Below are 72,089 nucleotides of genomic sequence, written 5' to 3'. Positions count from 1 at the left end.
GACATTTGTATTTGTTTTAATCTGCTTTGCAATGATAATGAATGTTCTGCTCCATGTTTATGAATAGTGTGATGCATGAAATTTTAACTAGCTTAAAGAAGGAACATACCTGCACTATGGCATGTGGAAGGCCTGCAGTCATCCTGGAGAGGGTATCTTTCACAGCCAGGGTCTTCTGCATCAGAACTTCAAGTGTGGGTAGTAAAGTCCCATAAGGGCATTCACCTTGTAAAATGTCTAGTGCTACAGTCAGAGGCTTCATGATGGTGCAGTACTCATGCAGGAACTGGTACTCTCTGTCTTTGAAGCAGTTAACCCCCAGCTTGGTGCACAGAGTATTCAGCTCACTCATGGGGATTTCTGCAATTCTATATACAGCCTCAAAAAAGGAATTCTTGTGGTACCAGGAGTTTTCTTTTGTTGACTTCCTCCACTGCTTCTGATGCAAGGGCAGATCTACTTGATTTGGTCCAAAGAGCAGTGCATTTTGCTATGCTGCTCCTATACACAGCCTTGCTCTCTGGATGGGAAGTTAAATATTTCTCCACATCACTTGTGGAAATGATGTTGATGGTGTGTGAAGCACACCTGTGGTGCGGGGGAAGAATCAGCTGACCATCATCACTTTCATTCTCAGCTGAGAGGATTTCTGACAGATCTAAAAATGTGACATCATCATCTGTGGGGATGGACGCTTCCTCCTCCATCTCATCATCGTACTCTGTGGCAGGCTGATAAACTTTAAATGCCTTCACGAAGTTGGATCCATTATCAGTCACTGTTTCAACTACTTTGTTGAGTAATCCATATGAAGAGTGAATGTTTTCGATTTCTGCACCAATAACATCATACGTGTGTCGACCGCGAATTCTCCTACATGCCAATGCAGCCTTGTTGCGCTCTAATGTGGATCTACTGATCCAGTGGACCGTTACTCCCATATAGCTTCTGTTGTTAGCAGTCCAGATATCCGCGGTAGTTGACACAAAGTCGACCTCGTTCAGCGCAGCCTTCAGCTTTCTCGCCATCTCTGCATACTCCTTCTCCAGGTAAGAAGCCCACCATCACCTCTGTCATCAAAAAGGCCCAGCAGAGGATGTACTTCCTGCGGCAGTTGAAGAAATTCAACTTGCCAGCAAGGACCATGGTGCAGTTCTATACTGCCATCATTGAGTCCATCCTCACCTCCTCCATCACTGTGTGGTACGCTGGAGCCACCACTAGGGACAAACAGAGACTACAGCGCCTTGTGCACTCTGCTGAGAAGGTGATTGGCTGTAACCTCCCATCTCTCCAGGACCTGTACACCTCCAGGACACTGGGGCGTGCAGGTCGGATCACAGCCGACCACTCTCACCCTGGGCACAGGCTTTTTGACCCTCTCCCCTCAGGCAGGAGGCTACGGTCCATACGGACCAGAACCTCCCGCCATAAGAACAGTTTCTTCCCCTCTGCTGTTGGACTCATGAACAATTACCCTAAGACTGTTACCACCACCCTCCACAAACGCTGATGACCCTATGTCTATGCACCTGTCTGACTGCACTGATGTACATATTAGTGGAATATAGTCTACATTTTTTTATCTTTTAATTAGTCTCTGCACTGTATATTTTGTAATTTTGTAATATTGTGCTATAGTTATAGCTCTAATATCTCTGTATATTTGCAATTTGTATACTTGTATATTGTCTTATAGTTTTTATACTTATTTGTTTTTTTTCTGTAAGCACGAAGTACCGCAGCAATTTCCTAATGCTGTGAACCTGTTCACCCATATGGCAATAAAACCTTCTGATTCTGATTCTGATTCTGAAGAAGAAAAAGCTGCTCTGTGAGGCAGCTCGGCACTGATGGTAGTAGGGATCTTGTTTATTATGGCACGAAACGAGGGCGAGTCAACTGTGTTTAAGGGTAGCATTTCTTCCACTACATACTGGCCGACCAATTTCTTCAGCTCTCCCCCACTTACTGGTTTTGGACCAAAGTCCAGCCTTTGTTGTTTGGCAGCTGGGGGGCCTCCTGTAGTCACAGCTGTCTGCATCGCACTAGCTGGTACTTGCTCCAGAAATTTGACTGTGCCGTGTTGTGACTCCAAGTGCTTCTTCAAATTAGACGTCGTGTTTTTAAAGCAGGATAGCAGTTTGACACCAGCACAGAGTGTACAACGAACCTTGATATTGTTGTCTTTGACTGACACAAACACAAAATAATGCCTGTATCTCCAACTAAAAAATGCGCATTTCTCTCCTTCCGCCATTGTTTAACTGTCGCATAAGCCAGACGTCACTCACCGAGACAAGAAGGAAAATGACAAAAAAAGGAACGCACAGTTACTTGAATAAGTAACTTTAATCTGATTACTGGACTGAAAATAGTAACGCGTTAGATTACTCGTTACCGGGAAAAAGTAGTCAGATTAGAGTAACGCGTTACCGCCATCACTGATAATGAATATTGAAAAAAACTGATGGATGCTTGAATGTGTGTCTTTGTGTGTGTAAGGAGGCCTCCACGTGTCTGTCTGTGTGACTGAGTACTGCCGTGTATTTGTATTGTCATGTTTGTTTCAGAGAGAAATAGGAAATAAGGACAAAATATTTTGAGGTGAATTTGTATGGTGTTATTTGTTGTTGTTTAAAAGGAACAGGACAATGTTCCAGTGGTCAATATTAGCTGTTTTGTAATCCATAGCTGTGTGTGTGTGTGTGTGTGTGTGTGTGTCACTATGTGTGGGGAAGAAAAAAGGAAAAGAGAATGGTGCCAAGGTTTTAGCATTGCTGTGTGTGTGTGTGCATTTTATCTCAAGGATGTGTGTGTGTGAATCTAAGTGCGAGCCAGAGAGACAGAAGTCGTGCGTGTGGATGAGAGTTATAGCTCTAAGTTTTTTCTCTTCTTTTTCTTTTCTTTAATTTGGACTGAGGTGGTTGAAGATAAGGGAATGCTGGGCAGAAATTCTCGGAAGGAAGGTTTCGCTTCCGATACATATGAGAGATAAGCCGACCACAGATGGATAAAAAGACAAAAAAAAAATTTTAAATCATAAAAAAAGGGAGTCAGGATTTTATTGCTTTAAAAATAAATAATGAAGAAACAAAGCCAGTATAATAGATGCCTTAAAATTTTCAGGTTGAAGTATTTTTTGCAAATTATTAGAGGTCATTTTTCCAGAAGATTGTTGTTAAATTTCAAGAAAAAGTCTGAGGAACTCAGTTTTAGTAAAACCTCAAAAGAAACGTTAGAAAAAAAACAGTGCATGTAAAAACTTTGTGAAACAGCCGAATCTGAGACCCAAAACAAAGAGCCAAACTTTGAGCTGCCGCTCTGCTACAGAGCAAAACAGAGAGAACTAAAAAACTTATTTGTTTGCCCATGTAGGATAAAATATAAGTTCCCGATTTACTCTTTTGTGCATTTACATTTATTTACTTGGTAGATTTGTTTAAAGCTAAGATTATAAGAGAAAAGCAGAGAACATTTGAATTTTGAATGTCTAAACAATTTGATATTAAATCCAGCATTAAAGGAAAAATCCCAGAAGCTAATAATATAAACATCAGTATGTCCTTTAGACAAATAAGCTAAATTAAGGTAAATTATTGAGACAAACAGAGTTAAGTCTCAAAGGAGGGAGACAGACCAGCAGAAAGTTCAAGATTTAACGAATGAAAATCTTTCAGTTTTATTCTAACAGGAGCCTGAACAACAACACCGGGGCTGCAGGAGACTGAACAGCTACCAATAAAGAAACTGGTGCAGATCGAGGTGTTCAAGCTCATCCTGAACAGACTGAAAGCTCTAAGAATCAAAAAAAGGCTCCTGGTGCTCAAGAAGGAGGCGGCCAACCATCACATGAACAGGTGACCTGAGAGTTCTTGACCAATGATCTTTGTGCACAAGTCTGAGCCCAGAAAGAGGGTCATCCATAGGAGGCCTTTTTTGATGTGGGGGTTGATAACAACAGGTGCGACCAGTCACAGGGTCTCAGTGAAGAACCAGAGCACATTAGAGGGTCAAAGGTCAAAGAACTCCCAGGCAGAAAGCAATTGATTTCAAGATTTTAATTACAGTTATGCTATATTCAGTAGTTTGACTCAACTACTATAGTAAGGTCACCCCTACAGGGGCCAGAATTTTGTGGTTTCAAGAGTATAATTTGTTTAATGCTTCCTCCAACACTAACTATTGTTCTCTTATAAATTCCCATGAGGCCTCAGGGGGACACGCCCTGATTTCAGTTTAGACCAAAGATGACAAACCTGCAGTGAGCTGCATGTAAGGTCAACAATGGTGCTGTGAGTATGACCTCTGACCCTAAAAGTATCTACATTTTGACTAAAGACTGTCCATAACATTTTTATTTTATTTTATTTTGTTTTCTGGTGAAAATCCCACTGCAGGGGTTTAGATTTAAAAGCATAGAATTACACAAAATGAAGAAAAAAAAATAATAGTTAAAGCCTTTATTTCACTGCTGAACTAGTAACAACTCCTGATGTTGTTTTAGGTCAAGGTTATGCATTTTTCCCCTTCATAATTTAGTAACTTGAGGTTTATGAAGCCATATTTTGTTTGCCATAATTATGCTTTTTTTTGGGGTACAGACCCTTACAGACTAAATATGATTTTGAGTCCAGTAGAATACTTTGAAATGATTTTGATTGTCGATCTCTCTAAGATATTTTATTTCCCCAGATTTTCACATGCAATGGAGTCAGAATTGAACAGTAATTTTATAGACAGAGTTTTCCAAGAGCTGTTTAAGATTAGAGAACTTTAAAATGATTATTTTTAGATATTTTGAGAATCATCCCATGTTTTGTTTTTGTTTTCTTGTGTTCTTTTTGTTCCACTCTTGCTTACATAGAAGGTGTGTCAAATTTTAATTTAAGGATATTCATTTGTATTTTGAATTTTCTGATGACTTTGAGACCAAAATGCAAAAGTTAACTTTACAATTGGATGAAAAATGAGAAGCTGACACTGAGCTTATAGAAAAAAACACATAAACACTTGCAATGAAGAAGCAGCTTACACACACTCTCACACACTCTCACACACTCTCACACAAACACACACACACTCACTCACTCACTCACTCACTCATAGACAGACCGAAGCACAAATTAGCTTTTTGCTTAATCTGACATTTAACTTTAGGTGCATTAAATCAGGTTCACTTTTGGTGGATTGAATCCACTTACTCAGTAAATTAGCAAATTAATGGTGTATGAAAATTTCAAGCTCATTTTTCTCAGGCTAATAAACAAAAGAAAAGATTTATAAATAAAAGCCATTGAATAAATACATCCTTAGAATATTTATGGGCATTTTGATGTCCTGTTTTAGTTTGTGCAAATTTAATTATTGACCCACAGACCTGCAGGTATTTTGTTTAATTGACAGGGAAAAAATTGGAACTTTCTTCACTGGACTTTTTCCACAGGTACCTGAGATCATACTGAGACATTATGAGCCTTTAACAGGAAACTAACCAGGATGACGGCCATAAGTGAAGAGCTGATGTCTACAGAGGTGCAGGAATGCATCTCAGGGACGAGTGCTGATTACTGTGGTTTGAACATCATGGCTTTGGTGAATATGAGCAGCTGTGCTGAAGGCTGAAAGAAGGCTGCATATATAACTATTACCTGTGCACTGATCAGTGATCATTTCTTTATGTTTGCAGTAAGATTTTCATCATGGAACTGGATTTGATCCTGAAGGGATGCAATCCACATTTTTAATGAATCATAGGAAAATTATTAGATAGTGACTGTTTCATGTTACTGTTTGTCATGTGGGCCAATTTATATGCAGAATTTACTTTGGACTGATTAAATTTAAAAGCTAATCCACTTCACTGAACAACATTGACACATGAAAGACTAATGCTTGTTTTCTTTTTGTTTTTCAGTTGTTAAGAAAGTATAGAAAGTAGGTACATCCATTATAAATATGACATTATTAAACCCTGTCTAATTGCTAACTTCACAATCACAATAGTATAAGATTAGTTTCACAAGAATCCTCTTCTGGCTCTTAATATCAACACAGTCCTGGCTGACCACCCGAGGTCAGGCTGGTGAAGTTGACCTTAGAAATGTCTGAGGTCAAAAGGGGGATTGTTGGAATATTATGCCATATATATCTTATGTACATTTACTTCCCTGAGAAATTTGTCTGGAAAATAACTTAACTGATTAAAATACAGAAGCTTATAATGTTCTGTGTCATGATGAACTTTGTGTTCGAACTGTATTCTGAACTACACTGATGAAGACTAAACAGTGATAGAAATGGAGACTTCGAGGTCACCCTGTTGTTGAAATTCTCTGTTTTCCACATTTCTTGTTTTGTACAATGATGTAACCAAGACTGATATGAGCTGACTATATGACAACTGTAAGTTGAATGAGAAAGTGCCAGTACTTCATGCCATCTCACACGAGTATGGTATGCAGTTCTGACCCGGATTAATCTGTAAACTGTTTGAAAATGGCTTTATTAAATTTACTAATTGGACTCCTTATTCCTGTTTGTTTTGTGTCCATTCCTGTTCGATGAAACGAACACGCAGAAAACATAAAGGTTTAAACAGCAACAGCACTCAGACACTCTTGGTATTATTTTAAATTCCTTCATTTACTAAAGCTGAACTTTGAAACTGCCTCTGTTTCCACTCTGAAACACTTCCTCCTTTTGTCTGTGTAGATTCTCAGTCATCCAGGTCAGAGTCTCTCTGGAGCTTAAAAAAGGCGACTGGACTTCTTTTTGTTTCTTGAAGACGTTTCACCTCTCATCCGAAAGGCTTCTTCAGTTCTCAACCAAATGGTGGAGAGACCCAGGTATTTAAACCCCTGTGGGCGTAGTCCCCTGGAGGTGGTTATGACCCTCTATTGATCATGTGCGTAAACACATGTGCCCAGGTGTGAAGGGGGCGTGGGTCATATTGGTGGTTTCAGTTGAAACCAATTTAGGACTCTGCTCCATTGTTTCCTGTGGCCTATTGAGGTCACTGGAACAAAGGTGTGAATGGGGGTTGAGACGTCTGGGAAGGGAGCTCAGGACAGCACTGTAAGCCGGGGAAAGTTGAAGAAGCCTTTCGGATGAGAGTGAAACGTCTTCAAGAAACAAAAAGAAGTCCAGTCGCCTTTTTCAAGCTCCAGAGACTTCCTCCTTTTCCAGACTCACTGTTGAAGTGTCTAAATCCAAATCAGCCTTAAAGGGCTCATCCCCCCAAACAGTGCAGTGTGGTAGCTTCTAATAAAGATCTGTTCTCCTGCAGCTGATCATCAGGAGGAGGAGAGTCTGACGGAGCAGCAGAGGAACATTTTCAGCCTCTACAGAGGAAACAATGAGTTCAACACAACAGGTGAGAAAAATCTCAGTGTTACACTATTATTGAAACTGTGTGACTTCATCAGCTGCTGCTGGTTTGTTTTATTATGGTCCCAGTTAGCACTGAAGTTACAACCACACCAAATAAAAAGGTCACATTTTAACAGGACACTGAAACAAAGACATTAATAATCAAGATTCAGATCAAACCCACAGTTTATCACACAATACATCATTTTCATTGAGCAGTATTTGATCTATAATGTCATTTTATCACTGTTATAATTACACATTTCATATTTTCACAGCACTTTCCCACTCTCTCCTCATTAGATCTCATTGTTTTCCAACCAGTTTGATTCCAGTTCTTACTGGTTTGGAAATGCTGTCCCAGTAGCTGTTGATGTTGCTGTTGTGGTGATCCCCAGAGTCTCTCATCCCGTGGTTCAACACACTCCAACTCCACTGTGTTGGACTGCAGCTGGTGGCAGTAGTCCTTGTTCTGCTCTGAAGATCTGCTTCAAGCTTTAGGGTCACTCTGAGCAGAAGCTGCAGAAGGTGGAGAGCTGCTTCATGTGCTGCTACACCAAACTCACAGAGGCTGCAGAGCAGAACAACAACTACATCACAAACTGCAGTTCAACACTGTGGAGTTTGTCTGTCAGTGTGATCAGAAACTCAGTGAGAGAGAGCTCATATTTGCTTTGTTATTTGTTAGAAAATATATGCATACAGTACTTGAAAAAGTGTGTGTTTGCTGTCCTTTTATGGCCTTCATGTGGCCTGCAGTAGTCCTGTGAGGAATCTTGGATTCATCTTTGACCAGGATGTGTCTGTTAGCTCACAGATAAAACAAGTTTCCAGGATGGCTTTCATCCATTTGCAGTGTTGTCCCATCCTTTGGCATTTTGACATGTTATGATTCTTTATAACCAGGATGTCCGATTAATGCTTTGAAATCATTTTACATAAATTTATGTTTCCTCTTCTTTTCCCTTGTACATGGCTGCATGTAATGTGCTGCTTTCACCAGTAGGTGGAGGTAATAGACATAGTAGATCTTTGGAGGCGACCAAAAACTAATATTAATTAGGGGTGTGACTAACGAGTATTTTGATAGTCGAATAGTCATCGACTATTGAAACGATTAGTCGACTAATCAGATTATGAATCACATAATTATGAAATGGCACTTATTTAGCTATCAGCTTTTTTTATTTAGCATAAGGTTATTTAAAATGTGGTAGTAACACATACTTCATTCAAAACCTTTAATCAGGTTTGCTGCTGATATAACTAACGGTCCATTTTCCCAACCATTAAAAATAAATGTATAAATAGTACTTTTTTGTTTCTGTAAAACAAAGTTTGCACAGTTTTACCAGTATCCCCCATCACTAAACGTGCGGCTGAATGTTATCCGATCTTTAAGTCTGACGTCGTTTCTGGGTCCAAATGATTCTAAATAAACAGCAATGGTATAACCCAGGGGTCGGCAACCTGTGGCTCATCCAGGCTTAATGTGCGGCTCTGTGCGGCTCGCAGAAGTAAATTCTAAGAATCCAGTTGAAGTGAATTTTTCTCAGTTCGGTTTTTGTGGTAGTTTTAAATTGGAACATTAGTGTGATCTTGAAATATTAAAATAAAATCATTTTTTAAAATTTATTTTAGTTTCTCAATATATGCGTCACTCGCGGTAACCTCTACCGGCTACCGGTAGTATTTGCAGCTTTTCCGTGTAAACCGGGTTCAAATGGCTCTTTCCAGATTACGGGTTGCCGACCCCTGGTATAACCAATGACTGGTCACTAATAAAGATGATTGTAACATACCTTATCAACTGCAGCTATTTCCGCTTCTCTTTCTCGTCGGTAAAATCACAGTGTGGTTTTTTTTTAAACAACCAGGGACACAGCATTGCGGCAACTTGATCACATGACAGTTTGGACCAGGAAAAGGACTTCTACGTCATCACTTAACAGTCGGATTGCACATGTGTGAAGCTCTCCAGAGACACACGGACAGGAAGATGTCTCACTACATTAAAAAAAAATCACCAGTAATAATAAATGACTATTGTCGACAATTAAATTCGTCGTCAACTATTTTTATTGTCGACTATTTCGACTAATCGTTGCAGCCCTAATATTAATGGAGTTTGAAGTTTGTTCCACGACTGCATTTCACTCACTGCCTCTGTTTGTATTTCTGTCACTGCAGGACCAACATGGAGCGAGAAGTCAGGAGGCTGACAAACCTCACAGAAGGAAGGGAGGAAAACAATACACCTGTGATCAGTGTGGGAAGGATTTTACCCAGAAGTGTAATCTACAAAGACACCAACTCATCCACACTGGAGAGAAGCCGTTCAGCTGTGACTATTGTGGAAAGTCTTTTAGCCTGGCTGGACACTTAAAAACACACCAACTCATCCACAGTGGAGAAAAGCCGTACACCTGTGATCAGTGTGGGAAGGATTTTACCTGGAAGTGTAATCTACAAAGACACCAACTCATCCACACTGGAGAGAAGCCGTTCAGCTGTGACTTGTGTGGAAAGTCTTTTAGCGTGGCTGGAAGCTTAAAAAAACACCAACTCATCCACAGTGGAGAAAAGCCGTACAGCTGTGATCAGTGTGGCAGAGCTTTTAATGACAGTAGCAGCTTAAAGAGTCATCAAGTCACCCACTCTGGCATTAAGGCATACAGCTGTGACTATTGTGGAAAAACTTTCAGTCAGCTAGGGAACAGAAACACACACCTACGCATTCACACTGGACATGATGCGTACTGCTGTGATCAGTGTGGAAAAAAGTTTGGAACAGAGTCACAGTTACAATCCCACATGTTTACCCACACTGAGGAGAGACCTCATAAATGTGACCTGTGTGATAAGACTTTTAAAGCTCCACAGCACCTGAAAGAACACCAACAGATCCACAGCAGAGAGAAACTCTACAAGTGCAGTTACTGTGAGGTATGTGTTTTTATTTTGATCTTGTAACTTTAGCCTGACTGTTGGGAACAACTGTTCAGTTATGATTTTTGCTTCTATGATCATAAGAAACTAAATTATTACTTTTTGTAGGGACAAACATTTATATCACTGTATTATTTATGATACACCAGTTTCCTGTTATATCATGGTATTATTATTTCTGCATATATGGGTCTTTATGTTGGTTTACAGTGGCTCCTTCAGTCAGCTGTATACAGAATAAAAATAATTTTGTCATAAAAAAAATTATAAAATCCAACCATAGAACAAATTATCAAAACGTTTCTGTTTAATTCTTTGCTTTGAAGCCCAAATTCTTCTGTCTGCAGGTAAAAACACCTGTAAGCTTTGTTAGCACAGAGTAAACAGAGCCAAACTACAAACAGTTTAAATATTTGTCACAGGGAGTCGGTCCTTAACAGGCTGCCTGCTCTGCTGTTTGCTTGTGATGCCACTTTTTGTCGTATATTTGGCTCGTTTACGTTAATGTTTCCACAGCAGAGCTGGAAGTGGGCCTTTAAAACCATTTACATTGTTTGTCTTTGACTCACCTGGTTTCCTGTTGCTGTGTGTGGGCGGAGCTTCCTGGGTGGTGTAACCTCTTCCTACCATATACAGGTCCATGTTACATTTGCCATTATGGCTGCTGGAGTTCTGGCTGCAAGTGTCCCTAAAGAACACAATAAGCTTAAATTCAAACTGATGACTCCTTCTAGAAGTGAGTCCTGTTACTTTGCAGCCATATTGAAACACACTGGAGCACTTACAGTTATTTTGAAGCATTATCTAAATGAACTTTCATTTCAAAGATCAACGGGACATAAAAACTTTATGCACAGAATATTCAGTCAGATCTGATAAAATCAGCTAAAAGTTTTCTGACTTTGTACACAGATAAGATTTTAACAGCTTCTCTCCTGGTAGTTATACTTCCACCATCTTTCTATCTAATATTTAGTCAGAGGTTTCAGTTCAGAGTTGTCTCTCTCTCATAATGTCTCTGCTCCTACCAGGACCTAACCTAGCAGTGACCGAGGATCCCACAGTCTGCCCTGCAGCAGTCCAACAGAGTTCATCACTGTAAACTGAACCACAACACAGCAAACTATCCAGTTTAGCTGCACTTACTGTCCACTATAAACTTTGAATAACATGGAATTATCATTTCATTTGCTTTCAGAAAACTTTCTAGAAGATGAAACATCATGTACAGATCCAATATCTGACTAAAACTCTAAAATGAATGATAACGTTACCTGTAAGCTTTAAATTAGTAGTTTATCAAAGGACACTTGCTGAGCAGTCTTTACCTTAGAAAGAATCTCATCTACATTACAACACTCAGCTTACTGGGATACAATAATACTACAATACTACCACCATAATACTACAATAATACTCATTTAATACTATAATAACCTTAGTGTCGTAGTGCTACAATAATAATGATAAACTACTAATACGAATGTTAGAATTGTGCACATATCTTTTTGACACTTATTTTACTCCATAAATCAGCACCTGAACTCTCACACTCACCCACTGTAACTGTGCAATATTATATTATTCATACTGACCAATATCTATCAGTGCTGTGTAATATCCAATATTCATTCACCAAGTGCGATACTCACCATCTTCATTATTTGTATATATTTTATTTTATTTTTCACAAAGTATATATTTTTATACATTCTCTTATTTTTTCTGTATTTTTAATGCATTTTATTTTCTGTAAATTTTTTTATACATTTCATTCACTGTATATTTTATACATACTGTTTTATTTTCTGTATATGTTTTAGATTATATTAGATTATTATGTTTTTATTTTAGAGAGTTTGGCTTTCTATTGCATGGCACTGAACAGGAGTGGCCCTCCAATCTCATTGTACATCCTCTGTAATGACGATAACGGCATTCTATATTCTTTATTATTATAGTGTGACATTATTATTGTAGCACTACGTTGGTAGCAGATTAGTAGGACAGTGATATTGCAGTATTATCGTGGTATTATTGCAGTGTCACAGTGGTAGTGCTTCAGTATGACATTAAAGTTATCATAGTATTAAATGAGTATTATTGTAGTATTATGGTGGTAGTATTTTAGTATGACATTAAAGTTATCATAGTATTAAATGAGTATTATTGTAGTATTCTGGTGGCAGTATTGTAATTCTTGTATCCAGTAAGCTGAGTGTTGTAATGTAAACAGTAAAATGTAATTGGACGTTGGCAGAGATGCTCTTTATTCCAGGCGACGTCCAGGATAAAAATGTTGAAGGATTCCCGGACTTACACTGTCTTTGTGTCTTTGTGTAGAAGCAGAGCCACACAGATGGATCCAGTTCTCAGCCCTGTCATCGCTGTGGTGGTGGGAAAGCGTTTCGCTGTGACCTTTGTGGGAAAACTTTCAATCAGCAAAGAAGCCTAAAAACACATCAGCGTAGACACACTGGACACAAACTGAAGTACTGCAAAGAATGTGGGAGGAGCTTCACCACAACAAGTGAATTAAAACTCCATGAACTCATCCACAGTGGGATTAAAAAGCACCTCTGTGACCAGTGTGGGTCATCCTTCATCACTGCAGGTCATCTTAAAGTGCATAAACGAGTCCACACAGGAGAGAAACCATACAAGTGCAGACACTGTGACAAAAGCTTCTCACAATCAGATACTCGTAACCATCATGAAAGTACACACACTGAACACACTGAAGGGAACTACAGCTGTGACCAGTGTGACAAGAGCTTCAGGAATCTGACTTCATACTCCCGACACAAACGATCCCACGCTGCAAAGAAACTGTTTCACTGTTACCAATGTGCAAAATCATTCACTTCATTATCTGCTCTGTGCAAACATCAGCGTGATCATGCAGGCCTGAAATCATTCCCATCATTGGATGAATCTGCAGACACACAAAGATCCTCTTCTGGTCAAACTTAAAAACCTTGAGATCCGGCTCCACAGAATTCTGATGGAATCTCCTGTAAAGATCTGATGAGGGAGCTGTGAAAGAAAATGTTACCATAGTTACATTTTTTCTAGAAATTAGTAGCTTGCAGTTATTTGTATTTAGTTTTAGTGTTTGTGTTATAAAGTTGCAGAAATGTGTGTTGTGTTCAGGTGAGATTGCAGCAGTATTATAAATTTGCCATCCAGTGGGCTGGATTGGACTAAGTGAATATTTTGGTGGGCCTCAGGCCTTATGTTTGACAACCCTGAATTTAACACATCTAAGACAAAAGATCCATAAGATTGAAATGATTGAGGAAATTTAAAAAAAAAAAAAAAAAAAAAAAAAAAAAAAATATATATATATATATATATATATATATATATATATATATATATATATATATATATATATATATAAAACAAATGAATCATTTGAGCCATGATGTCACTTCTGATCCAATTTTTTTTATAAAGCACATTTAAGCACATGTATAAAATCACAAAAATATCAAAGATAATATAAAAGCCTCAAATAGCTATAAAAGAAAAGGGGCAGTAATAGAGTATAGTATAGTATAAGCGCTTTGAGTGCTTTGACTGAGTAGAAAAGCGCTATATAAGAACGAGTCCATTTAGACGTGTTGCTGTTTCTCTTTAATCTTTTTTAATATAAGCTCAGGATTAAGCAGAGGTGGGAAGTAACGAAGTACAAATACTTCGTTACTGTACTTAAGTAGAGTTTTTAGGTATCTGTACTTTACTTGAGTATTTATTTTTCTGAGTACTTTTATTTTTACTCCCTACATTTTTACACAAGTATCGGTTCTTTGTACTTCTTACATTTTCAAAACAGACTCGTTACTTTTTAACACGTCAGGGAAAAGTTTGCGTTTTCGGTCAGTGCCCCTTCAAACATCAAACGATCTGAGCCTAAACGGAGGAATAATAACACATAAGAGACAATCGTACTGGCGTATCCTCCATCACCGGGGCTTATCTGATACAAAGGGATTAAAGACGCAAACCCATATAATTAATGTCTCATTTATAGCACTATAATCAGGGGTCACAGCGGGCCGGACCGAGTCCGTAAGTTATGCTCGCAGGACATAAACAGCTTAGCTAGCGCTACTGAAGAGGAGCGAGCATGAAGGGAGTAACGTGTGGCAGGTAAATGCAACGTTTTTAAATGCGCAACAAATATCAGCAAACACACAAAGTGTGTGCAGTTTGTCACACAGTGTGTCTGCTAGCTAAAAGCAGAGCTGCTGTATTTCAGGGAGAGCAAAGAGAGAGAAGTTCACTCAGAGATGGAGAAAGAGGACAGGAGAGGAAGAAGAGAGGTTAGAATTAAAGGTAAGGACTGGAAAATAAACTGAAGTATGCTGACTTTGTGTTATTCAAAGATTGTATGAAAATACTGCAGTTTAGTACGTAATAAACAGGTTATCTTGTTGTACTGTATTTACAGTAAAGCTCTGTGTTGGTGCACTTTGTGTTGATGGTCAGAGTTACAGGTTACATCAGTGCAGCAGAGATGAGTTTGAATCAAAGCTGCTGATGCTGAGATTCATTCACTGAATCCAACATTTCTACAGCCTGTATGCTGTCAGTGTAGGGGATGGAGATCAGCTCAGAGAGCTGTGAAATACTGGGTTACATCTTTGTGAGTTCACTTCATCCACACAGAGCAGTAAACCTCAGAGCAGCAGCAGCAGGTCAGCTGATCACAGCCTGCACACCAACATCATTTACTGGAGCTCACAATAGAAAGCTGTGATTCTTCTCCCCATGCAGAGCCACTACAGCTGATCTTAGGGTTCCTCCACCTTCTGAATCCCACTGTAACCCCTGAGTATCCTCATGTTTGTGTTTAGGTGGAGGCACAGTCACCCTCTACTATGGAGGACACAGAGAATAGAGCTGTGTTTAAATTCCCTTTCACAGTTTGTGATTCAAGCTGAGTACATTCATTAGAATTAAAATTTAGATGGAATAACGTTTGTGTTCTCATGTATTATTTTATATTATTACAATAATATATAATAAGGTTCAGTTAGCTTTACACGAAAATAGCAGGTAGAAACGTCCTCCAAAGAGCTACTTTTACTTTCTTTGAGTAAATTTCAGAGCCTGTACTTTTTTACTTTTACTTAAGTAAAGAAGTTGAACCAGTACTTCGACTTTTACCAAAGTATTTCTTAACACAAGTACTTGTACTTCTACTTAAGTACAGAATGTCAGTACTTTTGCCACCTCTGGGATTAAGTAATCTGTTTTTGGTTTATTAGTAGTAGTAATCATTATATTTCAGGAACAAAAGAGGTTTTGATATACCTGTATCTGTGTTTTTTTTCTATGAAGTATATGTGCATAACCCCTGTTTTAAACCATGTAGAGCTGTTCAGGAGCAGAACAGGGACAGAGAAGAGGGGGAGACATAAGTGTGCAGCTTCGGTGTACCACAAAATGCAGAAAGTTGCTGAGCAGACTCATACTGTGCTGATGGTATTGGTGGTATTTATTGTTTTTATTTTTCTCTTTTTTTAATCATTGTAATCATTCTTTGATCTATATGTAATAAGGGAAAAAAAGAACTTCTTTTAATGACATTTTTATATACATATATCCAATGTAATCCCTTTACATATGTGCTGACGCAAAGGAGGAAGACACCTCCCTATAGAAGGGGTAGAAGTGGGTGTGTGAGTGAGTTGGAGAGTGTTGGTTGAGACAGCCAGAGAGGAGTGTATTAGTTAGAACAGAATTTCCTTTGGAGTTTTTCTTTTCCTTTTTTGGAATATTAGTGATTGTCAAGTCTTCTTCATAGTAAGTGCATTTTCATTGTAAGCTTATCTTTCTCTATTAATAAATAAGAGAGGAATTAGCTCTCTAAAAGGCCTCCTTTGGTGTGTTGAGTTTTTCCCGTTGGTTTCTTGTGGTTCTGTGATACTTGAGAGCTTGAAAGGGGTAACTTCAGTTCCAGGTCTGGGAAGGAGAAGAGCTGCTCTCTCTGCTCCACTTTGGGAATGAAGGGGATAGAGGCTCTGCCCACAGCTTTAATATTCTATTTCAGTGAGCAGAGTCACAGTTTCTGGTGAGCAGGTCGCCGCACTTTGCTCGCTCGGGGGGGGCATCAGGGGACTTAATAGCCTGAGAACCCAATAGGGCGCAGGGTCTTGATCAGTGAGCAGGTTGGGGCGCCCTCTGATAGCATTTTGCTGAACCCTTCCATGTTTCAATCAGCTCCAAATTTAAGATAAAAAATTACCCTGCGCCCTACATAGAATGTGAGGCAGTTGTAGGAAGAAAGAACAACAGTCCCTAGCATATGCTTAGAAGGGTTGTAGCTTAAAGCTTTTGCTCAGAAGAATAAATCGTTGCTTTGGCCACTCAGTGGCCCGGGTATCCCACAACCCAACTTAGAAATAAAAATACTGAGATTTATGGAAAGGCTCTAAGGCTACGTTCACACTGCAGCCTGAAGTGACCCAATTCCGATTTTTCGGAAATCCGTATCGGATTTAGGACCACATATCCAAGTGGCCTGGGTCGCATTTGAAAAAATCCGATCTGTGTTGTTCAGACTGGCATGAAAAGATGGGATACAGGTCGCATGAGGGCCAAAAAATCTGAATTAGGTCACTTCAGGCTGCAGTGTGAACGTAGCCTTAGATAGTTCAGAAGAACTGACCACAAACACGTTACCAACCTTTCCTAGAGTCTAGTGGTAGAGGGTAGCTTCCACGTGAGAGTGATGAACACGGCAGCCTGACATGTCAAAAGAAATGTCAGGCTGCCGTGTTCATCACGTGTTCACCGCAGAAAGAGTGTTGTCTTTTGGGGGTTGAAGCTCGCAGCGAAGTTACTGGCCAGACTCACCGAGATAGTCGTAGCACCAGATAACAAGAGAAAAGTTGGGAAAAGGGAAACTAGGTGTGAATACGTGTGAGGCAATGATGGAGTCTCATTCAGTCTATGAGGGAGAGTTCAGGGCTGAGATCTTAGTGGGAGATTTACGCACTGTAGAATTGCCAGAGTCATGCTCCATCTTAGACCCCGCCAATCCCAGGCTGACTGCCGGTGATGAAGTGTCCAGAGCCTTGGTAGAGAGATACCCAGGAGAGGTACTCCAAAATCTAGTGTGGGACTTAAACCTGGGAGAAAGTGTAATCTCCCAAATAGGAGAATCAACTGTAGAAATAGTTCATTTAGCAGGCTGGCCCTTAAATCACCCAGAAAACAGAGCTTTGGTGAATAATCCCCAACAAATGTATCTTAAAGATTTGCATCTCAACGGTGTGGTGGCTGCAACCTCTCCCACTATTGTGACCCCTCTCTTTGGATGTGAAATACTTGGATTTGCTGAACGAGCTCGTATCAGAGCCCTCAGGAAGATTATAATAGAAGAGCCAAGCTTGGATTTCGTTGTGTGTACTTGATAATGCTACAGCTGATCGTGTTGTTGCTGAATTTAATCAAGGTCACCCCCCCCATTCAATGCTTTCACGTGAGGGGAGAAGAGTCTTGGGCTCCTCAGGTTTACAGGATCCCTTCAACTTGTGAACCTCTTCATGCTTTCCAGGAGGGAAATGCAAGTGCCTCCTCCAGCCCTTATGGACCACTAAGGGAAAGAGTAGCACAGATAGTGAATGCCTTAGAGGAAATCCACATGAGCCCAGAGCCCCAATACCTAGATAACCCAGACTTTTATCCTCCTGGTCAGTATTACAACCCAGAGGAGGAAAATTCAGAAGGTGATGAATCTCAAAACGAGCTCAGGAGCTTACATGCAGGCCAAGGAGTCCCTTATAGGGCCCCCAGGTTAACTTTGCTTTAGGAGCAAGTCAACAAGATCCAGAATCAGCAAATAGTGAAATAAGAAATAGGCCAGGAACACCCGGCCTGCGGAGCAATCCTCCAGAAGGGCCTCCTCCTGTCCCACCAAGGAGGGCAAGTCAAAGAAACAGTCAGAAAGAATGAATACGAATACGAATACGAATACGAATACGAATACCTTTATTAGTCCCACAATGAGGAAATTACAGTTAACAGAACACCCATCCAAGAAATACAACATAGACAAACACTAACAGGATGGATGGAAGCTGCAGGCCCAAAATGATAGGAGCTCTGTACACAGAGCACAAACAGGTGTCAGCCCAGAAAGAGATCAGCAAAACCTTTTTGAGCTACGAATAACAAAAAGGAAAATAAATAACCTCCCCCAAGACAGCACAATAATAATGTTCAACAACCATAAGAAAAATACTCAAAGGTCTCATGCCTTAAAATCTGATTATGAAACGGGAAGATTTGCAGACTGGAGAGCAACGTAAAATGTTAATGCAACAGAGGCCTCTTCTAAAAACAGAACAGATGGAATGATAGAGTGGGTTGCACAAAAAGCAACTACAGTTGAAGAAATGCATGCCACCCTAAATAGGGTAAGTCAGACAGATCATGGAGCTTTAATTATATTACCCTTTTTAAAGGAAAGAGAGAGAAAACTTATAAGAAATCTCTCTGCAATTTACAGGGTTCGTACGGGTGCTGGAAATCCTTGGAAATCCTTGAATTTTAATATTGTCCTTTCAAGGTCTGAAAAGTGCTTGAATTGTGGATATAGTGCTTGAAAGTGCTTGAAATTGTAACCGCTTTTTTTGTAAATAAAAATATAACTATCTGGTTGAACAGGTCGGTTATGAAACGGAGAAATAAAATGAGTCGTAAAGTCTAAAATGAAAATTTCTCCACGTGGGTCTGGCCTGCCCGTTTGCATGTGACAGTCAGTCTGTTTGTGACCACGCCCCTCCCCGAAGACAGAGTGGCCGTTTTAATGAGTGTTCGCTGGAACACTGCAAAGTCCAATTATGGATCAGACGAATATGGAATACTTTTAAGTCAAAAGTTACGCGCCAGGAAAAACAAACAAACAAATAATGTCATTCTGCGAGTGCAGGTGTTCATTCCTTGCCAGTAAATTCAACAGCGTAGAACTCAGCTGCGCGCATCCACGGAGGCGCTCTCGTTCACTTGTACACCATTGCGCTGTTGCGTGGTCTGCAGCGATATGGCCTCTGATCTGGTGGATCAATTCAAAGGCTTCATTGAATTCTCTAAAATAGGCCATCATCGATTCACAGAAAGACTCAATGATGATATTAGACAGGAATAAGCTGTGAGTGCGGCGCAGTGGGTGTGGAAAGCAGCCAAAACCGCCGGAGATAAATTCAACAAGGGAGGGGAAATATTGTTCCAAAAAGCTGAATCAAAAATGTAAGCCGTACGCAGTAAACCGCAGAAAACGATGATGGATTTTATTCAGAAGGAATGTACATTAATTCTGTGTTCCTGTCGTGTTGTCATCTATGCTTATATTTGTGCTCAATCTGGGGATTGGCGGCTGGCACTGTTGCCAAGTTCGCTAAAGGATGAATCGAGGTCCGGGGGTGGGGTTGGGTGTCCCCCTCGGTGCCGAAGAGAGGTCCGGGCGATGCCACAGCGTAGGAAGGGCCGCAGTATTGCTGTATGTACACAAAACACTTCAACAACGGAGTTTTCATGTTTAAGGTGTTGTGTCAAAAAGTGATTTCCAATTTTTTTTTTTTAATTGTATTATCTTTGCTTATATTGGTAAATAGACTGTGGTGCACAGGATTTATGAAGGGCTTATATATAAAATGAAGAAATGACTTGTTTTGCAAATATATTTATGACTGCATTATTGTATCAGCATTATAATCAATCCAGTCGTTTTTGGCTACCCTTTATAGAACTGTAATGTTATATTTGTTGCAATTTCTGCAGCCCTCTTGGCAGATCTCTCAGGAAAAAAGACATTTTTAATGTCAATGATAATTTTTACCTTCATTAATAAAGAATATATGAAAGGCACTTTGCCAAGAAGTGATTGCAGCTTCTACCTGTGACAGGAGTGTTGTTTCTCGCTCAGAATGGCGTAATATCATTCACGAGAGATGTGTTTGACACATTTCACAGATTTTAGGCCAAAAATTAATCTACAGCAATTTAAATACAACCAATATTTTTTTTTGGCACAACACGGCATATCTCTAAAACTCTTCAAAAGTCCCCGATGACACCGGGAAAAGTCATTAAATTTGATGCTAGTCACTTTTTGGACAAAAACAAGTCACTAGGGGGGTCTGAAAAGTCCAAGTGACAAAGTCACTAAGTTGGCAACACTATCCGCTGGTGTTGCCAAAACTTGCAGCTTCTACCATGTGACAGGAATGCTGCTTCATCAGACTGTTAAAGTGATGCCATCATGTCATTCAAACACAGGTCTCTTTAATGCATGTATTTATTTACAGCTTCACTCCAGCTCTCGCACAATGACCCTCATGATGTGTGCAGTGGGCAGCATTGGACAGTGAGGTCAGAGTTTTCTTTACATGATCTGTGGATGTTTGATGGAGACGCCACATTGTGTCTGTATGAAAACCAGTACATGCACATTTGATTAAACTTAAGTAAACTGAGCTGACAATTATGAAGCTGTTGATTACAAGGTGAGGAAAAATGGATAGTCACCTGAACATGAAGTTAACTTGGTCAGATGTTGTCATATTAAAGAAAACAATACATTTCTGGAATGAGCTAAATATAGGCCAAATAAAATAGTGTCCATTAGTGTTGTAGTACTCGAGATCGGTCTTGGTCTCGAGACCGCTTTTTGATGGTCTCGGTCTTGTCATGGACTCGACCGCATTTGGTCTCGGTCTTGTCATGGACTCGGACATCGCGGACTCGGGATTTTATTTCAAGACCAGTCAAGACCACAGCTGTGGAAATATCACTAAATTGCCAGAATACTGTCCAATTTATTTGTTAACATCTTTGCTTTTATTGGATGCAAAACGTACTGATTCAAATCCCACAAATATTGCGCTCCTCTGCCTCTCAAAGGTGCGCACCTCACAGACTCCGCCCCGGCTAGGTCGCTGCTATTATTGCTGCTTACGCCTGTATCATTTCACCGCAGTTTGCAATCTACCACAGAGCACGGACAGTTTCATTCACAGTGTGTACGTTTGATCTCACTATGGTCATGCGTGTGCTGCATAAATCGAAATAACAACCGGCATGAACACGAAGAGAAGTAAGAGGGAAAATGAAGATCAAAGGAAAATTTCAGGCTTCCGATTCAACAAAAAAATCCCAGCATGAAAGGTAAATACCAACCTTCATGTATTTTGATACACAAACTAAAAATTTAATGCAAGTTTTAGGGCTGCAACGATTCTTGGAATAACGCAATTCGATTATTAAAAATCCTCGACACAAATTTTTGCTTTGATGTTTGGTTTCAACTCTGCAGCTCAGGTGTCTCCGTGTCATTTGGAAAACAAAAAAAAAAAAAGACCCTTTAACACGAGTGGATGGCTGAGATGTTTTTTCACGCCCCCACTTCTCTGTGCTGTGAGTGCACATGTTTGAATGTGCGCGCGTGTTGTGCAGAGGATGTCAGCTGTTATTTTTTTCTTTACGTCAGCTGTAGCCACCAGAACAGATCTATAACCACAGTGTACTGGGGAAAGGGGGGCTGCCATTAGCACTAGCAATCGTTCGGTGCCCTCTCCACCACCATCAGTACAGAGGGGATCCGTCAAAATGTTTTTATCAACCACCTGATCAGCAACATGAAGAACAGAGAACTTTGTAGCTGCTCCATCCACCCTGTTTGTTTCACACAGAGAAACATCTGCAGTACGGAAGTTAAAATATGCTGATGAATTGTTAAAATGAAAAATTATTTCTTATCCAATTACTTGATTAATTGACGGAGTAATCAATTGAATACTTGATTACTAAAATAATTGATAGTTGCAGCCCTACTTGTATTCAGAAAGCCATAGTCAAACATTAGTTTTCAGCACCAGTAGAGCTATGAGAGGCCTTCAAGAATAAAATATTACAGTTCCCAGCAAGATGATGTCACTTCCTATTGTTGCATTAAAAACGTGATAGTTTATGCTCACAATATGGTGGCTGATATTCAAATGTAGGAAATGCTATTAGCAGCTGAGGAATCTGGATTATGTTTTTGTTGTGTATTTTTTTTTATGTGATTTCTGCAAACACAGTGGAAGGAAACGGCACTCTGGGACACATTAAATGCTTGATATATATATGTAACTTTTCTGGATTATATGTAAAAATGATCATTCTATCGATCTAATAAGGCCTGATTTAGAGTTCTGCATTGATCCTTTGTGTATAACTGAAAATCCTCTCTGAAGCAAACCTGACATGCACCTCGAGAAATGTAACTACACGTCCAAAAAAACTGATTACTGCTTTCTGGTTATGTCTTAGGCCCCATCACTCAATTAACAAGTGGGAGCGGCATTTAGTGGTTAGTATTAGCTTACTAATTAGCATTAGCATTAGCATTAGTGCTGTGGTGAGAAATATTTCTTGCTAGAACCCGGAAGTTACCATGGCCACCACCAATGGTAACAGCAGAGAAGTAAGTAAGTTGTTTCTCCGCCATTAGTACATTGAGCTAGTGGTGGGCAGATTGATCCTGATATCAATAATATGGATGCCAACGTTGGTATTGGTATTGATCAATATCAGTGTGATGAGATCGATACTTTGGCTTCAGTTTCTCTCCTGTATGCAGTGCTGAGGTTTCATCAAAGATGCGAGCTGACTGTCTAAGTGTCGCTCCTGTCACAGCACAGAGCACTTTGCTCCTCCCTTCCCCACAGTGTTTTGTTATACTGTCATGTGATGCATAACATATTTTATTTGGGAAAAACAAGGATTTTGCTATGAAACATTTAAATCAAATTTAAATTTAAATTTGTAGAAAATTAGTGAATGAAGGAACATTTTTTATTCTACCTGGAAAAAAGTTTGCATTTGTTCTTGAGTGATTTTGTACACTTAATTTATGAAAAAAAAATCCAGACATCAATTTATGGGGAAAATTGTTTTGTTCTATTGTTTCAGAACAATAACTTTTATTTTGATAAAGTATTTTCTACTTACATATAAACTTTGCCCAATTCTATCCTGGGTTTTAACTAATTAATGATCCAAAGGAAAAAAATCTCAAACCAGTTAAACTTCATGGAAATTCTTCATAATTATTAAAAAGTATTGGTATCAGTATCGGTGATAATGGCCCTGTATTTACTTGGCATAGGATCGATACCAAATTATGAAGTGTTGCACACAACTACATTGAGCAGCATACACCAGGAGTGATTGACAGTGCTAAGACCCTCCTCCTGGCTCTGATTGGTTGTTTTTGACTGGGAGCGGTTCAGGGAGGAGGTGGAGGAGCTCCATTTTTTTCGCAGATTATCGGTCTCATACTGTCTGACATGGTGACAGTTTTAACAAATATGTAAAAACCAGATTTTTTATAAAAGTTACAGCCTGCAGCTTTAATCTGTATAAGATTAAAGGCTTTAGTTCTTACTGTTGATGAGTGTTTGCCATTTTTTCAGTTTTACACATTTAGCTATGTGGTTTTGAAAAAGCACCCATTTTTACAAAGGTTGTTGGTTTAAAAACAACACAACTTTATGCATAGTTTATGAAAGGCAGAGAAAAGTTAAGACTATTGTGATGAACTATGAATAATTGTTTTACATTCTGTGATAAATGATGGAAGTCACCCAGGAGTATTAAATAAAGATGGTTATATTTATTTGAGCTGTGAGTGTTTAATATCAGGGTGATTTTATGGGAATGCGGATCTTTCAGATCAATTTGAGAAGTGATTTTGATCATGTTTCACATTTTATTGTGTCATGTAGTGTCAGGCACTGGTCTTGGTCTTGTCTCGGTCTCGCCCCCCCTCGGTCTTGGTCTTGACTGGTCTCGGACCCAAAAAGTCTTGGTCTTGTCTGGGTCTCGATACCCTCTGGTCTTGGTCTTGTCTCGGTCTCGGGTTAGGTGGTCTTGACTACAACACTAGTGTCCATAGAGGTGATCCAAATGCCATGACAAAGCCATGTTTCAATAATTGTTCTTTAACGACTGAGAGACCTGCTGACTTCTGTCAGTGCTCCTGCATCAGTGGAAGTGCACACAACAGCCTCCATATCTGCATGGACTACAGGACAGTTCATTTATGAAGAGAATTCAGGGCTGCAGCCACAGATCGCTTTAATTATTTGCTGGCTGCAGAAACTGTAACCACACGTTGCTGCCAGCAGAGCAGAAAGGTTCATCCTGTGGTCCGCTGCCTTCATTGTCTTCCTCCTGGAAATCAGTTTTTCTGTTCAGCATGTGATGCAACATCCACACCACAAATGTATCCCATGGCAGAGAGCCCATGATTGATGGGTTTTCCAGACTGTTCCACCTACATCGTTAATGGTGGGTGATGAAAGCGGACAAAACAAACTCAGTGAACACGTTTAAGGAATTTAGAGGATATGTTTATTGGTATGTTTGCTATACATGTCTAAATGTTGGCTGCTTAGGAAGTTTAATCAGGTCTAAGGTTGCTGATATTACTTTCCAAATTACCTTTACTGCAGCGTGCCTGCTTCCAGTCCCTCCACCACAACAATCTGCTCCTGTGGTCCAAACTGAGACGTTCCCGTGATCCCAGGAAAGCAGAACTGTCAACACTATGATTTCACCTCTTTCCACTTTTTTATGCCCTACTTCAAGGCTTTGTGATTTTGTCATGGTATGGGAGGTTGTGGGTTTCTTTTGGGGCTTTCTGCAGGTGGGCTCCTCCCAGCTAGGCGGAGTGGTGTTTTCATCCTCCGGCTGCACGCACCTGTCCTTGATTTGGGCCAGTATTTAAGGACTAGCGGAGCCGGTTACTCTCCGCCAGATCGTCTTGTACCTCAGTGGATACTTACCACCTCTGCTGGTGTACTGATGTTCTGTTTCTCGGTGGTCGTTGCAAGCTTTCTACAGTGGAGTCCAACCTGTTTTCATTCTAGTGGCTGCCACAAACTTAAACTCCACTTTCTTGGGACAAGATCTGCTTGCTGACCTTTTTGCCTGCTTGCCTGCCTGCCCTCCTTCGTTGGAGACCCTGGGGAATTCCTGTAGCACCTTCATCATCCCCTACCCTTTTTGTGAATCACCAAGTGGATTCCAAAGTAAGCGCCCTACCATTCAGCCTTAGTCACAATCTTGTAGAGAGCGCTCTTGTGAAAGATATTAACCCATCTCTATTTCTGTTCCCAGTGGCCCCGTGTTCAGGATTTCTCTTTTCACTCATTTCCCCTACCAGTGTTGTGAAATAAAGATTATTTTATTGCAGAGCTGTTTTCTCGAGGTTGTGCATTGTTGGGTTCTTTTAATAAGTTGGCTCACAAGCCGTGACAGATTTAAAGCATAGCATTGAATTATTTTGCTATTGTACTGTGTTTTGCAGAGTTTAGTCAAATCAAAATGATCTTTTGTTTCACAGGTCCAAACAACCTGCTCCTCCCTGTAGTTTGTTGCCCACTTTGTTCATGTAAATGGACCCCAGATATAGAAGAATTGATTGAATGCAGATACTGGCCAGCAACCACCAAGTCTTATGTTAGTCACTGATTTATGAAGAATTTAACTTTTTGTATACATAAAACTTTAGTCATGTTGTGTCATGTGTGCCAACTCTAATAGCTGAACCAAAATGGATGGACTTCTGTTACTAAGAACTATTCAGATTTAACAGATGAACCATCTCATTTTGATGGTTTATTCTCACACAAGATACCAAAGACTCTGCTTTGTAGACCAAACCAGAAGCCAGATGATAAGTGTATGTATGTATTGCACCCTTTCACTCATCATCAGGTTTCATTTGTCTCTGAGCCACATGTGACAGATTGTATCTATGTATGGAGAACAGGTCCTGATGGTCATTTACAGCAGGCAGAGAAACTTCACAGAAGTCCAGAGCCAAGGTTGATGAGGAGGGCCTTGAAATAATGGTGTGCAGACTCTTGCTGCAAGGCTGGAATCACTACAGTGGTGAAATACATGCATACCCAACGTTCCTGCAGAAAGAGCTGGCACAAGCTTCAAATATAACATGCTTTTGCATGGACACAGTGTGCAGGTAGTAAAAATCAATGCAAGATAATATCATTTTCCCCTGATGTTTCTGTCTGTATAATTGTATTTATGAGCCATGTTGGGAAACACCAGTATGAGTAAATAGTGCACGTCAGATATTACACGTATCAAAATGTTATATGGCTATGGATGTGGTTTACTACTGCACATCTGGATTAGGCAACAGTAGTGCTACATGTTTGTTTTTGTTACCAAGATTTTATTAGAAACTTCCTGCAGTCATTTTCACACATGCACTAAAACTGTGCGTCTACACATTCTTCTAGTCTGCTTCTTCAGATTAACCACACAGTATTCCCAGTACTTTGTACTACATTATCTGACACTATACTAAAGTGTTTGTGTCCACATTCCCATCAGAGGTGTTGGCCATATTTGGAGAAGGTTGCAGAAAAGTTGCTGAGCTCCAGCCAATTACAGCAATGAAGCCTCTGCTATCTGTGATGCATGCAGAGGCTCACACTGGCAAACGTGAGGTACAGTACACAAGTGAAATATCCTGGAAGAGGTATTTGGGGAGCACAGTGTCTTGTACTGGATACATTGATCTTATAATTTATGTCCTTTAAATGCTTTTGAATAACCTGTTTTTTTTAAAAAGAAAAACTGCATAATATGCAAAAACACATTATTTGAGTCAGGGTTATATCTAATAAAGATGTAATATAACATGGACATAGTGACTGAACAGTTTCAGGCTTTAGCCGTGATGACCTCCCATTAACAGTAGTAATGGTAATTAACAGTACCTGTGATTAATTTAGACTTGCTCAGGACACCACAGTCATGAGGATTCACAACATAAATATAATCCTGATGCTGAACAGGTGGGGGTGGGGGTGGGGGTGGCAGAAGCCAGGATGGTGCAGGAAGGTTAACGGGTCAGCAGCTTCCTGGCTACAAAGAACATGACCAATCAGAATGGTTTAAATGGTTTTAATAGGGTGAAACATTTATTTCAATTAGCATCTTTTTATTTATTGTTTATTTCCCAGGCAGAGCAGATATGATCACTCTGCCTGCCACAGCGTGGACCTACAGAAAAATGGAAACTCTCCATAAGAGATGTGCAAAAGTGAGAAGCTTACTTTATTTATTCCTGAGTTAATGTGGTCACCTCTCTGTATTTCTCTCTCCGTGGAAGATTTGAAAGGGTGTTTTTGTGCATTTTTATTTGATTTTGATTTTTTTCTCATGTACTAAACAGACCACAAAGAGAGCTGAAATGGAAGAAGACAGTCTTGAAAGTCCGAAACAAGAGCAAACATCTCTACGGAGCATACAGCGCTCTGGCTGTGACGTCCAGTAATGGGCAGCCAGTGGTTTGTAATATGGTTGCTGATGTATAAACCAGCATTTCTGTCCATAACAGCAGCTGCAGGGCTCACATACAACTTTGATTTTTCCCCCATTGTCAACTTTCTTACATTTGATTTTTGACCGTGCTCACAGTCACCGTGAAGAGCTCAGAGAGAAACTCACTGAGAAAACAGAAGCATGATCTCTACTGACAAGATGATATATGCTCCTGTCAATGCAAAACATTAATATTGTTATTTGTTATTGATCCTATAGATAGCAAACAGATACGGCTTTGGAAACGCAGAAGAACGCATGATCAGAAAAATATGAGATAAAGCAGTGCAACAATGCTGCTGCATTAAGAACAAGTCGACCTTGAATGAGCTCGTGGTCTTGCTGAGGAAGTGATTCTGCAACATTGAACATTACAAAATATTATAATGCACATGCAGTTTGACTTATGAATATTTGGATCAATCTTTCATGATATTTATAGATTTTTGTTTGCACATTGAATTATATGTTCTGGCTTTTCTGCAATAATTAAAAGTGGTAGAGTTTATTGATTATTATTATATTTTATGAGTTCCTCTTGTTAACTGTGATCAGTGCCAAAGTTATCTTGTGGTGGAACACCGCTCTAGCAGCTGTATGTTTTATTTTTATGTAATCATAACTCAAACAGCGTTAAGATTCCAGTTGAAGCAGCTCGTGTTTGAGCAGCTCCTGTTTGAGCAGCTCCCGTTTGAGCAGCTCCTGTTTGAGCAGCTCCCGTTTGAGCAGCTCCCGTTTGAGCAGCTCCTGTTTGAGCAGCTCCCGTTTGAGCAGCTCCTGTTTGAGCAGCTCCTGTTTGAGCAGCTCGTGTCTGTCAGGCGTCTGGAAGAAGAGAAGCTCATCATTGTGAAGGAGCTGACTCAGCATGAGACAGAGGCTGGATCCACTCTACAAGCTCCTTCAGCAAATACAAGCAGACTTCAACAACCATAGTATGTTTGATACGATATGTTATGATAAATAACAATAATGCCACTGATATTATTGTATAAACCATGTTTTATAAAAACATGTATTACAATTTAAAGATGATGTTTAGATATTTATTGACTGAAGGCTGCCTAATGTTGTGATCTTTGGCTCCACCCACAGACCTTACAGAAGGTTCCAGGGCGCGGCTCTGCTCTCTGTCACAAAGTTAATGTCAGTCTGCAGCACCTTTGCCCAGGTACATACTGACTCCTCAGTTTTCATGCTGGAAGAAGAAGGATGCTGAAGATGAAACTGATCAGGACAGCAGCAGAGACAGTCCTTCCTGTCTCAGGAAGAGATGTAGTCCCAGGTTTGGAAAGTTGCTTTTCATCCTAAGGCTCAGCTACAACACTCCTGACTCTTTTTCCTTTTTTAACATTTGATGATTGAGTGCAGGGTTGGACTGGCAATCGGGCGTACCGGGTATTTGCCTGGTGGGCCGACAGTCCTCAGGGGCCGATGCCGTTGGATTTTTTTTTCTTCCCTTTTTTTTTCCAAAGAGACCGGCCCACAATTTAGAGGGGCGGCCCATTGGCCCATCTTCAATATAGACAGTGGACAGAACCAATCAGGATATAGGATGAAAGCGGCCCCACCCTTTCTCTGCGTGGTGCAGAACACTGAAACTACTCCCGCTAGTAGTTTCAGTGTTGAGCGCGTGTGTTAAAGGAGAGGCAATATGGAGAAACCGAAGCGGCAGAAAGGAGGTTCAGAGAAGTTACGTGTGAAGAAATTGAAGAGTGTCACTGTAGATGCTACAAAATGTGTAAAGATCACAGACATGTTCACTGCTGTAGCCTCCACGTCCTCTGTAACAGTAATGATTAAGCAACAGCAGCTGTAGGCAGAGCCGGCCAGAGGAATAGGCGACATATGCGGCTGCATAGGGCCCCCTGACCACCAGGGGGCCCCCAAGCTCGCCCACATTTGTCATGAAACGTTTTGGTTTGTTTTAATTTTTTACAAATGCCAATTTCCTAAAAGAAAGAAGTGAGAAAATGCTGCAGCTAGAGTACTGACAGGGACTAGAAAGAGAGAGCAGAGTTCTCCCATATTGGCTTCTTTTCATTGGCTCATAGCACCGTATCACTCCAATAGAGCACTTCGCTCTCAGACTGCTGGCTTACTTGTGGTTCCTAGGATACTTAAGAGTAGAATGGGAGGCAGAGCCTTCAGCTTTCAGGCCCCTCTTCTGTGGAACCAGCTCCCAGCTTGGATTCAGGAGACAGACACCCTCTCTATTTTCAAGATTAGGATGAACGATGGGTTTTCTCTGTAATTATTGTGGGGTCTTTACCTTACACTATAAAGTGCCTTGAGATGTCTGTTTGTTGTGAGTTGGCACTGTATAAATAAAATGTAATTGAACTGAAAAATTGAATTGAAAACGCTGAAACTGTAATATATCCTTAATTAACCCTTTGACACCGAATGTGTCCACTGTGACACGACATACTTCAAAAGTGCCGCAGTTCGCGGACTTCCGGCAACAAATACCGTAATGCCCCTATATGGCTGTGATGCGCAATTTCTGGGCTTTCAGGAACCGTTTGCATTTTTTTGATAGGACAAACGGTTGCGGAGTTACGGTAATACACCAGCTGATCAACGGTCCTTTGATCAACCGACTCCGAGCTGATACGCCATGTCTCAATCAGCTGTTCGCCGCTATTGAGGGCAAGAAACGGGCACTTCAGCAGCGATCGCCCGGCGTTAAAGGGCTACAAAAAAAAAAGAAAAAAAATCAACTTCAACCCTCCAGCATTAATAACAAATAAGTTCAGGGGACAATGAAGTGATATGAAGGGGGCCCCAAATCAAATATTGCTTCGGTCCCCTTCAAGGCTTGGGCAGACTCTGCTGTAGGTGAAGACAGCAGCAGTGTGATGAGCAATGGCGATTGATTAATATCAATATTTATTTACATTTGCATACTTCCCCAAATCTGGCAACCACGGCACCTTAATCTGATAAAATAGCAAACGGTCAAGGCTGAGAAGTGTTGGTTGAGCAGCAAGTGTCCATTTTAGGCTGCATCACAGCATTTTAGATATTTAGGTTAAAGGTGTGCTGAAAGGCTGCACAGTAGTTTGAATTTGTAGCCTCTGTGCTGGTTAAACATGTTTTAAAAAGCCCTCAAGCAGGTGAAATAACAGATTTTAAAAAACTAAATGATACGTCAAAACTTTGCAATTTAAGCATTACTAAAGTAAGTTAAAAAAAGAAAAAGTATTATTAGCAAAAGGTGTGCCCACACTGAATAAGAGTCAAATGCTTCTAAGACATAGTTGCGGGCCGGTCTAAGCCAAAAATGCCAGGGCTGATTTTTTGTCCCAGTCCAGCCCTGCTCCCACCTGGTGTGCAAGCGGTATGTGCAGCAGCAATGTCAGTGGAATCTTCTAGTGAATTAGTTTTGTTTCATCCACTGACATTAAAAGTACCACACGCGGTCTCAGTTCTGTTATTACAAAGTAAGATGACTTTCCTTTCACCAGCAAGACATTTAAGTTGTATTGCTCTGCTATTATCTCAGCCACATATTACAATTGAGCGCTGTACCTCTTTGAACCCTGCTACTTTGCTCCCTACTCCAGAAGATGGAGAACCACATGATTGTAAAGCTATAACAGAGGAACATAGTAAACCAAGGGAGGATTTGTCAGATACGCCATTAACAGAAGGTGATGTGGTGTATGTAGATGGGTCGAGCAGGAAAAATGACAGAGGTATTACAGAAACGGGGTATGCAGTAGTAACTGACAAACAAATCATTAAGGCAGAACAACTACCATCTCATTTTTCTGCCCAAGCAGCAGAGCTTATAGCTCTCATAGAAGCCTGCTTACTTTATAAGGACAAGGCTGTGACAATTTATACAGACAGCCAATATGCATTTTCAACAGTACATCTTTTTGCAGCCCGGTGGGCAAGAAGGGGAATGCAGACGTCTACAGGTCAGCCAGTGAAACATGCTAAATTGCTAAAACAGTTACTTTTGGCCATTATGAAACCCAAAAATATAGCTATTTGTAAATGTGCAGTGTAATGGAAAATTTGTTTTTCAACTCAAATAACCTCTGTGTACTTCTTTGGAATGTAACTGTAATTTTCTAGCACAAAGACCAGTGTGTGAAGACGAGAAAACAACTTGACTGTAAGCTGCGTCCAAGGCCATGACGCACTCTTTTATCATGCAGGTGCTACATGGTAGTGGAAAACTGGAACTCCCCACAGATAACAGAAGAGGATGGTATTCAACACAATGACTATAAAGGAACTGTGTTTTCTTTTACTCTTTGGTCAATGCTGGTGCGAAGACTGCTCGTGCTGTATTGATCCCTTTGCAAAGGTTAAATTCTTTACTTTCAATAAATCATCATAAAATCAGTTTGGTTTCAGAGCTCAGCTTATTTTTTCCAACACATGCAGCCCACACTGCGGGCAAAGATCCTGTCACCTTAGGAAATGCCTTTGCAGATAAGATAGCTAAGGAAGCGGCACAGGGCCTCTATGGCCACAGCGACACATACTTCCATATGCAAGAGCCAATATGATAGGAGGTTTTACAGGACATGCAAACACAGGCCCCGAAAGCAGAAATAGAGCAGTGGCTTAGGGATGGGGCGACATTGAAGGATAACATTTATCATATTAATGATAAACCGGTACTCCCTAAAGCCCTTTTTAAAACTGCAGCATTATTGAGTCATGGGCCTTGCCATTTCTCAACAGGGAGGATGATGGAGATAATAAGTAAATACTTCTATGCAAACGGCTTTAATAACTATTAAAAAATTTTTGTAGAGCATGTTTAACTTGCTGTAAAAATAATCCACAAGGTAATCTGAGACCAAGAAGGGGTAGATTTCCAACACCTTGTTATCCTTTCCAAATCCTCCACATGGATTTCATAGAACTGAATCAATGTAGGACTTATAAGTACTGTTTAGTACTTGTAGACTCTTTTACAAAATGGGTTGAAATTATTCCATCTGCAAAGGCGGATGCACTGACAGTTGCAAAAGCCTTATGTAAGACCATAATTCCTAATTATGGAATTCCAGAGAAGCTTTGGAGTGATAATGGACCGCACTTTGTAAATGAGATAGTGTCTAAGGTGTCTCAGAATTTAGGCATTGAACTGAAGAACCATTGTGCAGACCACCCACAGAGTGCAGGGCTAGTGGAAAGAACAAATGGGACAATAAAAAACAGGTTGAAGAAAAGCATGGCAGAAACGGGGAGACCTTGGGTGGACTGTATAGACCTAGTGAAAATGTACATGCGCATAACACCAGGAATTAGGACTTACTCCATATGAAACATTATACGGCAGACCATTCAGGCTGCCTGTATATACAGAGGAAGAGAAGGCAGAAGAGAGCTGTGATTTGAGTGACTGGATGAGGAAATTTCTACAGAGCAAACAAGTAACTGATGCTAATAAACTGCCAGAAGCATCTTCTCTCTCTCCACAGGTGCCACTGATACAGCCAGGAGACTGGGAGCTGGTCAAGGTCATCAAACAGAAGTGCTGGTCGAACCCGAGGTGGGACGGCCCATACCAAGCTCTACTGACCACACCAACAGCAGTGAAAATCGCTGAAAGATCTACGTGGATTCATCTGAGTCACTGCAAGAAGGTGGAGCCAATTACTTCGGAGTAAAGGTGGAAGTCTGGTTACAAAGGGGGAAATTCCTTATAGTGGTTTTTTCGTCTCAACCCAGTGAAGAAAACAACTGATCCCTACTCCTTTAGAATGGCGCCCTTCTGCAGCTTCATAATTATTCTCAGCGTGAGCACACTGCTAGTTTTAGGAGGAACATCTTCATTAAATTACACCCAGTACCCACATGAATATGCAACCAGTGAATGGTGGCAGTTAATGAATGTCACAGCTCATGTTAATAATTGGAAAATTGTTATGTGTGTGCACATATGCCAGTGGCAGGACACAATACTGGACTGAGGCCTTACAATGTTAGCTGGGAGCACTCATGGTGCCTCTATGGGTTGGCTACACATCCAGGGAGAAGAGCTAAATGGAGTGAAGCAAATTTTACCACAATTCTTAATGTAAAGGGGATAAGTTCTCCCATTAATAGAAACTGTTCTATGTTAACAGATTTGCTCACTTGGCCCCAGTTAGCTAACCCCCTTCCTGAGGTGCTAATGTTGATTCATTTGCCAGAGAAAGCTTTTCCAGCATGTGTTATAGCAAATGGAACCACCAAGGTGGGTAGGTTACCAGCCACTCTCTGTAATGCTACTTATTCCTACTGTCCACCAACAGATGAGAGACAATGCCTGACCTGCCTCCAAAATATTGCTTGTCATAACAATCTAACTGTACAGAGGAAGGAATGTCAGTCTGACCTGGCCTACAGAATACAGATGGACACTGGGGAGCTGAGTCAGTGCTCACGAGTAGCACCAGGACCCAAGGGAACAAGAGTGTTAGCGGACTGGTATTTCATCTGTGGTCACAAAGCATACGTGTCCCTTCCCCCAGGTTGGGGAGGCCTGTGTAGTGTTGCATATGCGTCAGATCATGTCTTTTTCATGCAGTACCAGGCCAGTCATCCACATCACAGAACTAAGCGACAGGTTGGAGAGTGGCTCACGAGCCATTCAGAAGTCCCAGAGGAGCTCCGGATCTGGGGAGTCGGAGCAAAGATTGCCCAGTTTATCTTTCCAGGAATTGGACTGGGATTTGTCCGTGACCAAGTGGAAATAAATCACTATGCACTATTACATCTGGTAAATACAACCATAGCTCTATGACAAGGAACTTTAAAAGAGTTAAGTTCATTCAGAGCAATGGTGATGAAAAACAGGATAGTATTAGACCTTTTGACAGCTTCCCAGGGTGGAGTGTGTAAGATCATTGGTAAGACATGTTGTACTTACATCCCAGATGAAGATAATGCTGGTGGACCCATAAGGAAGGCACTCGACAGACTGACTGAATTACAGAAATATGTACAACAGCACACTCAGGAAAGCCAGAGTGATTGGTTTTCCTGGCTAAATGCAGGAACTTGGTGGCAGGTATTGTTGGAATGCCTGACTCCTGTTTTGTGTGTGTTGGTGTTGATTTGTGTGTTTACAATGTGCATTCTGCCCTGCATCAGATCCATGATAACAAAGGTTTTCACAGGTTATGTCGTGTCATATTTGCAGCTTCAGATGGTCGACCAAGACGCTGAAATGACTGCAGATATTTTATAAATATGTAAATATTTGGCAATGAATGAAACCCACACTGAAAATGTGCAAGTTATGATAAACAGGAGGGAAATGTTGGAATTATGGTATAAATTCCATTCTGTTTATTATGAATTATCATATCTTCTGTTTGTATGCTTTTATAAGTTGTTTTATGTACATATGATACTGTTGTTTTTATGTTTGAAATGGAAACACGTGGTGACATTTCTTACAAAGGAAGTTGTAGTTACCTGCAGGCTGTTTCAAGCCTACAGAACACACATAGGATACGTGTCTCATGTACGCCATGTTACATATGCACATTCCACGGTACACTTACTACCATATATGGTAAGGAAGAAGCCGAGAATGTTATTAATTATTAAACTGTTTCTTTAACATTTTTAAATATTTAATATTTGTAAGATTTACAACACAAACAATAAAACAGCAACAACATGAAGATAAAACAGATTCAGTACAAACTAACATGTAAGATAAGAACTGATTTTTAATCTGACTGCTAGAGAAAAGCTCATCACTAACACGAACTCTAACAGCTAAAACACTTTAAATCCAGGAAGAAGGTTTCCTCAAGCATTTCAATCTTATGGATCTTTTGTCTTAGATGTGTTAAATTCAGGGTTGTCAAACATAAGGCCTGAGGCCCAACAAAATATTCAATTAGTCCAATCCAGCCCACTGGATGGCAAACTTATAATACTGCTGCAATCTCACCTGAACACAACACACATTTCTGCAACTTTATAATACAAATACTAAAACTAAATACAAATAACTGCATGCTACTAATTGCTAGAAAAAATGTAACTATGGTAGCATTTTCTTTCACAGCTCCCTCATCAGATCTTTACAGGAGATTCCATCGGAATTCTGTGGAGCCGGATCTCAAGGTTTTTAAGTTTGACCAGAAGAGGATCTTTGTGTGTCTGCAGATTCATTGTGATCCAATGATGGGAATGATTTCAGGCCTGCATGATCACGCTGATGTTTGCACAGAGCAGATAATGAAGAGAATGTTTTTGCACATTGGTAACAGTGAAACAGTTTCTTTGCAGCGTGGGATCGTTTGTGTCGGGAGTATGAAGTCAGATTCCTGAAGCTCTTGTCACACTGGTCACAGCTGTAGTTCCCTTCAGTGTGTGTACTTTCATGAAGGTTACGAGTATCTGATCGTGAGAAGCTTTTGTCACAGTGTCTGCACTTGTATGGTTTCTCTCCTGTGTGGACTCGTTTATGCACTTTAAGCTCACCGGCAGTGATGAAGGATGACCCACACTGGTCACAGAGGTGCTTTTTAATCCCACTGTGGAAGAGTTCATGGAGTTTTAATTCACTTGTTGTGGGGAAGCTTCTCCCACATTCTTTGCAGTCCTTCAGTTTGTGTCCAGTGTGTCTACGCTGATGTGTTTTTAGGCTCTGTTGCTGACTGAAAGTTTTCCCACAAAGGTCACAGAGAAACACTTTCCCACCACCACAGCGATGACAGGGCTGAGAAATGGATCCATCTGTGTGGCTCTGCTTCTAAACAAAGACACAAAGACAGTGTAAGTCCAGGAATCCTTCAACATTTTTATCCTGGACGTCGCCTGGAATAAAGAGCATCTCTGCCAACGTCCAATTAAATTTTACTGTTTACATTACAACACTCAGCTTACTGGATACAAGAACTACAATACTACCACCATAATACTGCAATAATACTCATTTAATACTGTAATAACTTTAATGTCATACTAAAATACTACCACTGTAACACTGCAATAATACCACCATAATACTGTAATAATACTCATTTAATACTATGATAACTTTAATGTCATACTGAAGCACTACCACAGTGACACTGCAATAATACCACCGTAATACTGCAATATCACTGTCCTACTAAACTGCTACCAACATACTGCTACAATAATAATGTCTTACTATAAAAATACTAGTGAAATACAACAATTATAGTACTGTATTACCACAATTGTAAAGGTGCAATAACATCAGTGGAACACTATAATGCTTATATAGGACCAGACTACCACAGTAATACTACAATACTGCTAAAGAAATACTATATAGCACCATCATACTATACAGAGTACATTCATAGAGCACAACAAACTGTGGGACTCACTATAAGTGAGCAGTGAGTGATTTTGGTTTTCTGAAAGCAAATGAAATGATAATTCATGTTATTCAAAGTTTATAGTGGACAGTAAGTGCAGCTAAACTGGGTAGTTTGCAGTGTTGTGGTTCAGTTTACAGTGATGAACTCTGTTGGACTGCTGCAGGGCAGACTGTGGGATCCTTGGTCACTGCTAGGTTAGGTCCTGGTAGCAGCAGAGACATCATGAGAGAGAGACATGGAGCTCAACTCTGAGCTGAAACCTCTGACTAAATATTAGAGAGAAAGATGGAGGAAGTATAACTACCAGGAGAGAAGCTGTTAAAATCTGATTTGTGTACAAAGTCAACCATGAAAAATATAGAGTACTTTTTCTTCCCTGTAAAACAAAGTTGGCACATTAGCACCAGTAGCCAACATGACTGAACATGCCCACCAGTGATAAACGGACAAGAAAACGTCTCACTCTGTTTAAAAAAAAAAAAAAAAAAAAAAAAAAGTGAGTGGCTGTGAAACCTTGGATTGTCTAGCACGCCGTGTTCTTTCACCATTGGCTGCCATGAATAAACATGTCGCTGAATGCTATTGCACATGTGAAGCTCGCCAGAGATAGACGGTCAGGAAGATATCTCAAAAGAAAAATGAAACCAGTAATAAAAAATGACTACAATTAAATTCATCATTAACTATTTTTGTTGCAGCCCTATTTTATATACTTCTGACTGAAGAAGGAGCCACTGTAAACCAACATAAAGACCCATATATGCAGAAATAATAATACCACGATATACCGGAAAACTGGTGTACCATAAATAATACAGTGATATAAATGTTTGTCACTAAAAAAAAGTAACAATTTAGTTTCTTATGATCATAGAAGCAAAAATCATAACTGAACAGTTGTTCCCAACAGTCAGGCTAAAGTTACAAGATCAAAATAAAAACACATACCTCACAGTAACTGCACTTGTAGAGTCTCTCTCTGCTGTGGATCTGTTGGTGTTTTTTCAGGTGCTGTGGAGCTTTAAAAGTCTTATCACACAGATCACATTTATGAGGTCTCTCCTCAGTGTGGGTAAACATGTGTTGTTGTAATTGTTGGTCTGTTCCAAACTTTTTGCCACACTGATCACAGCTGTACACATCATGTCCAGTGTGAATGCGTAGGTGTGTATTTCTGCTCTCTATGCGGCTGAAACTTTTTCCACAATAGTCACAGCTGTATGCCTTAATTCCAGAGTGGGTAACTTGATGACGCTTTAAGCTATTACTGTCAGTGAAAGCTCTGCCACACTGATCACAGCTGTACGGTTTCTCTCCACTGTGGATGAGTTGGTGTTTTTTTAAGCTTCCAGCCCGGTTAAAAGACTTTCCACACAAGTCACAGCTGTACGGCTTCTCTCCACTGTGGATGAGTTGGTGTGTTTTTAAGTGTCCAGCCAGGCTAAAAGACTTTCCACACAAGTCACAGCTGAACGGCTTCTCTCCAGTGTGGATGAGTTGATGTCTTTTTAGATTACACCTCTGGGTAAAATCCTCCCCACACTGATCACAGCTATACGGCTTCTCTCCACTGTGGATGAGTTGGTGTGTTTTTAAGTGTCGAGCCAGGCTAAAAGACTTTCCACACAAGTCACAGCTGAACGGCTTCTCTCGAGTGTGGATGAGTTGATGTCTTTTAAGATTACCCTTCTGGGTAAAATCCTCCCCACACTGATCACAGGTGTACGGCTTTTCTCCAGTGTGGATGAGTTGATGTCTTTTAAGATTACCCTTCCAGGTAAAATCCTTCCCACACTGATCACAGGTGTATTGTTTTCCTCCCTTCCTTCTGTGAGGTTTGTCAGCCTCCTGACTTCTCGCTCCATGTTGGTCCTGCAGTGACAGAGATACAAACAGAGGCAGTGAGTGAAATGCAGTCGTGGAACAAACTTCAAACTCCATTAATATTAGAGTTTTTTTGGAGCCTCCAAAGATCTACTAGGTCTATTACCTCCACCTACTGGTGAAAGTAGCACATTACATGCAACCATGTACAAGGGAAAAGAAGAGGAAACATAAATTTATGTACAATGATTTCAAAGCATTAATTGGACATCCTGGTTATAAAGAATCATAACATGTCAAAATGCCAAAGGATGGGACAACACTGCAAATGGATGAAAGCCATCCTGGAAACTTGTTTTATCTGTGAGCTAACAGACACATCCTGGTCAAAGATGAATCCAAGATTCCTCACAGGACTACTGCAGGCCACATGAAGGCCATAAAAGGACAGCAAACACACACTTTTTCAAGTACTGTATGCATATATTTTCTAACAAATAACAAAGCAAATATGAGCTCTCTCTCACTGAGTTTCTGATCACACTGACAGACAAACTCCACAGTGTTGAGCTGCAGTTTGTGATGTAGTTGTTGTTCTGCTCTGCAGCCTCTGTGAGTTTGGTGTAGCAGCACATGAAGCAGCTCTCCACCTTCTGCAGCTTCTGCTCAGAGTGACCCTAAAGCTTGAAGCAGATCTTCAGAGCAGAACAAGGACTACTGCCACCAGCTGCAGTCCAACACAGTGGAGTTGGAGTGGGTTGAACCACGGGATGAGAGACTCTGGGGATCACCACAACAGCAACATCAACAGCTACTGGGACAGCATTTCCAAACCAGTAAGAACTGGAATCAAACTGGTTGGAAAACAATGAGATCTAATGAGGAGAGAGTGGAAAAGTGCTATGAAAATATGAAATGTGTAATTATAACAGTGATGAAAATGACATTATAGATCAAATACTGCTCAATGAAAATGATGTATTGTGTGATAAACTGTGGGTTTGATCTGAATCTTGATTATTAATGTCTGTGTTTCAGTGTCCTGTTAAAATGTGAGCACAGTGACGTAGTGGTTAGCACAGCTGCCTCACAGCAACAAGATCCTAGATTCAATTCTACCTTGGCCAAGGATTTTCTGTGTGGAGTTTGTGTTCTCCTTTTTATGTTTATGTGGGTTTTCTTCGCATACTCTGGTTTCCTCCCACAGTCCAAAGATATGCATTTACTGCCATTTCCACCAGTTAGGTTAAATGGTGATTATCCATAAATGTGAATACTTGTCTGACAGCTGTGATAGGCCCCAACCCCCCCAAGCTGAAGAGTACGGAACAGTGGATGCTAATTGGGACCATAATAAATTAATAAAACAAACCAGCAGCAGCTGATGAAGTCACACAGTTTCAATAATAGTGTAACACTGAGATTTTTCTCACCTGTTGTGTTGAACTCATTGTTTCCTCTGTAGAGGCTGAAAATGTTCCTCTGCTGCTCCGTCAGACTCTCCTCCTCCTGATGATCAGCTGCAGGAGAACAGATCTTTATTAGAAGCTACCACACTGCACTGTTTGGGGGGATGAGCCCTTTAAGGCTGGATTTTGATTTACACACTGTTGTGGGATACGGCCGGTTCTAGCCGGCTATGTTAGGGTGGGCATCTAGAAACAGTAGGTGGGAAACCTGTTTGAAACAAAGACAGAAGGTCTGAAGAGCCGACTAGTAACCCAGAGGTTTGTGGTTGGAGTCCCTGTTCATGTGCTGACATCTCTGATGCTACTTTCCCACCGCCGAGGAAACGGTTCGCATGCCAGTGCTCGTGATGTTCCCATGAACCGGCGAAACGCTTAAGAACGGGCCCGCGTTCCCACCGCGTTTCTGTGAACTGCTCCTTTATGTAGGAGTGTGGGCGGGTCCTCGTCTGGACACGAAGCCGAAGCGCACAAACGTGGGAGAACACGCTCCCCTTTCTGTGCTGCAAACACCTTTTAGGGTCCAAACCAAACTACTGCAGCATCTGTGTGCAGCACAGAGGGAAACACAGACAGAGATTAGAGCAAGACGACAAGTACGCACTTTGTGTCCTTTTATCTGTGATATGAACTGATACAAAGCAGCAAGTTCAGCCTTAGAGCCCAACCTAATTCACAGCCGTGAAAATCGCTTCCCTTTTCTCCTGTAATACACGTGTAATATGGTAGAAAACTTGATGTTGAGACGGCAGAGTCACGCCCTTCTGCCGCTTTCGTCACACATTCCTGGTTCGAGACCAGCTAGTTTGCGGGGCCGGAGTTGAACCCGTGTTTTGGCCGAGCACCGAGTGCTTCCACGGTGGAAAACCCGCCTAACGGTTCAAATAAAGGCACCGGCACCGGAACCCTGTTGGGAAAGAGGCCTTAGAGGAACAAAGTGAATTCAGACACACACACAGAGACACCCTCAGAACAAAAGCTGTCCAGCTTTGTGTGTCTGTCAAAATGTTTTGTACACATCCTCCTGGAATCAGTGTTGCTACAGCTGCAGTCAAAGCAAGATGGAAACCATCAAGAAGGAAAGTTCAGATCCACTCAGACTAAATGTCTTCAGTCAGTCTGTCAGTCTCCAGTTGCTGAGAAACTGCACTGCTGCACCTCCACTGCTGAGAAACTGCAGTTTGCTGCTCCATTTGAACCTCATGAAACTTTATGCACAAAGTGAAAAACAACAGAAAATCAGCATCATCGTTCCTGGAAGGAGAGCTGAGAGTGAGCTTTGGATTCTACTCTGCTGGGAACAAAGACAACTGGAGACACCACAGCCGAGTAGCTCCTCCTGTTCTGCTTCATTCTTTGCCACAACAATCTACACCGCACAATTCAGTTTGACTTGGTATTGTTCACTGTCGATTACATTTGAGTACCACCTCAGCAAAGCAGCCTGAAAGTCCTGTGATTCATTTGTGTGTGACACCAACACAAAGGTGACTTCATTTAGCTAGCTCTAGATTCTGTTGTCAGTCACCGAGCACAAAAAAGTCTGTGTTGGTTAGTGTGGAGCCAATTCCCTCGTTGCTCCCTTGGTTTTGATTCTTGTGAAAGAGTCGCTCTCATGACTCATCTAGTGACATCACTGCCTGGCATGCAGTCAACTGACATCACATCTTTAGATGAAGTAAACCAAGTGGAACCCTGGCTGAGTAGGTGCTGAAAAACTAACTGATACCAGGTACTACCTGTAGCTACTCTGGTCTGCTCAAAAGGACTTCACGCTTCGTACTGATGTCCACAGACATTTATTTCTTTTACAGATCATAAAAGATGCACGGATCATCAATGGAACACCTGGAACACCGTGAAAACTAAAATAAAGAACAAAATGGCTTCGTTCAAACTCTCGCATTCATATTAAACATAAATCACACATTTCAGTTGTAACAAATATTAACAGCATTGCAAATAATCATTACCATGTGTGCCTGTTGACCAGTAGTAGAATATCATTAGCAGATTTGAGTCTTTTATCGACGATTTCGTTTCTCTCTGACTTCTCTTGTGTCCGTTCTCTCCCGCTACTGACAACACACACTTCCGGGTCATGCATTTCCATGACTTAATACAAATATAGTTTTCTTTTAAGCACCGGTAATTCTACAAACAAACATTAACTGAAATGCCATGTAACTTATTGTTATAAAATAATTGTGCCATTATTAAACCAAAATTAGCAAATAAATCTCGTAGCATATTCCTACTTCCTGTCACTACGGCAACCCACACAGACCACCATAGCGTCAGCTACACTACCATCTGATGGAAAACCCTAAAAACTGAGCAGAGTAGGCACTAATGGAAAAGGGCCAATAGGTACACAAACTATACACATGCTTAACAATGGATACACACTGCTGTGTTAAATTTGTACTGTAGGTATATGGTAACTACAAACCGTACTGAAACTCTACACCATAACCTGACTTGTGCCTTTCTAGAAATGTAACTACAATTAGACTATAAATAAATATAAAACATATACTTCTACAACTTATTTTACTGTTACAATGTTTGTACTGAAACATTTAAAAGGATGCATCAAAAGGAACGATAAAGTGACTACAGGTGTGTTTCTGTGAACAAAGGTAAACTTAAAAAGAATTTTAAACAAACTTCATGACTTTTATCGCAGAGATTGTTCAGTTTCCGAGGTGCACCTAAAGGCACCATGAAGTCCCCACTTTCCTGCACACACTGAACCGTACATAACGATGTAGATGCGCACAGTATTTTGGAGCCAGGTGTAGCTGCAGTGGTGCAGAAAGAAGAAAACATGAGCCCAGTAAGTTATCCACCATTAACTCAGCTAACAAACCAGCTAACTCTATACGAGGGCAGCTAGCTGGAGAAAAAAACTTGATCACTACCAGCATGCATGATTATCTTGGCCCAGAAACTGAGGAGGTAATGGAAGCGAAGTTTCCACCTCTGCCCGTGACACCCTCCAAACCTCCACCAGAGAAACAAAGGAAAATGCATGACACTGAACCGATGATCCTCGCAGAGTTGGCATCGCTTACCTCACTTATAAACAGCAGGTCAGATGCGCTGGAAAAGATGGTCAGTACCAACTCTGTTGTAATTAATGAGGCTAAGGAGGCAATCAAGGACAATTCTAAACAGATAGAAGGTATTAAGGAGTCATTGGAGTTCATCTGCGCAGATTTAAAAGACATGAAAACCAAGGTGGAATGCTGTGAAAAGCATATTACCGACTGCCAGAAAGTCTGCAATGTGCATGAGAGTCGCATTACCCACCTGGAAGCCTACTCACGTCGCTGGAACCTTAGACTCTTCGGCCTGGAGGAAAAGGAAAATCAGGATGTGAGGAAGGATGTCATTAAAATCTGCCAGACCCTGCTTCCAGATATGAAGGAGCAACTTTCAAGCTCTATTGACGTCGTACATCGTCTTGGACCAAAGAAAGCTAACAACACCCGTTCCAGAGGTATCATCATTCGCTTTGCCCTTCGGTTTTACCGTGATGCTGTTTGGCGTTCTGCCAAGCAGTCTTCCTTCCTGTGAGACAACAAACTGAAATTTGCAGAAGATCTGTCTGCTGAGGATCGAGAAAGAAGGAGAAAGCTTTGGCCCACAGTGGAAAAAGCAAGAAAGGAAAACAAGAAGACCTTTTTTGTTGGGGGTCGTGCCTTTGTTGATGGAGCTGAAATTTTCCCTTAGTTGAAGGATAAAGCTGTGACTTTTTTTTTGCCAAATGGGGTACTACATCCAATAGTTCCTGTTCACACTTGAAGCCGATCCTGGCAAACTTTTTTCATGTTTATACATTATTACAGGCTGCATTTAGTGCTTATGTTTGATAATACTCCTATTAAGCACAAAAGGCTAGTCGCAGTGTTCACACTCAATGTGGTTTAAAACTGATAGTTACTCAGGTTTCTCCCTAAAGTTAATTACTTTTTTCTTGCCGGTTGGTTATGAGTCTCCACTTGTTTTGTTAGTGTAAGTAGATTTGAATATTTCTTATTTCCTGTTCTAACTCTTGTCTTCCTTATTTTCGTTTTATATTTTTAGGTCTTTATCTATTATTTCTTTAAATGCGAGAGGTCTTAGAAATCATTTAAAACGCAAAGCCATATTTCTTTACTGTAAACAACAAAACACAGACTTTTGCTTTCTTCAAGAAACCCATTCCACTTCTCAAGATACTAATTTCTGGAGGTCTCAGTGGGGATCGGATGTCTGGATGTCCCATGGGACTGAGCGCTCAGCTGGTGTGTGTATTCTCAAAAACCGTTTTAATGGTAATGTAATAATCTCAGAATGTGATAAAGAAGGCCACTATGCAATACTTGTGGTGGAAACAGCAAATCGTATGTTAATTTTGGTAAATATTTATGGTTTCAATAATTGCCAGGAGAACTCTGTTCTTATAGACAAAATTGAGGACCGCTTATTACAGTACTTACCTAAATATCCAAATTCTTATGTTATGATTGGAGGAGATTTTAATATGGTTCTGAGCAATCTTAATGATAGGTGGCCTCCAAGAAAAGACAACAGCTCTCATGATAATTATCTAATCCTTTTCATTGAAAGACATGGTTTAATTGACATCTGGAGGGAAACCCATCCATTTCAAAAAGAATATACTTGGTCCAATAAATCTTTTTCAAGCCAATCAAGGATTGATTATTGGCTCATTTCTAAAGAGTTATGTAATGTGGTCGCAAATATTCTCCCTTCACCTCTATCTGACCATAAAGCCATTCGTATCTGTATCCCTTTAACACATGGCTCTAATCATTTTAAGTCTTCTTACTGGAAGCTTAATAGCAGCATTCTTAAATACAAAGAGGTTTGCTTAAAATTAGAAGCCTTATTTCTTATTTCTGGAACAAAGCCTCAAAGGAAAATGCTTTCATTCTTAACTGGGAACTGTTAAAATATGATATTTCAAAATTTCTCAGGAAATACTCCAGTGATTTAGCCAAAAAGAGAACTTCAGAGGAGAACGAAGTAGTTCAAAAAATCACTTTTCTGTCTTCAAAAGCTGTTGATTCCCTGGATACCAATGAAAAAGCTGAACTTGATGAGTTGCAGCTTAGGCTAGATGAGATATATAAAAGGAAAGCTGAGGGAGCGTATGTTAGATCACGTAGGCAATGGCTTGAGGAAGGTGAGCAGAACTCTGCATATTTTTTCAGACTCGAGAGACAGCAGTCAAAAAATAACTCTATAAGACAGTTAAGAATTAATGGTTCAGTTGTAGAAGACCCGAAAGAAATAGCTAAATTCTGCACAGAATTTTATAGCAATCTATACGCATCCAGATCCTGTGAGCAGTCAATAACCAATTTCTTTGATTCTCTTTTTGGTAACAAAAAATTGGTAGAAGATGATGCTGAATTCTGTGACAGACCAATAACTTTAAATGAAGTCATCAAAGCTTTAGGTCAGTTAAAGTTAAACAAATCACCAGGCTCAGATGGGCTTACATCAGAATTCTATAGGAAATTCTCTGTTAGTTTAGCTCCATTCTTATTAGAAGTTTTCAGTGAGAGCATCCGTAAAGGCCTATTACCCCCTACATTGCGTCAAGGTGTAATTACTTTAGTCCCTAAACCACGGAAAGACCCCCTCCTCCTAGACAATTGGCACCCAATCTCTTTATTAAACAACGATTACAAAGTTTTAGCAATAATCTTAGCCAATAGAATTAAATTAGTTATAGATTCTGTCATTGATGAATGCCAGTCTGGTTTCATGAAAAACCGTCACATCTCTAATAATCTTAGACTAATTTTAGATATTCTGGATTATTCTGAACTTATACAGGACAATAGTTTAATTCTATTTTTGGACTTTCACAAAGCATTTGACACCATAGAACACGAATTCATGCTCATTACACTTAAAAGATTTGGTTTTGGTGAGTTTTTCGCCAGATGTGTACAGACTTTGTATGCAGAAGGTAATAGCAGCATTAAACTTCCTTATGGTACTTCTCCTAGGTTTAGCCTCCAAAGAGGGGTTCGACAGGGATGCCCATTATCTGTATATCTGTTTCTGTTAGCAGCTGAATTTCTAAATGTTCATGTCAGAAACAGTCCTATACAGGGGATCAGTATCGCAGGTCGAACTATTTTCATTAGCCAGCTGGCTGATGATACAGCTTTATTTTTAAAGGATGTGTCACAGGTGTCTCTGGCAATTAGTACAGTTGAAAGCTTCACTGAGGCCTCTGGCCTGTCCCTTAATATTAATAAGTGTGAACTGTTGTCAGTGAAAAACTGCTTACACTCCTCTATTTGTGGCATCCCTGTTAAAGATAATGTAACATACCTGGGTATCAGTATCACTAAGAATAGTAAAAACAGAAGTATTACCAATTTCCTTCCCATTCTTGAAAAGTCAAAAAAGATTTTTAATTGTTGGCTACAAAGGGACCTGTCCTTGAGAGGCAGAGTCCTGCTCACTAAAGCAGAAGGATTATCCCGGCTAGCCTATGCTGCCCAACCTCTTTATGTTGAGAAATCAGTTTGTAAATCTTCTGACAGAATACTTTCCAGCTTTTTATGGAAAAACAAAACGCATTATTTACGCAGATCTGTTGTCCTTAACAACGATAAGTATGGCGGCCTAAATGTTATTGATTTTGACTCCTTTAATAACACCTTTAAAATAAAATGGATCAAAAATTATCTTAAAAACCCAAACTCCATCTGGAAATTCATTTCACAACATGTCTTTTCACATTTAGGGGGCCTAGAGTTTGTTCTCGTCTGTAATTATAGTATTCCAAAAATACCCACTAAGCTATCCAGTTTTCACCAACAGGTACTTTTAGCCTGGTCCCTTATTTATAAACATAATTTTTCTCCACAGAGATGTTACATCTGGAACAACTCTAACATACTATACAAAAACAGGTCATTTTTTCAGAGGTGGTTTAATTATGGCATTATTCAAGTTAATCAGCTATTTAATAATAAAGGCCTTCTTTATCGCTATGAGGAATTTCTTACTCAGTATAAGATTCCTGTCACTCCAAGAGAATATAGTATTGTTTTTGATGCTATCCCATCTGGCTTGCTTATGTTGTTCAGGGATGTTGACTTTTCTTCCATCCAGCCTATGAGCCCTCTTGACCCTAAACAGACCGCTGTTGGTAAACTCTGTTTCTCAACTCAATTAAAAGCTGTTAATTCCAAAATCCGTTCTTTATTCCAAGAAAATCTGGTTTCATCCCCATCTTGTGTATCTTATTGGAACTCCTTTGTGCAGAATGTTAATTGGTAAAAAGTTTGGTCTCTCCCACACAAATTTTTTCTCACTAATAAAATCAAAGAAGTTTCTTTTAAATTAATTCATAAATTTTATCCAACTAAGCACTTTCTCCAGAAATACAAAGCTGATATTGATATTTCCTGCTCTTTTTGTAAGCTCTACCCAGAAACTTCTGTTCATCTGTTTTGGAACTGTACATGCTCGAAGAAGTTTTGGAAGTTTACAGTGAGCGCGGCCGCTGCTGCGTGTCTTTAGCTTTTTGTCTCCTGCTCTTTGTGTTTTGTCCTGTGTGTTGCTGCTGGGATCTCTATGCTCCTCTTTCCTCTCCCCTCACCGCCCAGCTGCTCTCTGAACATCATTTTAGGAGCTCACTTCCTCTCACGTGTTCATCCACAGCAGCTGAACAATATAGTTTATTGTGACCCTGATCCTGCAGCAGATCGCTCTCATTTATTTCAATAGAAATGAGGCTGCAGAGGTTTGGAGCAGGCAGAAAAACAGAGTTTGTGCTCCACCTTCTGCCAGCATGCTGAGCTAATGATTAGCTGCTGTTGGTCTCCAAACACTCTCTCACTCTCCTCTCAGCGTGTTCACAATAAAGTGAACAGACACCGAGGAGAGCAGCAGAAGAGCTCATTCAGGAGCTCAGCTCCAGATGAACTGAGCTCACATTAAAGTTAGCTCCTGCTTACCTTTAGATGAAGCTGCGGGACGAAGCTGCAACTCTTTCCAAACACACAAAAAGGTCAGCGAGCACAGATCCACGCGCTTCACGGCAGACTTGTCCCACTTCCGGTTAATCCCACTGAACAGGAAGTGGCTGCGATTGAGCCGGGAGCGCAGCAGGGGGCGCTCCAGAGTCGAGTCTGAGCTCCCAAAGAAATGAGTCCAAATCCGTCCTTCCTCCTTTTCCTCATCACTTTACCTTCATGTGGATGGAAAACGTCATGAGGTGAAGGAAAGGAGTGAAGGAGAGTGAAGGAAACTCCAAAGTCCTGCAGATGGACTCTTAGATGTTTGTCCAGCGTGTTGTTGCAGTGTTGTTTCATGCAGCTCATATCAAAGCAGAGCAGCAGCAGGAACATCTGCCTTCATCACTGAGGCCGTCATTGGAGAGAAGAAGGAGCAGGAAGCCCAGAAAGTCACATTCAGTGTTGGTCACATTGGGAGTCGCTGCTCATTCTGTGCGCTCATATTTCCTCTTCCCGTTGCAGAGATGATCCATGTAACTCCTCCTTTATGAAGACTCACTGGCCACTTTATTAGGTACGCCTGTTGTAACAGGAGGCTGGTGTTGCCCTCTTAAAAAGACAGGATTCCATCTTCAGTTCAGCAACTTTTTTTATTCCCGATTCTCTGAATGATTCCACAAAGCAGCACAAACATGAGCACAGATGCACGAGAGAAACTAACAAAAAAAAAAAACCATTCACCAGAGGTCGCGCTGCTCACAAACCTCGCGATAGTTGATGACATCACATCCTGAACTCTGACCCCATAGTAGCAACATTAATCACAGTAATATTTGGCATGACATCAAAATAAAATAGAAACATAAAACATTTACTTATTGTTTAAATCTGTTACTGCCAACCACATTATTGAAAATACAAATAAGATTAAAAGGAATATTTCAAGGTCGCAACACCCTCCCCCACTAAAAAAAATGTTGCCGAACATTTTCTTAATTTCTTAACAACTGAACATTTGATGAAAAGGTACATAAACAGGTAAGTATCATACACATCACATTTTTTCTCTTTTACAGGATGATGAGGCTGTACTATCTTAATAGTCCATTCTTCATTTTTTTTTCCTTTCTAATGGTCTCTCATGGCCACAATACAGGATCAAATGTCTACAGTCCGTAAGTACTGTAAGGTGCATAGTCCATAGAAGCATTGGTGGGCCCCCCAAATCTTCACAAATGGGACAAGGAAATTACCATTTACACCCAGAACTGTGTATTCACACATTTCATAGCCATGTGTTCTGCATGCCTAACAGTAAGCGTACACATTACTAATTCTCACTTTACAGTATGTACCACACTACTGTCTTAATTCCAACATGTTAGCTTAGTATCCCATTTTCTGTACTTTTTATTGAAATAAATGTTCAGAAAACCTGTTTTTATATTCTGTGATGCGTTTGAATTACCACATCTCCGTGAACTATAACTGTATAACAAATCAGAAATAAACTAACTTGTAGTTGTCTTGTATATGTGTGTGTGAACCTCTATTCAATGTAAAAAGGATACATGGATTATGGTCTGGTTAGCAGGCCATGGCTGGTTCTGGAGGACTCACTCATACTAACTGGGCAGGTTTCCAGCAGCTGAAAGGTCGGCTGCCCCAGCCGATCATAGGTGTAGACATGCCTCGGCTGTCGGACTCTTTTAGGCCTTTCTCTCCCTGTTTCAGCATCACTCTGTTCATCCTCAAGTTCCATAGATGGCACTTCATGTTGTTCCTCCTCATGTTCCTCTTCAGAGTGCTCCTCAGGTATGAACACCTCCTCAGGTTCACCTCTGGGCATTTCATTCTGGGGGCAAAACTCTTTTGCTTCTATATTGAGGGGTGGATTTGCCTGCCTCACTGTTGCCCACATGTGATTTTCCTCATCACTGGAACTGCTTGCATCAGTGGGGTAAGTGTGCTTGGCTTTATGCCGTCTCCTTGTTCTCTGCTTTGTTTTGTCTCCACTGCTTTTCTCTTTCAGGCTGGACTCCTCTTGCGCCTCAACCAGGTAAGGACACGGCAGGAGTAGGTTTCGGTGTAACACCCGTTGTCTCCCTGTTCCCTGCAATGGCTCAACTACATACACAGGGCTATCAGGTCCTTTCCTTCCCTTGACAACATAAATCAGGTCTTCCCAGTAGCTGCGTAGTTTTCCAGTGCCACCTCTAGGCGTCAGGTTTCTCACCAGGACATGGTCACCTGACCCCAGGGTAGAACTCCATGCGTTCTGATTGTAGGTTTTCTGTCCTTTTCGTGCATTTTTTTCATATTCTGCATCGCAATCACATAGGCCTCCTGCATGGCTTCTCTCCACTTCTCTGTATAGCCAGTCTGTGACTGGTTTCTTTCCCTTCCCTTCCTGGGGAACATCAGGTCCACTGGTAGCGTTGGTTCACGACCAAAGAGAAGAAAGAATGGGGAAAACCCTGTTGCTTCATGCACAGTTGAGTTATAAGCATGAACCACTTTGTTCAGGTGCTCCTTCCACCTTGCCTTCTGAGACTCCTCCAGTGTGCGCAGCATTCCTAGCAGCGTCCTATTGAAGCGCTCTGCAGGATTAGCCTGGGGGTGATATGGAGAAGTGCGGGAGTGGCGGATACCACAGTAGCTTTGGAGTTTGTGAAAGAGAGTGTTTTCAAACTCTTTTCCCTGGTCGTGGTGGATCTTGGATGGGAAACCAAAACGCATGATAAAGTCATCAAAAAGCTTTTTGGCTGCAGTCTTCCCAGACTTGTCTCTTGTTGCATATGTCTGTGCATATTTTGTACAATGATCAACAACAACCAGTATGTATTCCTCATCTCCCTTACACTTGTCCAGATGTAAGTAGTCAATGCAGATCATCTCAAACGGTGCGGAGGTCTCTATACTCTGTATAGCTGTTCTGGTTATTCTGTGAGGCTTCTTTCTCTTTATGCAGCAACACACATTTGTGACATAGTGCTCCATCTCCTGTCTCATCTTAGGCCAGAAGAAGCGTTCTCTTGCCAGTGCTACCATTTTATCTGCACCTAAGTGTCCCATCTCCTCATGCAGGAGTTTGTACACAACTGGCTTTAGACAATCAGGAACAACTAGCTGTTTTCGTGTCACCGTCTCCCTTCTGAGGATACCATCACCATCCATGTGTAGGCGGGGCCACTCTCTGAGAAGCTGTCTGACACCTTCATTCTCTGCCAGTTTGTCTTTATGTTTCATGTGGGCGTGTGTCCTTTTTAAGGCCACCGCTCTGTTTATGATGAGGTCTGTGTTTTGAGCTGTTCTCATGTCCTCTGCTGCAAGAGGCTGAAGTGGCTCAGTGATGCTGCACCCTTCTGACAGCACATCTTCGTTACAGGTAACAGCTGATATCAAATTCACCTCACCTATTTTGTCCAGGTGCGGAGCTTTCGTGATGCATTCAGCAGCTTCCTGTGGGCATTCCTCCGTACATTCTTGGATGAGCTCCTCGATGGGCTTTGGTCTGCGTGACAAGAAGTCTGCATCTCTATTTGCGGTTCCAGGCCTATATTTCAATGTGAACCTATAGTCTGCCAACTCTGCAACCCAGCGATGTCCTGCTGCATTGAGTTTTGCTGACTTGGTGACATAGGTCAGGGGGTTATTGTCACTGTAGACTGTAAAGTGAGGTGCGTGGAAGAGGTAGTCACGGAACCGTTCTGTGATAGCCCATTTCAGCGCGAGGAATTCCAGTTTACCAGAATGTAGCTTGTAATTGCTTTCTGCTGCTGTTAAGGTTCTTGATCCATATGCTATCACTCTGAGTACCCCCTCTTGCCGTTGGTACAAAACCGCACCTAAGCCATCTTCAGAAGCATCTACGTGAAGCACAAAGGGCTTCTCCAAATCTGGGTATGCCATAACAGGTGGGTTAGTCAGCTGATCCACAATTTGGTTCAGTATCTCTTTGTGGGAGGAGGTCCACTCAACTGGATGGGAAGGTGGTAACTGGGCTGATTTGCGGCTACACCCCTTTTTCTTTTGGTTTTGCTTCACCTCAGATTTTGGCTTGGCTAACAGTTCATAAAGGGGCTTGGCTGTCCTGGAGAAATCTGGGATGTAGGATCTATAATAGCTAAGGAAACCCATTAGTTTTCTCACCTCTCGCACAGTGGTTGGTGTCTCTTGCTTCAGTGCTTGAACTGCTTCTGTTTCCTTAGGATTCATCCTGTATCCCTCTGCAGAAATCACACGACCCACATAACAGACCTCACTTTTGAAAAAGTCACATTTTTTTGGTCTCAGCTTTATGCCACACTCTCGCTGCCTTCTGAGCACCTGTCTTACATTTTGGATGTGTTGATCGAAGTCAGGACTAAAGAACAATACATCATCCAAATACGGGACACACACTTCATCTCTGAGGTCTCCCAAGCATCCTTCCATGTAGCGTTGGAAACAGGCACGGGCATTCGTAAGCCCAAATGGGATCCTCACCCCCTCGTAGAGTCCCCATGGCGTTATGAATGCAGTGCAGGGTCTGCTTTTCTGACTCATGAAGCCCTGATGGTATGCTTTTCCCTGGTCCAGCACCGTGAACCAGGAGTTGCCTCCCAGGTTTTCCAGAATCTCTTGTATCCTCGGGATGGGATGACGGTCAGGCAGTGTTTTCCCATTCAGTAGCCTGTAGTCTATACACAGCCGCAGACTCCCATCCTTCTTCCTGACACATACCACAGGTGAAGAGTATGGAGAACAGGATTTCTGGATCCAGCCTCGGTGGAGTAGGTCCTGTATGTGCGCTTTAACTTCCTGATAGAGATGTCTGGGGATCGCATTATATGTTCTTTGGATGGGCACATTGTCTTTTAGCTGTATCTCCATCTCCAAATCTTTAATGCACCCTGTATACCAGTCATCCTTAGCAAAAACATCACACTCTTCCCTGAGCATCTGCTGTACCTGCTGTCGTTGGTCCTCAGATAGATGGCTCAGGTCCACAGGTGGGTCCCATGGCTCACCTCGTAGCTCTCCACTTGACTGCTGTATTGGTGGAGCAGCACAGCTGTGTGGTGTCTGTTCGTCAGCCAGTTTTGTCTGCAATGGGTAGATGGCATCCACACTGTACAACAGGCCAAGTATGGTGCGACTGTGTAGCACAATGTCATTATCAGTCAGATTCTCAACAGTCACTTCAATGTTTTCATGATCTCCTGGAGGGAGCTTAATCAGCTGTGCTCTAATGGCAAGACCAGATGGCCAGGGTGCTTCAAGGTTTGGCTCTAACACTACATGTGATGCACCCACCATACTCTTGTTTAGTCGGCCACACTACACCCCCATCACTTTGTTACGGGGGATGGTCACTGGTTGTCTGCCCACTCTGGCTACATGGGGCTGATTTTCAGGCTTTGGCTTTTTCAAAACAGATAAAACGGCCTTTGCAGTTCTGTGACCTACCTCCAGTGCTGAGCAAAGTCTCTTAACCATATGACCAGATCGCATACAGTCTTCATGTGTGTCATTGGTCAGGGCTAATTCCTCAATCACCTTAAAGCCGATTATCGGGCGTTCAATATCATGGCTTGCCACCAGGATGGGGACCAGGACAGGTTTGTCGCTCATTCCAGCTACAGCATCTTTAGCTAAAGTCACTTCAATCCCCATCCATCCCTGATATGGGATGTCAGTTCCATTTGCCGCTGAAAGTTCTAGCGATCCATCTTCAAGCAGCTCAGTCACTGGTCTGACTTCCACATCTGGCAGATGTTTTCTTTTCCAGCCCATTCCCACTACTGATACCTGTGAGCCCGTGTCCCACAGTATTGTAGTGTCCACTCCTCCTAGGGAGGCTCGAACTAGACACCTCCTCCCCACCAGTTTTGCAGTTTGCAATTGTTTACCAGTGAGGGGTGCTCCTAGACTGAGAAGATCTGCTTTCTCTGCGCTTTAAGTGGGACAGTGCAGGATTTCAATTTTGCTTGTGCTGGCTCTTACATTTTTCATTCGGCAACCTGCTGCCCAGTGCTCAGTACTGCCGCACTTGTAGCAATAAGCACACCTTCCATCAGGATTGGACTGTTGACATTTTTGACATTTTCGGCTGTTCCCAGTCTTGGGCTGGGTTCTGTATTTTCGGTTTGGCTCTCCATTCACTCTTTGTTGAGACTGCGGGCTCTGCTGAAGGGTTGCAATGTGTGTTGTGAGGTTCTGAATAGCTTCACATATGGCTCTGTTACCTTGATCAACTTTGCCCATGAGTGTATCACGTTTATTTGCCGCCCCACCTTTGTTCTTGTTGGGTTTAGACACATGTTCACCTTCAGCTCCTTCATTTTCCTCATTAATTGCTGCCACGCTGATCATTTTGGTTTTTTGTGTGGTTAATAGCTTGTTTCTCCTTTCCATTTCCAGACTGTATGCAACAGTCATTTTCTCCAGAAGAACTTCATCAGTCACTTTGGGGGTTTGCAAGTGTGGTTTCATGTCTGTTCGAATGGTGTCATCACGAAGACCAGTCATCACTGTTTGAAGGAACTGGTTTTGAATTAGTTCTGCACTGTACTTCAGACCAGACTTGACTCTTTCTGAGGCAAGGAGAGTTTGTTGTCTCATGTCCATGGCTCGCATCAGAAACTGTATGGGCGTCTCTTTAGGTTCCTGAACTGCACGTGTGAGGGAATGATACAGTTCAGTGGAATCTTTTTCAATGTAGTGGGTCCCCAGGATTTGTCTGAGGGCTTGCAGCGTCAGGTCTATCCTACTCACTAAATAACTTTTTAGTTTTGTTCCAGGAGCTATTCCTTGAATAACAGCTTCGACAACTTCTCCCTCATCATATCCTTTTTTTAGTGCCTTTTGAATCTGTCTTTCCAGTTATTTTTAACTCTCTTCTATACAGCGGGTGGACAAAAGAGACATTTTGGCTAGCTATAGCAGCTGTTGCATTCATGGTCACGTCACTCTCTCTTTGTCCCTCTGAATCACTGGGTGCAATTTCACTTTCGGCCGCAGGGTGGCGCTTCTGGACGACATTTTGAGGCAATTGTACTTCACTGTACTCACATTTCTCTTTTAATTCGTCGATTTGGTCATTGAGTTTCAGCAAAACAGACATTCCTTCATCTTCTCTTGAGGTAATATCTTCTCCCTCTATATACTGAAGAATACACCTTCTCAACTTGCGTGATACGTCGCTGTCACGTTCATCTACAGCAGTGCTTCTCAATTATTTTCTGTTACGCCCCCCCTAGCAAGAAGAAAACTATTCGCGCCCCCCACTCCCCACCGTGACTATCCATCTCTGCATAACATTTTATCCTTATTAACATTAAAGAAAAGAAAAAAAGAAAGACATATGGTCAAACTTACAAAGAATAACTTTATTAAATCGTGTTTTAAGTCTGCAACAGAAAAGATTTTAAGTGCATCATTGCCTGAAATTAAAAATAAATAAATCCTTGTTTAAACTGTAAACATGTTTGACCAACTAATTGCACCATTGCAAAATTAAATCAAATCAATAAATAATATTTAATAATTATAATAACTAATAAACTACAAAAACAAAAAAAATAACTAATTTATATTCAGTTCAGCAACATTAACTCAGGAGCACAATATATAAAACACTTGAACCTACAAAACAAAAATGAATTAAACAATTTGTGCTCATTTTTTCTTTCTTTTTTGATCAAAATGAGGAGGAAGTCAGGTTTAATGGCTACAATGAGCACGTTTTGCAGTGCACAGCTTTTTGAAGCGAGGTTCGAAGCATGATAGTGCAACTCTCAGCTCCTGCTCAATGTTTAGCTGGGACCTGTACTTGGTCTTCAGTGCAGCAACAGCAGAGAAGCCAATCTCACAAAGGTAAGATGTTGAAAAAGGAAGCAGAATGCTTATAGCTTTCTCCCCTAAGAGTGGATACTGCCTCTCTACACTCAGCCAGAATGCACTGAGTGTCTGTGATGTGAACCTCAGTCTCAATGTGGAGTCAGACGTCATGTCAATGAACTGCTCCTCTTCTGCAGAGCTGAAACCAGTTGGAGCTGGTGCACTGAAAGGGTCTCTCACCCAGTCATACTGGGAACTGTTTTCAGGGAAGTACTTTTTAAAGAATCCAATCAGTGAAGAAATATGCTGCTTAATGTGTGGAATCACTGAGATAGCATCATAGTCATTAGTGTCCACAAATTCATGCAGGTTCTCAAATGAATCGGTGTTTCCTTCATCAAGTTGCCTGCCCCACATTGCAAGCTTTCGGGTGAAAGAGCTAATCTTGTCTGTGACCTGAGGGAGGTGTTTATCTTTCCCTTGAAGCTGTAGATTCAGTTCATTTAGCTTTCCAAATATGTCACTCAGGTAGGCCAGTTTTCCCAGGAAGTTCTCATCACAAAATTTTTCTGCCACTTCATACTTGTGCTCCTGCTCAAAAAACACTCTTATTTGCTCTCTGAGCTCAAAAACTCGGGACAAGACTTTTCCTCGTGACAACCACCTTGCTTCACTGTGATAGAGCACAGCTTGATGTTCGGCTCCCATCTCCTCACAGATGGCAGAGAAGACTCTTGTTTTTAGTGGTCTAGTCTTTATAAAATTGACTACACCTATGATGTCAGTCATAACCTCACTTAATTCAGGGGAAAGTTGCCTGGATGCAAGTGCTTCTCTGTGTATAATACAGTGTGTCCACTCAGCATGAGGTGAGGCTGTCTTGATGAGTGCCCTAAGTTCTTTTCTCTTCCCTGCCATGGTTTGTGCACCATCACTGCAAACACCAATGCAGTTCTCCCACTTTAGCCCATTCTCAGTCAAAAAGGAGTCAAGAATTTTGAATAGCTCTTCAGCTGTGGCTCTGTCTCTGACATACTGTATTTACAAAAAAGTAGATCCTCACACAGGGAGTTTGACAAGTCAAAACGTACATAAGCAATAAACAGACAGTCTTTGTTGCTGTCAGTTGCTTCATCAAATTGTAAGGCAAAACGTTTGTCTTTGAGTTTATCTACCAGCTGTTCATGAAGATCGTTAGCAATGTCATCTATACGTCTGGCGACAGTGTCATTGGACAGAGGGATAGTTTTTAGTTTTGCTGCACTGGCGTCGTCCAGCATGACAGAGACCATGTCTAATGCTGCAGGCAGTATCAGCTCCTCTGCTATGGTGTGGGGCTTTTTGCACTGCGCAATTTGGTACGCCACCTTATATGATGCTAACAGCGCTCGATGGTTTACTGAAGTAGCCTTCACAAAGCGGGGTGACTGTTGGCAATATTCAGCACGTTTTCGCTGAAAAAACTCTAGCGGCTTACCGGCGTGATTGGAGTGTAACGTATTTAAGTGACGCGCTAATTTATTTGGCTTCATGCTGTCCGCTGCGAGCATTTTTAGACACAGCAAACACACCGGTCTTTCCTCTTCTCCAACTGTAGTGACAGTGAAGCCAAGCGCTAAATACGCTTCGTCGTATTTCCTCGTCTTAGCTTTCGGGTGACTTTCTTTTGTCTCATTATCTTTGTCTCTCTCCGCTTTTCTTTTCATCCCTGTTAAAAACTTTTTCATGTTGGGGGTTGTTATGTTGAATAACGGAGGCTATAGACAGAACGCAGTCGGAGCTTTCTGTTGACTCAACACTGCTAACCAAGGCAAACCTGTTGTAACAATGACAGCGCCACTGCCGCCTACTGTAGTGGATGCGCAATTACACTTTATACTAGTACGGCCCAAAAAAAAAAAAAAAAGCCTGTTCCCCAGGGTCACACGCGCCCCCCCAGGTATCGCACCGCGCCCCCCAAAGGGGGCGGGCCCCACTATTTGAGAACCACTGATCTACAGTAAGGCTGAGGGCTGTACACACATCCTTCAGGTCCCGTGCTTTCAGACTCAACAACTTTTCTTCTATCTCAGCCACCAGGCTTTCCCAGTCAGATGACATCTGTTGCACTTCGGGCATGATCAAAACGTTTTACCTTCTTCCTCGTGGCTCTTGGAGTCTGTAGCCTTGGTTAGCAGCTAGTGCTAGCTCGCACCAAGTCCGCATCTGTCGCTCTCTCTCGTCTTGCTTCGCGGTGAAGAAAACACTTCAAGTGGGCGGAAACACCAAGTTTATGTTGCCCTCTTAAAAAGACAGGATTCCATCTTCAGTTCAGCAACTTTTTTTATTCCCGATTCTCTGAATGATTCCACAAAGCAGCACAAACATGAGCACAGATGCATGAGAGAAACTAACAAAAAAAAAAAACATTCACCAGAGGTCGCGCTGCTCACCAACCCCGCGATAGTTGATGACATCACATCCTGAACTCTGACCCCATAGTAGCAACATTAATCACAGTAATATTTGCCATGACATCAAAATAAAATAGAAACATAAAACATTTACTTATTGTTTAAACCTGTTACTGCCAACTAAATTATTGAAAATACAAATAAGATTAAAAGGAATATTTCAAGGTCGCAACACTGGTGTGGGTGGAGAGACTAGCGAAGTTAGCTAGGGCTAGCACTAGCCATGCCCGGGTAACTCATAAACATAGCCAACAAGATTCCGAATACAGTGCCTTTATTTGGCAGAACTTAGGACCATCAAATGCCAGGTCTCCACGGCTTGGCATAGCCAGGTCATACATGACAATAGGCACAGAGAGCGTCCCGCGATCAGCTGGTCACAACGTAGAGCTCGTGCTCCAAGATGTCGACTTGGAAGGCTTTAGGCCAGATGCTGCAGAGCAAAACTCTCAGGATCCCAAATTGTGATGGACTTAGTTTAAGATTGGAGCTCAGAGCTGCAGATCTAACCTGCTCTGGAGCACGCTGAGTGACATGGAGAGTCACTGCCTGCTGATCAGGGTCAGTCCAGGATTTTGGCTTCAAACCTTTAGAAAAATAAACCTTCTCTTTCTAAAGTTTCTGTTACATATTTATCAGTAATATGTAATGAACTATGAGAGCTTGATTGGCTCAGCTCAGGCATCAAAGGAATAATTTATATTATAGGTTTTATTTGTCAGTTGCTAAATTAGGTGAAAACCTGTTTCCAACATTCAGGCACAAAGAGCACAAAGAGCGAGGACCAAAAGAAGTCCCAGCACCGCATATAAAACACCAGCACATGACCGTAAGGTAACGAACACACAATCCAGCTACACAAGCAGAAATGCGACATGAGGTCGGCCACATATGGAGCATCTAACCAAGCTAGCTCCAAAACAAAAGCTGTTGTTAATCTGCTGCACTGACGCTGAACTTTATTGTTTATTGAGTTTGGAGTTCATGTTTTTCTTTATGTTTCTCCCTGTTGATGTTCATGTGTGTCCTTAATATTACACACATTTAGCACGTAGTGCTGCTGTCTGTGAACAGCTGGTTGTTAAATATATTTCTTTAAACAGGATCTTTTTTGAGTTTTTTTTTTTTTTTTTTAGCCTGTCATGTCTGGCAGATCTTGCAAACAGAACTGTGATCTGAATGCATTGTTGTGCCAAACATATTTGCTATTTCAAGATGAGCTCTATAGGTTCTCTATAGGCTCCTCTTGTTATTGTGTGACCCTTTATTTTATTTGAATTATTTTTAACATGCTATTTAACAAATTGTGCCAGAAATGACAGGCTTAAAAAATAGAAAAGAGAAAAGAAAGAAAAGAGAAAGGAAAAGAGGGAAAAAGAGAAAAAAAAAAAAAAGGGGGAGAAAAATAGAAAAAACAAACAGGAAAGAGTGCAAGTAGGTAAACCAAATAGTTCGTCACTTGTTAAACATAAGATATTGACAATATTTGCAAAATTAAAGATTGTGTGGTGAAAACAAAATAAAAGAATAAGCATAGTTACACAAACCAACCATTTGTGTTATCATGTGGGTGTATGTATTTGTGTCATGAAATGTGCTTACCAATGAAGGCAGAAAGCCTCAGCCCCGCCCACCAGAGGCTAGAGGCAGGCAAAGAGAACCCCAGGTAGCCCAGGCCACCAGCAGCCCATCAAGACCTACGAAGACCCGCGGCAACTCATTCTAAAGACAACCGTACACCCCTCCCAGCAGACGGGGGAGGGAGGCCTCAGACGGAGTCCCCGCAGCCAAGGAGCAAGGACACCAGAGAACCTGAGGCAACGAGAAGCCAGCCCCCCCCCCAGTGGCCAGCCCCCCTGCACGGCCGGCAGCAGGGCCCCAGGGCCCCCGGCACCCGAGGGCTGCCCGAGCCCCCACAGAGCCCCCCCCTACGCCGAAGAAGCCAATGCAGCCCCGCGCCCCCAGGGAAGCAGGTCACCACCCACATCAGAACATCCAGCCCCACCCAGGAACCCGGAGGTACCCACACCCCAGGGGGGCAGGGGGGGAGAGGCAACCAGCAAGGAGCGGCCAGGAGGTAAGGCACAGGCCCAGACCCAGGTCCAGCCAAGCATACCAACACATGCACACCCGCAAGCACACCTGTGTACACATTTATGCACAAACATACTCACCCACACACATATAAACATAGATACACCATACGTACACATCCACTCGCCCACCCATGCTCACGAAGACTGTGACAAATACAAAGACACACATTCATCCATAGCTACCCACCCTCTGAGGATGGGGCGAGTGGAAACCACCCCAGGGCCAACAGTGACCCCAAGATGCCGCCGGCCCGGCCCCAAGGAACCACCCGACCCCCACCCCGGGCAAGGTGTAAGAAATCGGGGTGTGAGATGACCCACCCCCCCTCTCCCCGCCCAACTTATAAGTGTATGTGTTTATGTTGTGAATGAATGAGGTGTATAGGGGGCAGTTAAAATTGAGGGGGCAGTTGTGCCACAAGCACTAACTGTTGGATGTCAGTGCTCGCCCACACTGCCCCCCCAAAACCCTCCATGTCTAAAGTGCAAATAAAATTTGGGGACAGACAGTAAAGAGGATCTGAATCATCTCATCAACCTCTATGTAACATGCCTGCCCCAAAGGTCCTATGTATATCGTGTAGTATGTGTGTATGTGTTGTGAATTATAATGACTATAGTGCAATTAAAAAAAAGAGAGGCAAGTGGCTGCGTGGCTCTGCACGTAGCCTCTCCACCCTACGTGTGTGTGTGTGTGTGAGAAACTGTGTGTGGAGGGGGGGAGGGGGGGAGGGAGATATGACCAGGAAGGGGGGGAAGGAAAAAACCCCCAAAAAAAACCCCACCCAACCTGGAAGAGGAGAGCCAGCTGTCCACTGGCTCAATAGGCACCCCGACCTCCCACACCCCAACACAAGGCAGGGAGGGGTGAGCCCGGGGCCGTGGTGACAGCATCCCAGAGCACTGCAGCACCTGAGACTGGCGCCATCGCCCCCACCGCAGAGGGTAGCCCACTCAAACTAGACGTCCATTCACTCAACAATAGACACAAACAAGTGACAGGACATGCTGGCCTGAGTTAGAAATACAGTGCCCCGTCCCCACCAACCACTCCACCGCGGCCCCCACCCCCCACCCCACCCCCCCGCAGCGCAGGCACCCCAGGGCCCCAAAAGCGCAGACCGGACATCCCGACGTAGGTCAGGTCAACCCACCCCACCCGGTGGCGCGCCCGGGACAGCAGAGACCCCCCCCAGCGCCAGGGGGGACCCACCGGGAGCCAGCACAGCCCCGGGGCCCAGGCCCCAGGGCCCAGCCCCCAAGCCACACAGGGAAGACCAGCCAACCGACCGAGGGCCGGCACCACCACCCCAAGCACCCCAGCCCACACCCCAGGACCGTAAGGCAGCACCATCCAAGGCCCCACCACCATCAACTAGAACAGGTACACAGACATCACCAGAAGGTCACCCCAGGACTCCAGTCTCAGGAGGCCACCAGCTACACGGGCCCCCAGAGTCCTCACCCGACCACCCACTAAGCACATCAGGAGCAGAACCAACAGCCAACCACCCCCACTAAGTAATGGAGCTGATCAGTGGGAACCAAAGAGAGTCAAATTCCTCCAATTGGTCTTTAGATGAGGCAGACATTCTCTCTAAACTAACATGATCTACTAATAAATTTCTGTATTGAGTAATACATAGTTTATTTTTTGACTTCCAATTCATGAGGATAGTTTTCTTAGCGATGCACAAGGCGGTAAGAACTGTGTGTGATATATTTGACTCCATTACTAATTCACTGATGTCACCTAAGATGCATAGTCTGGGGGAAGTTGGCACACGACAGCTAAACCATGTGGATAGGTCTTCACATATCCTCTGCCAAAATCTCTGAACAGGTACACAGGACCACAGAGCGTGTAGATAATTCTCCTCTGAATTGCTTGTACAGTGGGTGCATATGTTTGAGTGTGTAAGGCCCATTTGGAACATCCTTTGTCCAGTATAGTGTGTTCTATGGAGAATTTTATATTGTAAAAGTTGTACTTGGGGTCTTTTAGTCATTTTGAAGATATTTAAACATATTTCTGTCCATAAATTTTGATCCAGGTTAACAGAAAGATCACGCTCCCATTTTGCAATTGGGAGGGAAAGTGAATCATCAGTTTTTAGTAATAATTTATATAATTTTGACAACAATTTTGGGGTACAGAGGTTAAGAAATTCTGTTACCCGTGTAGGCATTTCTAGATTCAACTGATTATGGTTAAATCTTCCCTGTAAGATGGACTTAAGTTGTTGATATTCCAGAAATCTACCGTTGCCAATTCTATATTTTGACATAAGTTCTTGAAATGTAATAATGTTTCCATCTTGGATAATATGTTCTAAATTATTTACACCCTTATCACGCCATAATGGAAAATTCAGCATTTTCTTTTTCTGACAAATATCTGGATTGTTCCAAATGGGTGTTAGTTTACAGGGGATAAGTGAAGATTTAGTTATTTTTAAAAATTCCCACCAAGCTGTCAGAGAGGTATTTATACTGAGGCTTTTATAGCAGTTATGATGTTTAATACTAGGGCTAATGAAAGGTAAATCCGAGATTTTGATTTTTCCACAAAACGCCTGTTCTAGATCCAGCCATGGGTTGTCTAATGAACTGGATTTGATCCACTTTGAAATATACTGCAATCTACTGCCTAAGAAATAGTAATAAAAGTTTGGTAATTCCAGACCTCCACTTTGTTTTGGCTTTTGTAAAGTTTTTAAGCTTATTCTTGATGGTTTGTTTTTCCATAAAAATTTTGAGATGTTTGAATCTAGTGACTTAAACCAAGGAAGAGTAGGTTTATTAGGGATCAATGAAAATAGATAATTAATTTTTGGTAAAACCATCATTTTAATGGCAGCAACTCTCCCCATGAGTGATATAGGTAAACTATTCCAACGTGTGAGATCATCCTCTATTGTTTTTAGTAAGGGGGTATGATTTAATTGTACCAAGTCTGAGAGCCTGGCGGAAAAATTTATGCCTAAATATCTAATATTTCCTGACTTTAGTGGGGCCCTAGAGGTTCTATGGAAATTACAATTTAGAGGCAAAATTGTTGATTTACTCCAATTGATAGAGTAATCAGATATAGATGAGAACTTATCTATTAGTGTGATAGTCTTCAAGAGAGAAGCTTGTGAATTCCCAAGGAAAAGTAATACATCATCAGCATAAAGGCTAATTTTATGGTTCATATTTTCAGTTTGAATCCCTTTAATATTTGCATTTTGACGGATTGCTGCCGCTAGTGGCTCAATGAAAATTACAAAAAGAGAGGGAGAGAGTGGGCAGCCCTGCCTAGTGCCCCTCTGCAGACTGAAGCTTTGGGAAATGAGATCATTTGTCCTAACACGTGCATTTGGGGAGCTGTGTAGTGTTCTGATCCAGTTTATAAAGGATGAACCGAATCCAAATTTTTGTAGAACTGCTAGTAGGAATTTCCAATTTACCCGATCAAATGCCTTTTCTGCATCTAAAGACACGACTGTCGTCTCTAATTTGTTAATAGAACAATAGTCTATTATATTTATCAGTCGACGTGTATTATTGGCTGAGTGCCGACCCTTGATAAAGCCTGTTTGATCTGGATGTACAATAAATGGAGTAATACTTTCTAATCTTTTGGCAAGCGCTTTGCAGATTATTTTAAGATCTACATTAATGAGAGAGATTGGGCGGTAGCTGGATGGGAGTGTGGGGTCTTTGCCTGGTTTAAGAAGCAGGCTAATGTTAGCAGAGTTTATATTTGGAGATAGTGTTTGATCATTCTGAATCTGAGTCACCATTCTGAAAAAAATGGGAGCTAGCTCTGACCAAAATTCTTTATAAAACTCGGCTGGAAAACCATCTGGGCCTGGGGCTTTATTATTTGGGAGATGCTGTAGGGCTTCACTAAGTTCAGATAATGAAAGAGGTAAATCCAGAGCTGCAGCTTGATCGTCATTTAGTTTTGGTAGATTTAAATTGTTAAGAAATTCTTCAATTTCAGTATTAGATGGGTTAATCTGTGGTGAATATAAAGCTTCATAAAAGTCTTTAAAAGAGTTATTTATTTGTTGTGGGTCATGAGTAATGTTACCAGTTGAATCTTTAATAGAATAAATAGCTGTTTTTTTCTTTATTTAGTTTTAATTGGTTGGCCAAGAATTTTCCAGATTTATTTCCATGCTCGAAGTTTTCTAAACGCAGCCTCTGAAACATAAATTGTGTCCTTTTATCAGTTATTTCATTTAATTCCAATTTCAGTTTCCTCAGGTTGTTAATTATATGTTCTTGTGGTGAAGCAGCATAGGCAGTTTCTAGAGATTTAATTTTCTGTTCTAATTCTAACACAAGTGTTTTTTCCTCATTTTTCTTATGCGAGCAGTAAGATATTATTTTGCCCCGCATTACTGCTTTTCCCGCTTCCCAAAGAACACATGGTGATATTCCTGGCAGATCATTATTTTCTAGATATATAGCCCATTCCTTTTTGAAATAATTAATGAAGTCTTGTTCTTTAAGTAATGATGTATTAAATCTCCAGTTCCTGATTGGTGGTGTAACTCTTTTCTGTGTCAGAGAGAGAGACACCGGTGCATGATCACTGATCATGATAGGGTGAATCTGAGTGTCTGTGGTGTCCATCATCATGGAGCTGCTAACTAAAAAGTAATCTAAGCGGGAGTGAGACTTGTGTACTGGTGAGAAAAAACTATAATCCCTCAGAGTGGGGTGATGTGAACGCCAAGCATCACAAAGACCAAAATCCTTCATGTACTGTTTAAGAATGTCTGCAGACGCCAGTTCCTCTGACTCACTGCTGTACTGAGCCTGTCAATATCTGCATTAAGTACCAGGTTGAAGTCTCCTCCTATTACAAGTGTAGTGTCAGAATGATTAGATAGTGAGGTGAAGAAAGTATGAAAGAAGGAGGGGTCATCAACATTTGGTCCATATATGCTAGCAATACATAAATCTATATTCTGAATAGATAAATTAAGTATTATAAATCTACCTTCAGGGTCTACTGTAGTGTTGCTAATGTTGAAGTTTATCTTCCTGTTAATCAGTATAGCTACACCTCTTTGTTTGGTGTTATAGCAGGCTGAGTAAGTGTGAGGGAACTGTGGAGAGGAGAGAGTGTGCACAGATGTTTTGGACACATGTGTCTCCTGTAGAAGAACAACATCTGCTTTTAAGTCTTTTAACTTATTAAAAATTTTCAGTCTTTTTTCCCTCGAACCAGCTCCGTGTACATTCCATGAGACAAATCTGAGTGTGCTCATGTTTGAATTAACTGATGGACTGTTGTGTGCTCACTAAAGATGTGTGTGTATATGCGCTGTATGTTGGTGTGTGTGTGTATGTGTGTGTATGCTCTGTATGTTGGCGTGTGTGCGCGCTTTATGTTGGTGTGTGCGTGTGTATGTGCGCTGTATGTTGGTGTGTGTGCGTCTACGCTGTATGTTAGTGTAGTAAATTGTAGCATTGCAAGTGACGTAAACATACTGCTGATTGCAGAGAAAAATAAAAAATAAAAAAGACGTGAAAAAAGTGACCTGAGTGACATAAGACTGAAATAAGAAGAGGGGAAAACAAAACAAACAAACCCTCACGGCACTATGCTGATTAATCGGCGTTAATGATACTATTTAGACAGTTGAATATATATTTCGAAAACTGCAGAGAAAGAAGAAAAAGTAGAAAAAAAAAAGAAAGAAATTAAGAAAACTCAGAAATGAGCGTTAATGTGGACACAGATCACCTGAACGATCAGTAGAGCCATGGCGTGGTGTTTTTGTCTCGGTAAAGCTGTCCGTTTACATACAGTTTGTCCACGGCGATGACAGCCCAGGAGCCTCCCTGCATGAACTTCTTCCGGATGGGGAACAGGACCTTGCGTCGCTCCAGGATCTCCTTCGGAAACTGATCGTTGACGCTGAAGTCCGTCCCTCTCAGCTCCCGGCCGCGGCTCTTCACCAGCTCTTTTTCTTTGAAGTGTTCAAATCTGGCCACGATCGGTCTGGGTCTGCGTGCTCCGGGTCGCTTTCCTCCCAGGCGATGGACTCTATGGAAGGCGATGGTCTTCACGGTGTCCTCCGGGAGCTTCAGGTGAGTTTGGATAAACTCCTTCACGGTAGCCTCCGGGTCCTCCTCTGCCTTCTCCGGGATACCTGAAAAGACAAGATTTTCTCTCATGCTGCGGGCATGAAGCTCGATAACAGATTCTTTGATTTTCTTATTTTCATCTAAGAGCCGGGTCATTTCCTCGGTGAGGGAATTCACCGACTCTCTGAGGACAGCGTTTTCAGCAGCCAGTGTTTCCACCTGATGCTGGCTGAACTCGACTGACTCCCGCAGGGCCTGAAACTCCTTGTGGAGGATTTCAACCAGGGCCAAGCGGGCGTCAAAGCTTGACAGCTTGTTGTTAATGGACTCCAGAATGCCCACAATATTGGTGGTGGGTGGCGATACCGCCTCTGGGGAATCTTCGGGGCGGCTTCTTTTCGTGGACGGAGTTCCCTTGCTGGTGGAGGGAGTCGGCGTCTTGTCAGTTTTCCCCATAACGACTCGCTCAAAACACCCGTCGATGTAGCGCAGCAGACTGTCCAGGTCCTCTTCACCGTCCTCCAGATTGCTGAAAAGAATTTAAGTTAGGCTAAAAAACTACCTATATTAGTTTTAAGCCTGTCTACTTATAAATTGGTGGAAAAAAAGCTAATCACTAATCACTCAAATGTTTGCAGAGAGAGTTACGCCGCCATTGACAATACTGCCGAGATTCACAAAGTCTCGCGTGACTACAGCATAGCGCCCCTAGTACCTCATCGCGCTCTTTTTTGAGTTTTTATTACACAAAAGTTACTCTTGTATCTTGAATCTTGCACCTGACAAAGTATGAAAAACTAAAACTAATACTGAAACTAACGAAACTAAACTAAAACTAAGCAATAAACCAAAAATAAAAACTAATAAAAACGAGTAAAACTGCTCTGAAACCTAATTAAAACTAACTGAATTAGAGAAAAAAAAGTAAAAACTAACTAGAACTAAACCATAATGTAAAACCCAAAACTATTATAACCCTGCTTCAACACATAGGCGACAATCATACTGGAGGATCCTCCATCATTTGTAGGCTTATCGCATACAAAGAGATTAAAGAGGCAAAACCATATAATTTATGTATCAATTATAGCGCTATAATCAGAGGTTACAGTGGGCCGAGTGCCGATATCATCAATACAGAAAGTCAAATGCCTCTGAAACCTCACAGGTTAAGAACAGTATTCCCTGTCTTATGTCCGGCCTAATAATCAGCTAAAAACATAGTATGCTGCTATCGCCATGGCAGCTGTAAACTCACACAAAGTTTGCTTCATGTCTTCAAATCTGCTCTCCAAATGGTAGATTCTATATTTGTCATTAGGATGGTCTTTTTCAGCAGGATGAATAAAGCATTGATCTTTGTTTGTATCGATCAAATAAACTCAAAGTTCAAAGGTCAGATCAGTAGTTTCTAATGCCTTACTGTAAGCATGGCAGAGCCCCACAGACGGGCAGAGGGAACTACCAACATGATCACTGCTATCTTCTTAAACACTAAGGATGGCTAGAAAGCCTTTAATCATTACAGATATGTAGGTGTGCAGCTATTGTCCCACCTTCCATCCAACACTCCTGGGTTTGATTTAATCCCAGGTCCTGATGGTTCATCCTCGCTTGGTTTTGGACAAATAAACTTCAACCATCTTTGTACTAAATGACAAGACTAAATGCTTTATTTTTCCTCCTGAAAGGATCCATATCAGCTTTCATCACCATAGCTTAGATCTTTTTACTGATGCCAAAAGAAAGCCTCTAAAGTCAGAACAGAAAGATCCACTGGGAACATCACAGCTTTAAAAGTGTTTTTATGCTCCACACTAAAACTGAGCCTCTTCTTCTTCTCAGCATTGTTGTGTTTACCTTCATAAGGAGCTGAGCAGGGAGAGGGGATCCATTGGAGCTGCTAGGCAGTAGAAACAAGAGGAATACCTCAGAGTAGGTCCATGGATTTGGTGAAGAAGAAGAATACGAGCCACAGGCTGATACAGATGTGATAGAGATACAGATCTGCTGCAGACAAGAAGGCGGAGCCAGCACTGAGCTCCGCCCCTGAGCTCCACAGAGGAAGTTGTTCTTCTTGGTGTGATTATTCTGCGTGATGTAGTCTCAGATTTCAGAGCCAGTTTTCCATTTTGAGCTCATTTCCAGCTTCAAGTCTTTTAACAACCTTGTGCAGTTTGCAGATCTTCTAAGTTCTCAGCTGGAAGACAAAAGCTGCAAATTCCCTTCAATGAGTCATTTTGAATTGATGTTCAAATGAAGATTCAAATGTTCCAGTGTGAAAACAATGTGTAACTGGAAGATCCTGTGAAGCACTGCTGAAAGACAAAGAGCCCAACACGTGGACATCCTCTGTTCTAACATCATTTCAGCTGTTGGGTTAAATCCTCTTGACTTTTGTGCCTTTCTGACTGTATAAAGGACACTTTGAGACAAAAACAGGAAAACAATCTGATGGTGCTGCAGACTAATCCACAGGATCTGATCTCCTTGATCCGTGGATCATTTTCCTATACTTGTCATATTCAAAGGTCAGACATCTTCAAGTGTGTGTGTGCCTCTGAAGCACAGCTGTGACTCTGTCACTTCTTTTCCTCTACTTAATGATGGAGAAGAAGTTTGATGAGACCAGTGCTGCATTTGAATGCTTTCTTTCTCATCAACAACATCCAGACTGAAAGCTTCAAAGAATGAACTCCAAAGTGTTCAAACAGGCTCCCACTGGCCATCACTGCCTCTGCCTGTAGCCGGGTCAGACCTGCAGCTGCAGGGTTTTGATGCTGATCTGAGAACAGTTCAATGATGCGGTCATCCCTCGTGGTGCTCGCAGCTTCCCTTTCATCAGCCCTAAAGGGAAATTAGCCGTGCGGCCGAGCCAGAACAAAAACATGTAGAAAACAGAGACGCAGACACTCAGAGGAAGACAGGAAATAACCTCTGACCCCCCTCCTCCTTTCAGGGCGGAGCCTGCTGGAGTGCGATGGCTGATCCCAGGTCTGAGGAAGTGTAAGTGTGTTTTTAATGTGATTGATGAAAACAAAGCAGCACACATTCAACCATCTTCAAACTGTCACATCACTCATTCACATCTCTGATGTCAGGAGTCATCATCAAAGTGTCAATCAATGAACAGATGATGGATCAATAACTGCAGCTGGATTGTGTTTGTTAGATGCCGGGATCCTTCGTCCCGCACCCCCCCAGGTTCGTTGATAAAGGCCGGTAAGGATCAGACTTTAAGTTTCGTTATTAAATTTATTAAAACACACTCAGAATACAAAAATAGTAATAATAGTAATGCAGATTCATAATGATTTTACAAGCATGCTTGGAGACCACATTAAGCTTCCCTTACCACTCTCAGTGTCCCTCTCTCTCTCAGTCTGCCATGTGGTCTGCCTATCTGCGTCCCCCCTCAGCTCTTGTACCCCAGGTTGCCTTACCATATAAGGAGTTCTTTCCCTCCAAGGCCCTCTTTTCTATCTGTCCCTGCTTTCCATCAAGCCGCACCCTAACTGTCACTGACCTATGCAGCTCTGATCCTACCTTATACTTCATACTATGATTATATTTCTCAAGCAATTCCTTCTGTTCACAGGACAACATACATTTTCTATAATAAGCATACAATAAAACAAATATCAAAACAGTCCTTATAATATTTTCACCTCTCATGTTTGTTCTCTCCATCAGATTCCTGTCAACTCACAATCGACACAAACACTGTGTGACAACAACAGGAAGGTGACACGTGTGGAGGAGGTTCAGTCATATCCTGATCATCCAGACAGGTTTGATTATTATCAGCTGCTGTGTAGAAATGGTCTGACTGGTCGCTGTTACTGGGAGGTCGAGTGGAGAGGAGACGTTTATATATCAGTGAGTTACAGAAGAATCAGAAGGAAAGGAGACAGTGAAGACTGTTTGTTTGGAGGGAATGATCAGTCCTGGAGACTGTACTGCTCTGATGATGAACCTTATTGTGTGTGGCACAATAGCAGACTAACATCCATCTCCTCCTCCTCCTCCTCTGTCTCTAACAGAGTAGCAGTGTATGTGGACTGTCCTGCTGGCACTCTGTCCTTCTACAGAGTCTCCTCTGACACTCTGATCCACCTCCACACCTTCAACACCACATTCACTGAACCTCTTTATCCTGGGTTTGGGTTCATGTATCCTGGTTCCTCAGTGTGTGTGTGCTGAGCTGAGTGTAAAGAGCGTCTTCCTGTTAGAGAAACACTCTGACTGTTGAACAGATAGTTCAGTCTGTACATGTCTGTCTCTTTCACTCACAAACACGTTTTCACATTCATGGATTCAATCAGTTGATGTTTGAAACTGTTCTCAATGATTCCTTGTAAACTTCTTTGTCATGATCTGCTGCGGCTGGCAGGAGTGAGGACCTCAAAGCAGACACCAAAACACGGGAATACTCAAAAACTCAAAAACAGCTTTAATGCTGGAGACAGGGTAGCAGACATACAAGGGAGCAAACGCAAACTAACTGACTGACTGACTGCAGGACAAGCACAGAAGACAAACACTGACGACAATGACGCGACAGGGACTGACTGGAACACAGACAATATAAACACACTAGGTAACGAGAGGATAAGGAACACCTGGGAGAGAGACACAGGAAGGAAAGCTAAACACACAACACTAGAACTCGGACAGTACCAAAATAAGACAGGAACTACATGAATGAACAAAGCCCAATACAAACTGGAAAACATAACAAGGACTCAATGAAAACAGAAACCAAAATAACTAAACACAAAATACTGGGCACACGGCCCAGAATCATGACAGTCTTCCTCTTCAGTCCTTTAAAGATGGAAGCTGTGATTATTCCAGGATCCACATGTTGTTCTGTCTTTTTCCACTTTTGCTCTTTTCCCTGCAGTTCGTTCCCACAATGACTCCATGATGGAAATCTCTAATAAAGTCATCAAATGAACAGCATGTCTCCCAGTGTTTGTGTGTCCTTTGTGCTCTTCTCCTTGTATCCAGTCTCTGCTGCTGTGTGCTGTGCTGCACTCACTCACAGATCAGAGTACATGTACAGTTATCCCAGCGACACCAGGAGGAGACAAATGTTTGGCTTCATTTACAAACAACAATCTCAGCTATGGATTCAAACAGCAGCAAATATGCAAATGAATCCTATTCAGGCTCCACCTTTGACCTTTTCTTTTCCTTCCAAAGGTCAGAGCACTGGGAAGCATCATGTTGGCTTTCTTCCAAATCAGAAGCTTGAAGCTGT

The 72,089-nt window shown here is 41.6% G+C and overlaps 2 protein-coding genes and 1 long non-coding RNA gene across 3 annotated transcripts in view; all 3 read right to left on the bottom strand.

Annotated features, from left to right (window-relative positions):
- Positions 1–282, bottom strand: part of LOC115775864 (uncharacterized) — a 983-nt gene extending 701 nt beyond the window's left edge. The window contains exon 1 of the mRNA XM_030723381.1: positions 110–282. Within this exon, the coding sequence (XP_030579241.1) occupies positions 110–262 (153 nt within the window). The 5' untranslated portion in view covers positions 263–282. The remainder of the gene's footprint in view (positions 1–109) is intronic.
- Positions 283–37,526: 37,244 nt separating this feature from the next.
- LOC115775829 (zinc finger protein 239-like) lies at positions 37,527–40,358 on the bottom strand. Its single transcript, XM_030723351.1, has 3 exons — positions 40,325–40,358; positions 38,120–38,939; positions 37,527–37,531 (listed from the first exon to the last, which is right to left on the bottom strand). The coding sequence occupies exons 1-3, from the start codon at positions 40,340–40,342 to the stop codon at positions 37,527–37,529; spliced, it is 843 nt and encodes a 280-aa protein (XP_030579211.1). The 5' UTR covers positions 40,343–40,358.
- On the bottom strand, positions 40,354–48,915 carry LOC115775847 (uncharacterized). Its single transcript, XR_004019399.1, has 3 exons — positions 48,358–48,915; positions 43,673–43,714; positions 40,354–40,411 (listed from the first exon to the last, which is right to left on the bottom strand). It is a non-coding gene; the product is annotated as an uncharacterized LOC115775847 (long non-coding RNA).
- Between the last annotated feature and the right edge of the window lie 23,174 nt (positions 48,916–72,089).

This window comes from Archocentrus centrarchus, unplaced genomic scaffold (assembly GCF_007364275.1).
Source record: "Archocentrus centrarchus isolate MPI-CPG fArcCen1 unplaced genomic scaffold, fArcCen1 scaffold_24_ctg1_1, whole genome shotgun sequence".
Classification (NCBI taxonomy): domain Eukaryota; kingdom Metazoa; phylum Chordata; class Actinopteri; order Cichliformes; family Cichlidae; genus Archocentrus; species Archocentrus centrarchus.
Note: the sequence above shows the minus strand (reverse complement) of the source record. Positions and strands in the feature narration are given on the sequence as shown.